The sequence below is a fragment of the Dreissena polymorpha genome, chromosome 1 (genome assembly GCF_020536995.1).
Source record: "Dreissena polymorpha isolate Duluth1 chromosome 1, UMN_Dpol_1.0, whole genome shotgun sequence".
Lineage (NCBI taxonomy): Eukaryota > Metazoa > Mollusca > Bivalvia > Myida > Dreissenidae > Dreissena > Dreissena polymorpha.
In genome coordinates, this window is record NC_068355.1 from 12,456,905 (window position 1) to 12,528,993 (window position 72,089).

General features: G+C 36.9%; 2 protein-coding genes across 10 annotated transcripts in view; both read right to left on the minus strand.

Annotated features, from left to right (window-relative positions):
• Positions 1–6,229: 6,229 nt before the first annotated feature.
• On the minus strand, positions 6,230–35,621 carry LOC127871329 (uncharacterized). 9 transcript variants are annotated; one of them, XM_052414154.1, is made up of 10 exons: positions 35,470–35,621; positions 27,357–27,468; positions 24,377–24,643; positions 23,316–23,395; positions 21,479–21,722; positions 13,324–13,421; positions 9,359–9,466; positions 7,327–7,374; positions 6,818–7,030; positions 6,230–6,689 (listed from the first exon to the last, which is right to left on the minus strand). In XM_052414154.1, exons 2-10 carry the CDS (start codon positions 27,433–27,435, stop codon positions 6,642–6,644), a joined length of 1,185 nt encoding a protein of 394 aa, XP_052270114.1. In that variant the 5' UTR covers positions 27,436–27,468; positions 35,470–35,621; the 3' UTR covers positions 6,230–6,641. The 9 variants fall into 9 exon arrangements, with proteins under 9 accessions (XP_052270114.1, XP_052270111.1, XP_052270110.1 ...); XM_052414151.1 differs by having other exon boundaries at positions 27,357–27,458; positions 35,470–35,572; XM_052414150.1 differs by having other exon boundaries at positions 35,400–35,565.
• An 11,719-nt stretch (positions 35,622–47,340) lies between these two features.
• Positions 47,341–72,089, minus strand: part of LOC127871508 (uncharacterized) — a 41,803-nt gene continuing 17,054 nt past the window's right edge. Inside the window, exons 4-12 of the mRNA XM_052414501.1 lie at positions 68,734–69,570; positions 63,757–63,884; positions 60,814–61,030; positions 60,407–60,441; positions 56,410–56,452; positions 52,720–52,751; positions 51,853–51,924; positions 49,987–50,199; positions 47,341–49,112 (exon numbers count right to left, since the gene is read on the minus strand). Of these exons, the coding sequence (XP_052270461.1) occupies positions 49,050–49,112; positions 49,987–50,199; positions 51,853–51,924; positions 52,720–52,751; positions 56,410–56,452; positions 60,407–60,441; positions 60,814–61,030; positions 63,757–63,884; positions 68,734–69,570 (1,640 nt within the window). The 3' untranslated portion in view covers positions 47,341–49,049. The remainder of the gene's footprint in view (positions 49,113–49,986; positions 50,200–51,852; positions 51,925–52,719; positions 52,752–56,409; positions 56,453–60,406; positions 60,442–60,813; positions 61,031–63,756; positions 63,885–68,733; positions 69,571–72,089) is intronic.

The following is a 72,089-nucleotide window of genomic DNA, read 5'->3' on the forward strand; positions in this document are numbered from 1 at the left end:
AGCAAGCCATTTAGTTCCAGTTGATTATTTTGAAGGCAACCATTTAGTCAAAGCTGAATATTTTGAAGCCAAACATCAGTCCAAGCTGGTAATTTTGAAGCAAAGCATTTAGTCCAGCTGATTATTTTGAAGCCAACCCTTTGGCTCCAGCCGATTATTTTGAAGCCAGCCATTAAGTTCCTTCTGGTAATTTTGAAGTTAACTTTAAGTCCAAGCTGGTTATTTTAAAGCCAACCATTTAGCCCAGCTGCTGATTATTTTGAAGCCAACCGTTCAGTTGCAGCTGGTAATTTTGAAGCCAACCATTAAGTCCAAGCTGGTTATTTTAAGCCAATCATTCAGTCCAAGCTTGTAGTTTTGAAGCCAACCATTTCGTTCCAGCTGAATATTTTGAAGCCAACCATTTAGCTCAAGCTGGTTATTTTGAAGCCAACCATTTAGTCAAAGCTGGTTATTTTGAAGCCAACCATTTAGTTCCAACTGATTATTTTGGAGCCAACCGTTTAGTTCCAGCTGGTAATATTGAAGCCAACCATTTGGTTCAAGCTGATTATTTTGAAGCCAACCATTTGGTTCCAGCTGGTAATTTAGAAGCCAACCATTTAGTTCCAGCTGGTTATTTTGAAGCCAACCATTTAGTCCCAGCTGATTATTTCGAAGCCAACCATTTAGTCCCAGCTGTTTTTTTTGAAGCCAAGTATTTAGTTGCAGCTGGCTATTTTGAAGCCAACCATTTAGTTCCAGCTGGTGATTTTGAAGCAAACCATTTAGTTCCAGGTAGTTATTTTGAAGCCAAACATTTAATCAAGGCTGGTGATTTTGAAGCCAACCATTTAGTCCCAGCTGGTTATTTTGAAGCCAATCATTTAGTCCCAGCTGGTTATTTTAAAGCCAACCATTAAGTCCCAGCTGGTTATTTTGAAGCCAACCATTTAATCCAATCTGGTTATTTTGAGGCCAACCATTTAGTTCCATCTGGTAATTTTGAAGCCAACCATTTAGTCCAAGCTGGTTTGTTTGAAGCGTATCATTTGGCCCATGCTGATAATTTTGAAGCAAACCATTTAGTCCAAGGTGGCTATTTTGAAGCCAATCATTTAGCCTAGCTTATTATTTTTAAGCAAACTATTTAGTCCCAGCTGGTAATTTTGAAACCAACCATTTAGTCCAAGCTGATCCAAGCTGATTATTTTGAAGCCAACTATTTAGTCCCAGCTGGTTATTTTGAAGCCAACCATTTAGTCCAGGCTTGTTATTTTGAAGTCAACTATTTAGTCCAAGCTGGTTATTTTGAAGCCAACCATTTATTTCCAGCTGGTTATTTTGAAGTCAACCATTTAGTCTAAACTGGTTATTTTGAAGCCAACAATGTAATTCCAGCTGGTAATTTTGATGCCAACAATTTAGTACAAGCTGGTTTAATTGAAACTAATCATGAAGTCCAAGCTGGTAACTTTGAAGCCAAGCATTTAATCCCAGCTGGCTATTTTGAAGAAAACCATTAAGTCCCAGCTGATTATTTTGAGGCCAACCATTTAGTCCAAGCTGATTATTTTGAAGGTAACCATTTAGTCCAAGCTGATCCCAGCTGATTATTTTGAAGCCAACTATTTAGTCCAAGCCGATTATTTTGAAGGTAACCTCTTAGTCCAAGCTGGTTATTTTGAGGCCAACCATTTAGTATAAGCTGGTTATTTTGAAGCCAACCATTCAGTTCAAGCTGGTAATTTTGATGCCCACCATGTAGTCCAAGCTGGTTATTTTGAATGTAACCATTTTGTTCAAGCTTGTTATTTTTGAATGCAACCATTTAGTTCAAGCTGGTAATTTTGAAGCCAACCATTTAGTCCCAGCTGGCTATTTTCAAGCAAACCATTAAGTCTAAGCTGATAATTTTGAAGCCAACCATTTAGTCCCAGCTGGTAATTTTGAAGCCAACCATATAGTCCAAGCTGATCCAAGCTGATTATTTTGAAGCCATCTCTTTAGTCCCAGCTGGTTATTTGTAAGCCAACCATTTAGTCTCAGTAAGTTATTTCGAAGCCAACCATAACACGTGATGTTTTATCTTCTTATTTAACTTTTTTGTCTACTTTCGGCGCATTAAAATACGATTGACTTATACGAAAGTCCCGTAAAAATAAACTGGATCAATGCAGTTAAAATTCGATATTTTATTCTGATTCACTAAATGATAAATTTGCAGGCTGATAATGTTCATCGTTAATTAACTCAGCGTTAAGTGTCAAGGAAAATAAATAATTCAAATAAGTTTTCAATGAATACATCATCCTTTGGTAGTTAAATTCTGTGTGAGCTTTACATAAATATAAGCTTAAAAAAATTGTATCTGAATGTTCATCTTGCAGACCTCGCAATGATATAATTAAGTTGAACGTACACTATTGATGTGTTTGTTATTACAAAATGTAATGCAATTAGCAAAACTATTTCCTTATTTCATAATTATAAGTATGCATGGTTTTGCCTATTTTGTATTCTTTAAGAATGTTTGTGTTTTGTTATTATTTGATTGTTTGATATGTTGAGCTAGTTAAACTACTTTACAGATTACGCTTATTACTTAGTTAGATATACATTATTTTAAGAATGGACTTCAAAAATTAACATAACCTGCAACCTAACTATACTCTTATGATGTATTGTAACTAAACGCAATAATACGTTTTATATTTGAATAACGCAAAATGTATTTGCTTTATCAATGCCTTAACACAGTCGCGCGTGTATTCTAAAATAACTGAATTATAGAAACATTTATATTTACGAGAATTTGCTTAAATTGCATAATAAAAACAGCGAATATCATGACAGATCGTGTTAACTATCTTTTTAAGACTTTCACAAGTACATCAAATTTAAATTCGAATGGCTACAATGTTCAATAGTAAACCATGTGGACATGCCTTCCTGATATTAATGTATCTATATTAATCAGACCCATTAAACGCATGGGTCTACCATTGGCACTTATATCTTATAGGTCCTCTATGGGCCAGACAAGTGGGATTCCCACGAGTCACATGTGGATTCCCCATACACATTTACTATGTGTCCTAAATGGGTGCTTTTCTGGACAGTCCATTTCAAATTGGATCAAAAGTTTATATTAAACTAGAGTGTGAACAAGGTTTTACTATAGCCATATAAGGAAAAATGCCCCGCCCCCTGGCGGCCATGTTTTTCAACCAACCGGCATCATTTTCGAACTTGTCCAAGATATTATTGGGATGAATCTTCTGACCAAGGTTCATGAAGATAGGACAATAAATGTGGCCTCTAGTGTTAACAAGATTTTACTATAGCCATAAAAGGAAAAATGCCCCGCCCCCTGGCGGCCATGTATTTCAACCAACCCGCATCATTTTCGAACTCGTCCAAGATATTATAAAGGATGAATCTTCTGACCAAGTTTCATGAAGATAGGACAATAAATGTGGCCTCTAGAGTGTTAACAAGATTTAACTATGGCCATATATAGCCATATAAGGAAAAATACCCCGCCCATTGGCAGCCATGTTTTTCAAGCAACGATTACCATTTTTGAACTCATCCAAGATATAATTGGGACAAATCTTCTGAGCAAGTTTCATGAAGATCGGGAAATTGATATGGCCTCTAGAGTGTTAACAAGGTTTTACTATAGCCATATAAGGAAAAATGGCCCGAGTTTCGAGTTTGGCCCTTCCTCATTGCAATAGAAAGCTTGTTACATCGTTTAATTTCTCAGATTGAACAAGATAATGAGTATACTTTCTTTAAGTGTATGATGTTTTTTTTTAAAATAAATTCCAAAATTTTGTCTTTCAACATTAATGTACCGTGCATGTTGTTTAGTACATGTAACGTATTTACATAATTAATATCCCTGTCGCTCTGCAGATCGCAAAGCTTTAGCGATAATAACACAGGAACATGAAAAGTTAACTTTTATATCAAGTTGCTAATTTTCAAACAGCAAAACTAGTTTGGTAGCCGTATTCAGTGGATAACAATAACTCACCAGCTGAACAAAATACCGCACGAGACTGAATAATGTGATGACCCGTAGCAATCATAACAAATGACCTTTACAAACCGCGACTTTTTTGACACGTACACAATTTTGGTGAGGTCTTGTGAACTTTGGGATTGGGTCTCGGATTGCATGGTGGTAACCCTACCTGCTGTCCGGTATGCTGACGTCAACCAAGTTCACATGTGCCGGGAGCGGGGATTGATCCCGAGTTGCCAAGGCTAGGAACGCGTAAACTACCCTTTAAGAACACCGAGCAGCCTCTCCCTTCCACACTGCTTTCTAGCGTCAATATAGCAACATGTCACGTGACACAAATAATTTTGATTGGCCATCCTGTTTTAATTGCACATAGTTAAATTGCGTGTAGCTCATGTTTTATTTGATAAAACATTTTTTTACCAAATACTGGTTTTCGTGTTTCTACTTTCTACGAATTGCAAAGCTTTTATTTTGAAAGCAATATTATATCACTAACCACGCTCTCTTATATTAAATTTCCATTTTAGTCAATAGTTGCACATGTTTATATCCCCCTTTAACATGCACGTCCGATATACATTATCTTTACAAACACGAAAAAAGAAAGACTAGGTAATTTGCGTTACATAAATTAATCACAGTGGATTAACATCTTCAAATCCGCTACGGTGACATATTTATGTCGTGAAAAAATTCGTAAAAACTTCAGTTTATCACATCGTTTTCATGGTAATCAGCACATTTTAAATAGCTTCAAATGATGTTAAATGTTTCTCCGTATTAAGTGGTTGTATGATTGAGTTTGATCAGAATATAGCTTCAAATATGGCCAATACACAGCTGTATTTGTTATATTCCACTCGTACACTATATGAGGTGGATACGTTTGAAGAAACAACGAAATCTTAACAGCTTTATAGTTAAAATTTGAAGACAAAAGGTCTTAGACGTTCAAATAAAGATATTGAATGAGAGGCAGAGTCAGGTAGGATGGTAAATTATGAAGAAGACTTACAAGGCGTGAAGCTGGCCTATTCATAGCATTAGAAATATTACCTTGATAAACCACGTCACTGCTAAATATGTTTTAAACCGCATAAAAGTTAATAAAAACGTTACCACGACATGAATATCTCGTTACGGCGATTTCTTATTTCGTTACCATAAGTAATTAATCTCGTTTACACGACATGTTATGTCGGTACGGCAAGTTGCTGACAGACTTACCTTACACAGTTGTTTTGTACATACGATAGTAACGAAATACAAGCACATTTCACACATGTTCCACTGTACAAGATGACCCACATAATAAAACTGTATGGGTAAAATTGCAAAAATAAGAGTTTTGATAAAAGTATGACACTGATCGTGTCAGGCAGAATTTTTTTTTTTAATTATTGAAAATCAAAATTTTAACATAAAATATTTTCAATACTTTTGGGTATGAATTTTGTTGTATACGTTTTTGACACCCTCACGCTGGATGATGACTTTATGGTTTAACTGAGATGTTACATTGTTCATTTAAATTTTACAATAATTCGTTTTTTCGAATAAAATTTATGTTTTATTTATTTTACCAAAAGCACCAGCTCCTAAGCATAGACTTGACCACTTTTGGAAAAAAAGTGCACAAATATTTTGTTAATGCTTAAACTAGTATATTTTAAAATAAGCTGGTTGATATCATTCCTGATATCATTGATGGAAAATTGTTCTATACACGGGCAAACTACCGGTTATCGATTCATTGGTTAAACACGGAACAATTTATTTTTTAATAGTAATCACGTTTCATATTGATGGTGATTGAAAGTTTTTGTATATTAATGTATGATATTAGGAAAAAGATAAAGGTAAATAGTGACAGTTATAATAAAGTTCGTAAGGGTCAATCTTCAAACACAAGACGTCTGAAAATGACATGATTTCGACGGAAGGATGGATTGACGGCGGACGATTGGACGGGCGAAATGTGTTAATATTATATGATATGAACGTATCCCCGACATTTACTACAATGAATATTAGCTCTTAAAATGTTTACAAAATACCATATTATTATCCCAGTAAAATCAAATAACTTGTTTACTTATAATGTTATTAATGTATAATGCCATTTCAACAAAATATACATTAAGAAGAAATACAGGGCGCTAATGATATAACACCCGAAAGCAAGTGAAACAAAAATTTGTTCTAAATCCATTAAAAATATGACAAATTGTTTTTTATAAACAAAATATATTGCACAAAAAAACAAGAATTAATGCATACATAGTTCATGCAAGCTCGGTAACAGTAGAATGAACATTTTAAATATTAAAAAGTCATAGCAAGTAAAACAAGGCTATTGTCAAGCAATATGGTCCCCTACCGGCTCCCTCCGGTGAAACCGGTAGGGGACAAAATAAACTGTACAAAAATATACATATCCAATATTTATACATAAATTATATACCAAGATATACAAATATGATTTTAGAAGCAACTCATTATTATATCATAACTGAATCATTACAATTATATGCGAATTGTAAGCATGTGTAAAAATAGCTGTCCATAGACGATGTGATACCATAAATCTAAAAGAAAGTCTCGTTGGTTGAAATCTAATTTTTCACGATACTTTAACCTCTTGTCGACAAACAGGACATGTAGCACGTTCCTGAAATGAAATAGTTTTAATAATTCAGGTTTCGTGTAAATTACTTTGTTTTGATAAATATATCAAAATAATTTAATGAAAACACATGTTTAAGATACATATATGTGTGTTTGTACCAAGTCTCTTACCTTTAGCCAAGGTTCTATACAACATGAGTGGTACACATGAAGGCATGTAAGAGTCGTCTGCTTGTCGCCAGTCTGATAGTCCTCAAAACAGATAGAGCACGCACAGTTTGTATCCCCTACTTTTTTATAGGTCTTTGTTGGGAGGCGTGAGCAATCCTCATTAGAAAGCCCAGTTGATACCGCTCCTATCCGCTCTTGCAAATCCAGCAAACCCTGCGTATTTAAAAAAAGAAATGGGAAGTAAGATTAACCAATTTTAACTGGTGAAGTCTTTTAGTAAACAAACAGAATTAGACATAATTTAAACGTTTTGAGGTGTAAAAAATGAGAATTAAAACCAACTAAACCGGTTGTGTCGGGCTAATTAGACGAAAGAATTATAGCCGTAAATTTGTGGTGGTCTGACTATGAACATTATTGAAGAAATTGATAAGCGTTTCATCACATCAGGCTTTCATGAAAGCATGGTTATCCACCAATTTTAATACAACTTATTGCAATACTCTTACTTCATAGTTGCTCTGTGCCATGTTTATCATGCCAGGACCAAACATTCTCTGAAATACAATCAGAAACGAGTCATACATCTTGAACTCTGGCCAGTTACTTAGGTTCCAAAAAAGTTTTCAAAAATTATCATTTATTATTGTGTCGTCATGTTTATTTAACGACAGAAAAAGGGACACTTGCACAGTTTGTAACTTTTCAACATTTAGTCACAGATAACAATATAAACCAGCAATTATCGGCGAGCGAAATAATGCTTATGACGGAGACTCATACTGAAACTACATTTTCGTTAAAGAATAATTATCTTTTGAATTTGATAGAATTTGTGAAGATAAGAATTTGTTTACAAATTAGAAAATAATTAATCATATAAATAATTCTATTACTGTCGTTGTATTTTGTGACATTCCGCGGATATATAAAGCAAAAAAATATGATGCACCATTATCCGCACAGATAGCCAAGTGGTTTAGGCGATATTCTTTTGATGTCAATGTCAGTGTTTGTAGCCCAGGTGCGGTTTCCATTTTTGCTTTTTACTGCTTAACCTCGCAATTTTTTTTATTATTATTTTAGACAAAATTAACCTTACATTAACGAACTATTATTTTCCAAGAATTAGCTCGTTTTTGTTCGTGCACATGTTCAGGGAATTCAACACCATAACATAAAAGCGACATATCCCTTTACTTGAATACTCAATCTAGTGTAGGAACAAATATATTCATCGTAACGATTATTTTGAAACATACATGCGTAAAGGTTTTATACTCTGTAATGTCGAGCGAGATACGTGTCAAGTAAAAATTATACTAAATAAATGACATTCTATCTCTACTTTTAAAAGAAATTTACATTCATACATACAAGGAATGTATTGCATATAGAAAGTGTCCAGTCTGTAGTAAGCTATACCTGTATACCTCATGTAGAACAATTTCATGTTTTAATAAATTACTTTCCGGGGAACAAAATACACTTTCAAGACTGTTTAATCTCGTAAATCATGTTTTTATGGGTGACAAAAAGACGGAATTTAGTTTTAAAAAGCTCGCCAACGATAAACATGAAATATTCAAGTTTGAAAAATTGTTTGTTCTAATTATTTGATTGTCGAGTGCTAAATGATCATTAAATGATATTGAGAATAAAAGGCAAAATAAAGTCCATAATAATGTTTAAAGATACCACAAATTGAATTTTCAACGCATATAACCTCAGCATTTATGTCATATATAAGAATAATTATTAATCGCAACACCCAAGCATACTCATATCGTGCCAAAAGCGTAAAAAGAGAGAAACCAACAGTGTGTACGATATATTTGCCCCTTCCTATACTTTAAGAAATTATTCAAGATTTATTTCCTTCACATTATATAAGTTTAAAGGTTTTAAATCGCCCATTACAACACATCAGTAAAATGAGCAAGCAAAAAATAATCCCTTATGGGTATTGACATTTGTTGAACCTTTTTTGTTAACACCGTTTAGAAAAGATGAACTTGAACGGAACTGCTGCTGCCAGTAGCAAGTTCGAAAGGTTCAGATGGTGTTTTATTGCCATTGAAGTATGGTAATGGATGTTTAAATGGGTTCCAACGGTACATAACTTGATGATGTACCCATTTAACTTCATATTACTAGACCCTGTGAAATCGATCTTTGACCTCGAAATCTATAGGAGTTGTCCTTTCATCCTAAACAACCAGCTTGGAGGATAGTACATCTAGGTCTAAGCGTTTTCCTCGCATCGTTCATAAACGAAAAAGCCTACGAACCCATATCTGATCATGTGACCGACCAACAGGACAGTGCAAAGCAGTAACCAGGCTTGTTTATAGACAGGGGCATAATAATTGCCTTTCTCTCTAGCCTTTCTGTTTGTCAAGGGGTTTACTCCCAATGAATTGAAGTTAATCAATTGGCTTTTGCAGTTTTCAGTTTTTTTCAGCACTGAACTAGAAACACAGGACCATCAACACAATTCTTGATTAAACAGTAAAATATAAGAGCAAGCATAATAATTACCTGCAGACGGCGACCCTGTATGGCTTGCATCTGTCGTTCACGTTCTTGTACGGAACGTCTTAAGAATCGATTAGTATCAATCTGGTGCTGAAGCATGACATTCGCGGCCTGGAAAGGAGGAATATATTCATTGCTGTGACTCACCCACGTAGCGCACAACTGTGTTATTTTGTTTTAATGCCCCGGGCCTAGAGTCATATATCCATTTGCGTGCCCGTTATTCCATCCGTCAGTACGAGGTTAACCATAGATAACACGTTTCGCAAATCATCAATACTTGCTACATATCTTTGATACTGCATGAAAGTTATTATGAGCATTTTTAACATTCACATCACCGAAATCAGTTCAGGTGTCATGGTGACGAGAAGGCAAACTGGGAACATTTCTATGAAATCTGAAATCCGATTAAACTTTTATATACCGGTACATGTAAAAACAAAATCAAGAAAAATAAACTGGTCAGAGTGGGCAAAGGAATTTTTTTTTTTCACCGAATAATTATTTTTGTGATATTGTTAATACTGTCTTCATATATATACATATTATTTTTCTAACTTTTCAAAATAGCGAATAAAGGAAAATTGCCACACACCCTGGCGGCTATGTCTTAGCTATTGAACAGCAATTCAGTGCATTTAAATGTCACACAAACATTTCAGTGAAATAATCTACAAATCCTATCATCGGTATCTGATATTTTTAAGTTCTACATCCTGCGACGATGGTCAAACTGCCAAGCCCCATAAGACACAAGTATTTTGTAAGAATCAAGAGGACAATTTGAATGCTAATTTGAAAAGCTGTGGCTCATAGGTATAGAAATCTACACTGGGGATACTTTTATTAAGTGCATAAATTGAACAAACTTGTAATGGACAATCATAGGCAAGGCGTTCAACAAGCTAAATAGGCAGAATTTCACAAATTCAACAAAAGTGCAAATTACAAAGTCATGATCGTTTAAATTTTTTAAACCTATATATAAAATTGTAGCTGAATATCATCTGCAAACGATGGCCATACAAAAATTGGCCTCAGTTCAGCCGTTTAAGAATAACAAACTGACAAATCGGACGAAATTGACAGTTTTTGCTAGGTAAGCTGAAGACATCAAATGTCGATGGAGGAACTCTCTGCCGGACGTGCGTGTGATGCCACACGCAGACACCGGCAGCAACCATAGTCTTCTGTTGGCCAAGGTGACGTTGTAGCTCAGGAAAGCCAAGACGGGAGCATCAAGAAACAGCGCTACGACGTGGCCAAGTTGAAAGACCCAAAAGTGAAAGAAGAGTTTTGGCTAACCCTCAAAAAAAAATATTTAGTATTTTGGAAGATAAAGCAGCACTGACCATCGAAATCTTCAATGAAGTAATGAAAGAAACAGGAGAGGAAGTTCTAGGCTACAGAAAGAGCAAGAAGACGGAATGGATCTCAGAAACAAACGTGGACTCGTATAGGAAAAAGAAGTCGGATCAAAAACACACTCATGGGACACCAAAGCCCCAAGACTTAAGGAAAGAATTGCAAAGGAATATAGTGAGAAAGAAAATGTGGTGAAGACAAGAGGAGGTACATAAAGAGGCTGACAGAGGAGGCGGAGACAGCAGCCGCGCACATTTACACGAAGACAGTGTACCAGAACACCAGAAAGCTGAAGGGCGACTAAGGCCAGCACCATGACCTCCCAGTGAGAGCTGAAGCCGGAACTCATGTCACAGTGGAAGGAGAGAATCTGAAGAGATGGGAGCAACACTTCCAGTTCATCCTAAACCGCCAAGACCAACCAAGCCTCGCCGAAATTCCTGAAGCTGAAGAGGACCGTGAAATCAACCTCGGTAACATCACTGTAACGGAGGTCAATGTAGCCATCCATAAGCTGAAGAATGGGAAGGCGCCTGGCGACGAAGGAGTGGGCCCTGAGATGCTGAAAGCAAAAAACAGTGACACAGCAGCTTCTTTGCCAGATTCTTCAAAAGATTTGAAACAGTGAAGAAGCGCCATGCGACTGGAAGACTGGCACCATCGTCAAACTGCCCAAGAAAGGAGACCTGAGGAACTGTAACAACTGGCGAGGCATCACTTTACTATCTCTCACCAGTAAGATCTAAGCCGCAGTCCCATGAATGGAATGGATCACTCTACGTGTTTTGTGGACTTTGAGAAGGCCATCGACAGCCTGCACCGAGACTCCCTTTGAAAGATTCTGCGACATTATGGCATCCCTCAGAAACTTGTCAACGTCATCAGGTCCCTGTACGAAAATTCTGAGTGCAGAGTTGTCCACAACAACCAGCTCACTGAACCATTCAATGTGGAAACTGGAGTGAAGCAAGGATGTATCCTCTCGCCGCTCCTCTTTTCAATGGCAATTGACTGGATAATGCGCCGCAGTGGCAGCACCACAGAGGGAAGGAGGCAATTAATACAGTGGACGCTGACCTCGCTGCTAGATGACCTGGACTACGCCAACGATATCGGGCTACTTACTTGAAGGAACCAGGACATCCAACAGAAGTCAAAACAGTTGGCACTGTCAGCAAGCACCATAGGCCTCAGGATCAACATTGGAGAGACTCAGGTCATGAGGAAGAACACCATAGTGGGCGACCCAACACCAGCAACAAAGTGGACAAGTTCATTTACCTGGGCAACAAGGTCACCACAGATGGAGAAAGTGCAAGGGAGATCAACACGAGAATCAGCAAAGCCAACCAAACCTTCGCAATGCTGAAGCCCATCTGGAGGACCACAAGTCTAAGCATGCACACAAATCTCAGCGTCTTCAAGAGCAACGTGCTAAGCGTCCTTCTATATGGTTCGGAGTGCTGGAAGACCACTGTTATCATCGAGCGCAAACTGGATCATGAAAGTCTTCTTGCCAAGCATGATCACGAACATGGCACTGCGTGGAATAGCAGGGCGCAAACAGAATCTCTGAGACTATTGCTTTGAGGAGATGGAGATGGCTTGGCCACTCCTGCAGAATGCCACCCAACTCGCTACCTAGCGTGGAACCTGAGATGGACTCCACCGGGGAAAAGAAACCATGGACAACCGGAACAGATGTGGCGCAGAACCGTGAAGCGCAAGCTCAAGAACAGAACCTCACTCTGAAGACAGCACCCCGAAACAGCAGATGACATACCAAAAGGGCGCTGTCGCCTCAAGCACCAGACAGCGCAGAGATGATTGAGTGAGTGAGTCATTTGATACGGGGGCATAAAAATCCTTTGAATATAAGAACTAGGGTTGAAAACCATCATGGAACTTTTCTGTAAAGTTAGATACTAGTATTTGTTTAAATAAACTGGGTAGTTTCATAGAATAAGTCATTTTAAGGGAAGACATAACTCATAACAAATGCCAGACCACAATAGCTCCAATGGAGAGTATATTTCTTAACATCTCAACATGTACACTGGGATGTAACAGGTCATAGAAATCAGCATCAATTACAAAAACTGTAATTTTAAATTATTAATTAAGACTTTTCTTAAGTCCAAGAAGAAACACAGTCTCCATAAACCACGTTTCTGCACTAATATTAATGTTAAATGCCTATTTACACATACTTAAGTGATTTAATATATTTTAAACAACAGCTGTCTCCATAGGATGACATATGCCCCCGATAAACGCTTTGATAGAGGTTATGAGCATTTTTTGAAACATAAACGCATTTTTCGAAACCTAAACACAAACCCTAAGTTCAAGGTCAAGGTCAAAGGGGTGAAAATTTGTGTGCGTATGGAAAGGCCTTGTCCATATTCACATGCATACCAAATATGAATGTTACATCTGAAGGGTCATATAAGTTATGAGCATTTTCGAAACCTAAACGCAAAGCGTGACAGACAGACGGACAGACGGATGGACAGAGAGACAGTGCCATCACTATATGCCCTCCTTCAGGGGCATAAAATACAATTAACTTGCTGAATTTAGACAAAAATATGTATTACCTGTCGTTGTAGATCTTGACCTATAGCCTGCATCTCATCGCGATCTTGTCGATGTTCATCTTGAAATGCTGCCCTTTCTTCTCGCATATCCAAAAGGCCTAACAACAGATAATTTCAACTAGTAGATATAACCTCTTGTCAAATTGAAGCCATCAAATACGGAACATTTGTGTCATGTTATTTACTGCCAAACATTAATGATATTTGATTGTGGAGCATTTGAGCTATTTCAATGGTGCGTGAGCACTTTAAATGTTTATATACCACACCTTTACAAATACACAACATAAAAACATACAAGAATAAATTAAAATCATACTTTAAGTCATTCTAAAGCTTACAATTGGATTATCACTGGTATGTATCTTCTTAAAAGTCAACAAAAGGGCCGTCGTGAGTGCTCACCTGAGTCACCTGATACAAATTATTGACAAGAGGGCCATGATGGCCCTGAATCGCTCACCTGACTCATTAAGATCAGATGAAAACTATGACCTCTATTGTCTACACAATGTTTTTCTATGATTTGACCTAGTGACCTAGTTCCTGACTCTAGATGACCCAAATACAATCCCAATCCAGATTTCATCAAGATAAACATTCTGACCACAGTTCATAAATATTGGATGAAAACTGTGACCTCTATTGTCAACACAAGGTTTTTCTATTTATTTGACCTAGATTTTTACCCCAGATGACCCAAATACAATCCCACCCAGATTTCATCAAGAATTCTGACCAAATTTCATAAAGGTTGAATGAAAACTGTGATCTCTAATGTCTACACAATGTTTTTCTATTATTTGACCTAGTGACCTAGTTTTTGACCCCAGATGACCCAAATAAAATCCCAACCCAGATTTCATCAAGATAAACATTCTGACCAAATTTCATAAAGATTGGATGAAAACTGTGACCTCTATTGTCTACAGAAGGTTGTTCTATTATTTGACCTAGTGACCTTGTTTTTGACCCCAGATGACCCAAATACAATCCCAAACCGGATTTCATCAAGATAAACATTTTGACCAAATTTCATCAAGATTGGATGCAAACTGTGACCTCTACTGTCTACACAAACAAATTGTTGACGGACGGACGCACGGACACACGCAGGCACGCACAACGGACGCCGGACATCACACGATCACATAAGCTCACTGTGTCACTTCATGACAGGTGACCTAAAAATATGTGTCGGAGATAAACATGAACAGTTGTGGTTAAAATCCCATAGAAACAAGGGCTGTTTGTAAAACATGCATGCCCCCCTATATGGGCTATAAGTTGTAGTAGCAGCCATTGTGTGAATACGTTTTTTGTCACTGTGAATGGTGGTGGTGGTGGTGGTGTAGTAGTAGTAGTAGTAGTAGTAGTAGTAGTAGTAGTAGTAGTAGTAGTAGTAGTAGTAGTAGTAGTAGTAGTAGTAATAGTAGTTGTAGTAGTAGTAGTAGTAGTAGTAGTAGTAGTAGTAGTAGTAGTAGTAGTAGTAGAAGTAGTAGAAGTAGTAGTAGAAGTAGTAGTAGTCGTAGTAGTAGTAGTACTAGTGGTAGTAGTAGTAGTAGTAGTAGTAGTAGTGGTAAAAGTAGTAGTAGTAGTGGCAGAAGTAGTAGAAGTAGTAATAGTAGATGTGGTGGTGGTGGTGGTGGTAGTAGTACTAGTAGTAGTAGTACTAGTAGTAGTAGTAGTAGTAGTAGTAGTAGTAGTAGTAGTAGTAGTAGTAGTAGTAGTAGTAGTAGTAGTGGTAGTAGTAGTAGAAGTAGTAGTAGTAGTAGTAGTAGAAGTAATAGTAGTAGTAGTAGTAGTAGTAGTAGTAGTAGTAGTAGTAGTAGTAGTAGTAGTAGCAGTAGCAGTAGCAGTAGCAGTAGCAGCATTACAAGACCAATACTTAAGAATGATCAAATGGGAAAAGGTAACATAGCACCAGCAGTAAATATGGGGCTCATTTACAGGTCAGATTTGGAATCTCTGCTGTAAAATGAGATTTTGAATGAATTAAAGGGAGGCAATCTGTAATAAAAAGAACATGCATAAACCGTAGTTGTTTCCCTTGTTTGAACCATGCTAAATCCTTACAAGTTTGGAAAGAATTGGATGAAAAATTTGGACTTTATTGCATAAACACCATTTTCTCAATTCAAGGGGAGGTAATTCTGTACTTCATGGACCAATAATGCTCATTTTTTGTAGGGTTTGTGTCCTCATTGATATAAAGACACTGTGCAAATTTGGAAAGGATCGGACAAAAAATGTGGAAGATTTTTGAAAGTTTTCACAATATAGGCAAAAACGAATAAACATGCAAAGTTCAACGAGCTCCTGCGGCCATGTTTTTTGACGAATCAAATTTCTTTGAACAACTTTTTCAGGGGAGCCCTCAAAGGTCATCCCTGTGAAATTTTTTGAAAATCTGATGAGCGGTTTCTGACAAGAAGATTTTTTGAGGTTTTTACCATATATGGTCATGGCGGCCATCTTGATTATGTGATCAAATTTTTTTTTACAATTCTTTTGTCCCATGACCTAGGGATGCTCCACATAAAATTTAGTTGAAATTGGCTCAATGGTTTAGTAGAAGAAGATGTTTACAAATTTGTATACGGACGGACGGACGGACGCTGCACGCTGAGTGATCACAATAGCTCACCTCGAGCTATCGCTCAGGTGAGCTAAAAAATGGACCTTTTAGAAGGCGAAAAACGTCATAAAAGATGTATTATAGAGATCTTAATTGAAGAGAAATGCACCAAGAAAATGCGGCTGCCCCTGCAGTTGAATTTTGTCTCAAAACTCAGCTACTGTTAAATACTAGCTGTTTATGTAAAATACCAGTTGTTTATGTCAAATACCAGCTGTTTATGTCAAATACAAGCTGTTTATGTCAAATACCAGTTATTTATGTCAAATACAAGCTGTTTATGTCAAATACCAGCTGTTTATGGCAACTTTTGAGCTTCAAGTGTGACCTTGACTTTAGATGTTATGAGACAGATGATACATCCCACGGTGAGTTGACTCATTCGTGGTCTTGAATTTGAAAGAATGAAAAGGTTTCAGCTGTTTAATAGCCGGAATAAACATTTGATTTGTTAAGTTTGATGCTTACTTTTAAGGTAAGAAGAGAGGTTTTACACATGATAAACTGTTTCCCCATTTGGTAAGTTTTCTTAAAGAAGAAGAATGATAGTTACAGTCAGAATATGCTGTTTTCAAGCTAAATTTTATTTTTGAAACACAACCTTGACCTTTGAGATAAGTCATAAGATGTAAAGCATTTTAGCCAGATTATTTCAAAATACATCAATTTACAGTACATGTATGGTTGACACAGGAATATTCAATCTGTTAAACAGTCAAATTTGACTTTGACCTCTAAGTGTGACTTAGACCTTTGAGGAAGGAAGAAATAAAAAGTGCGGTCCCTTCATGGTGGTCACTTGTGGCAATTTATCATTACACAGCATGATGGATGACAAATTTACAGTCAGAAAGCACATTTGTAAGACCAAATTTGACCTTTGAACTCTAAAGTGTGACTTTGATCTTTGTGGTAGAAAGACAAGTATTACACAGGACTTTTTGACCTAAGATGGATTTCCCAGTTATTTAAAAATCCATCAATTTATGGCTGAGACACAAGTTTTCAAGCTCTTTTATAGCCAACTTTGACTTTTGACCACTATGTGCAACCTTGACATTTGTGGTAGGGAGATGATTGTTGCATGAAACACAGTGTCTAATAATTATAAACTTTTGTGTCAGGCTCTTCCAACGATTCTCTAAATGTGACAAGTATATGTATGTGACACAATTTTCAAGCTGTTTAGGGCTGTCGCGTAGTTCGTGGAGAAAACAGTAAACATAAATGTTCATTTCAGTTTTATTTGTGTTTTATCTTGGTTTATGAAACTCAACACAAAGTTTCAAATATTTGGTAATACAAGATTAATAAGAAATGTGTTTGTCAGAAACACTATGTCCCCTTTTGCGCCGCTTTGACTTAGTATTTTTGACCTTTGACCTTGAAGGATGACCTTGACCTTTCACCACTCAAAATGTGCAGCTCCATGAGATACACATGCATGCAAAATATGAAGTAGCTATCTTCAATATAGCAAAAGTTATTGCAAAATGTTAAAGTTGGCGCAAACCAACAGACCAACCAACCAACCAAAAGACAGGGCAAAAACAATATGTCCCCCACTATAGTGGTGGGGGACATAAAAAGGAGACCCTTATGGGCCTCGCAACACAAACGTTGTGTGCCCGCTATGTCCAGTAGTGTGCGTGAGACTGACTAGTTACTAAAGCCAAAATACAGATATAAACAATTAAACAGCTGATTATAACATGGGCAAAGTCACAGGTTTATCAATTGCAACGTATATATGACATATGCAACGGACACATAACCAATACATACCGAATTGACTGATGTAGACTTTTTTTACGCGAGGCAATTAAATGGTTGTCTAGGCGTCACTTGTCTTTCAATTGCAACGTAAATATGACGTATGCAACGGACACATAACAAATACATACGTAATTGACCGATGTCTGACGATTTATATCCGAGGCAATTAAACGGTGGTCTAGGATCCACTGCCTTTTGAAGATTTTGGTTATTACATTATAACAAATTTCGATAATTATATTTATTCAATAATGTCCTAAATATTCGTTACGATACAATGGCCAAATTTGACCTTTAGCCACTAGAAGTGACCTACACTTTTGAGATTGGGATATGAATGCTAGACATGTGAAATTTTGTCTCATGATGCTTGACAGTTTTGGATAATTATCACCAACCCATTAATATATAACAGAGAAATGGCTGAATCAGGACATTTTGTACAGACGTACATTGAAACTGCTATGTGAAGCCTTCTTCAAAAGGATTCATGAAAATATTTTAACTCCGAAAAACAATAACATACAAATGATACACACACAGTAAACTGAAAGTAATCAAGAAGTATACTGCAGTCAACGTGGAGTTACTGGGTCAATCAAATATTAAACATTAACTAGAGATGTGTTCGTCAAGAACACGATGCCCCCTATTGCGCCACTTTGAAATAAAATTTCAATTTATAATTTGGCAGGTATAGAAATCATCTCCCTTTAAAGCTTATTACTTCCCTTGGATTTTGTCCAATCCAACCGGAGGGGGGGGGGGGGGAGGGGGGGGGGGGTTTCTGAAGACAGTAAAAAATGAATAAGTCAGACATCACTGACAACCAAGGCCTGTGGTTTATCAAAGAGATCATAGCCAGATATGATCATGTATCTGTGGACATAAGTCCACAGGTATGTAATGAACCCTACCATTCACAAATTAGTACAGGAAAGAAATGATAATTATATCATTAAAAAAATCTTTGATAAATCAATCATTTGAGTTATAAATAATCAAAATAAAAAATCTGTACAGTTACTGTGAAAAGAACTTAAATTCTTGGTAAGGAAATATATATAATCTGAGATTTATACGTATATAAATTACTTCCCTTAAAAATAATTGTCTCTAACAAATCTCTATTTTTAGTAGCAAATAATTAAAAGCCACTACCGTGACTGTAGATTCCCCACTAAAAATGTGCAGCTCCATGAGATACACATGCATGCCAAATATCAAGTTGCTATATTCAATATTGAATAATTATCTCCCTTTCAAGCTTATTACTTCCCTTGGATTTGTATTTTTGACCTTAGACCTTGAAGGATGACCTTGACCTTTAACCACGATATGTTTGTCAGAAACACAATTTCGCCTACTGCGCCACTTTGATTTATTTAACAAGAATATATAATTTGGCAGGTAAGATAATTGGTCCATTTAAAGCTTATTACTTCCCTTGGATTTGTTTTTTCCACCCCGTGACCTAGTTTTTGACCAGGCATGACCCATATTCTATCTTGACCTAGATATTGTCTAGATACAACTTCTGACCAAGTTTGGTAAAGATCAGATGAAAACTATTTGAATTAGAGAGCGGACACGAAAAGTGTGACAGACTGACAGTGCGAAAACTATATACACCATTTTCTTCGAAAGGGGGCATAAAAAACCTTTGACAAATCAATCATTTGAGTTATAAATAATCAAAATAAAAAATCTGTACATTAACTGTGAAAAGAACTTAAATTCTTGGTAAGGAAATATATATAATCTGAGATTTATACGTATATAAATTACTTCCCTTTGTCTCTAACAAATCTCTATTTTAAGTAGCAAAAACATGTAATTAAAAGCCACTACAGTGACTGTAGATATACCACTCAAAATGTGCAGCTCCATGAGATACACATGCATGCCAAATATCAAGGTGCTATGTTCAATATTGAATAATTATCTCCCTTTAAAGCTTATTACTTCCCTTGGATTTGTATTTTTGACCTTAGACATTAAAGGATGACCTTGACCTTTTACCACGGTGTGTTTGTCCGAAACACAATGCCGCCTACTGCGCTGCTTTGATTTATTTAACAAAAATATATAATTTGGCAGGTCAGATAATTATTTCCATTTAAAGATAATTACTTCCCTTGGATTTGTTTTTTTGACCCCATGACCTAGTTTTTGACCCGGCATGACCAATATTAGAACTTGACCTAGCTATTGTCTAGATACAACTTCTGACCAAGTTTGGTAAAGATCGGATGAAAACTATTTGAAATAGAGAGCGGACACGAAAAGTGTGACAGACGGACAGTGCGAAAACTATATACCCCCTTTCTTCGAGTCAAGATGAAATTCTGAAAATAAATCAACAAAACTGCGTCATAAATGTGCTCTTTAGAGTTGTTACAAGGTTTTGTCTTAAATTGGACCTGAAGACTTTGTTTGGCTTTGCTTTTGGGCACAAGAGAGCCAGATTTGAACTCGGCCTAGATATTGTCAAAATTAACATTTTGACCAAGTTTCATATCGAGTAATAGATGTAGCCTCCAAAGTAGTAAATAGGTTTTCTTAGATTTGATATGATTGCTAGCTTGTGGACATTCCTGACCCAAATTGTCCAGATAAACATTTTGACCAAGTTTCAAGATGAACAAGAACACAATGGCCCTACTGCACTTTAAAGTCCCACAGCAGATACTTAAGAGAAAACAAGGCTGATAAAATAGCCAAAAATCAATAGACCAATACCAAGCTCACACTTCATCTGTAGCGCATGAAGGTAGACTCAAATACCGACAATCAGCTCAATATCTGAAAGCGTTGCTTATAAAAAAATTCAGGAAAGTAGTTATCATACAATATAGATAGGTTATAATACTGATAACCTAACCAAAAATCAACCAAATTTCTCACTTCATATGTAAGTCATATATGTAGACTCACATACAAAAATTCAGCGCAATATCTGAAAGCTTTTCATAAAAAACATCCAAGGCCCATAACTTCCCAAAAACCAATCGACTATGACATGATAAAATTTCATATGTGTCATATATGTAGACTCATACCAAAAATCAGCTCAATATCTGGATGTGTTGCCGAAACAAACTCGGGAAAAACGGTTATAACACAGACAATTTCTAAGTCCAAGGCCCATAACTTCACCAAAATTCAACGGACCAGCACAAATTCACGCTCCATCTGTAAGGCATGTATGTAGACTTGCATAAAAAAATTCAGCTCCATATCTGAAAGCATTGCATAAGAAACATCCGGAAAACTGAACAATAATACTTTCCATGTCAAAAATGACCTATACCTGCAAAATGATATATAATTATTATCTCCCTTGAAAGCTTATTACTTCACTTTAGATCAGTAAAAGGCCCGTAGCTTCGTAAAAAATCAACCGGAACAATTCACACGTCATCTGTAGGTCAGGTAAGTGGACTCACACACCAACATTCAGCTAAATATCTTTAAGTGTTGTATAAAAAACCTCCGGAAAACAGTTATCCGGACAGACTTACGGACAGACAGTGCGACTACTATATGCCACCCTACCGTTGGCATAAAAATGTGGCCTCAAGAGTGGTAAAGACTTAAAAGTTGACGACGAACCACACACATTCCACAACAAGCACAACGCCAGAGGCAAACATAGGGTGATAAGTCTAGCTAAGGCACTTTGTGCCAAGGAGAGCTAAATAAATAAATAAACATTATTCAAAATATAGGTAGAAATACCTGAAGATGATGGGTTTGATTGCATATTCCGAGGTAACTCATCATCACTTGAAATCCCTAACAATTGTGCAAGAAAAGAATTCTGCATATGACCGCCTGGCTGCCCACTGCTTCCATGACTACGACCTCGACCTCTGTGTTGATTGCCCCTTCCATGTCTGGAAGAATGGCCTCTAGAGATTTCTTCTTCTTGCAATGATATGGCCAATGCAAGATCTAACTGTTCTTGTTCTTCCTTTTCTGCCTTTGAAAAATGGTTAATATATATGCAAGAAAAAGCCACATATATATGTATAGACAAGAATACTAGAAATACTGATGAATGTTCCTCAATGATGTGCTTTGTCAATGTACAGTTTCATTGAAAACATTGGGAATAACAAGAACTATAATCATGATCAACAGGCCAAACCATTTACATTGTCCTTAATTGAAGTGGAATGATGTGTCAACATGCGTTGTTCAGTGTATGCTAGATCTCACTAAATTGGAAACAAACTATGATTAAAATGTCAATAACAAACTTGAAAATAACTCATGCAAACTCACTTGAAAATATGCATGTGCCCAACTTATTGTAATCCCGCATAAAAATCAATCAATTTGAATTATTATTTGCTGTGAACATTTGATCAGAAAAGTAAATTTTAATTAAATTAACTCAATAAATGTCTGATCATTAATCACAAGTGAACTGTCAGAACAATATGAAAAGTATGCATTTCCACATGAAAGAGATGCGGCACATGAAGTTTAACAAAATTTTGATCATGAGATTTCAAGATCAATTAAGAAAACAAAAGATTATTTTAAGGGGAAAAAACTCCCAGAAAAATCTCAGAAGCTGAGAGTCTTGACAACACGCTAACATCCACCCTAAAAAGAAGCTGCATATAAAATTTTAATATATTAAGATGATAAGTTCCTTAAGTATTTCACAGAAATTAAAAATTCCATTAGAAAATGACTTACTGTATTAATGATGACAGAGTAATAGCTCCCTTAAATTGGATGAAAACTGTTTCTCAATATCTTAATGTCCACTTGATAGGGATGCACGGATTCAGACCTGTTCAAACTTAATTCCATCAAAATTATAATTCTGAAGGATGTAATAATATGAAACAGATGAAAAGTGTATTATTATGAAATCTACTTAAAAACCCAAAGCCCAAAAACAGAATAATTTCTGTTCAAAATAATTTTAGAAGAATCTTAAGTGATATAGCATTTAATTTTGTGACTAGTTTCAACAATATTTTGTCAATTCACCAATATTGCCTTCAAACTATCATTTTTGTACTGCATTCTTTATTTGACTTGTGATGTAAAAAAATGTACTAAGTAAAAAACGTTTAAAAGAGTTGATATTATATAGATTGATATGATATAGAGAAAGTTTAAAGAACCCATGCATATATATACAAATGAACAAAGGTCATTTTGCATATAAAACAAAATCTCACGTTATTACTTTAAAGTAATGTTCGTAACATCTAACACTTTCCTATGTGTTTAAAAGTTTATGTTTTAACCCTTAATCCCTTATTAACGTGCTTTGACGTGTTTGTAGTCACTAAGAAAATCTAATTACATTTAAAATCTTCTTTACTATAATCGAGTCTTAAAGGCTTTATATTTTTAACCTAAAGATACTGATAAGCACCAAACAGCATAAAACCTGAACAGACTGCGCGTTTTTCCCAGGCTGTTCCGTTTTTTTTGCTTGTTGCAAAAACCATTTTCACTTTGCTTCTGATGGGGAAAGGGTCAAATTTAATCACTATGGATTTCTTGGACAATGCCACTACACTTCTATTTGCTTACACTTTATTACCTGTATTACTGCATCCACTGCTTCAGTATAAGCAGCTAAGGTGGAAGGACTATGTCTATTAGAGCCTGTTGTATTGGGGACTGTAAACAGAAGTCAAATAATATGAGCTGTGCTCTGCATAAAGGGGCTTTAATGCATGTGCAAAAAGTGTTGTCCCAGATAAGCCTGTGCAATCTGCACAGGCTAATCAGGGACCACTATAGCTGCTTTTATGGTATTTTCTGAAGGTATCTTCTTAGCAAATATCCAGTTTAGGCGGAAAGTGTTGTCCCTGATTTACCTGTGCAGACTTCACAGGCTAATGGCAGACAACACTGTATGCACATGCATTTAACCCCCTTTACACAGACAGGCTCTTTTGAAAAATTATTTGTACAATAAGCATAGTAATAAAAAAGAGATGATATTTTGATGAAGAGATTTTTTATAGCTTTTTCATCTTCAAAAACCATGCATCATGTATACATACTTACTGATTTTTATTTTTACCTTTATTATCAATAGCAAGTTTGCTACAGAACACGACTAACTCGCAAGATTTTGAACATAAGAAATCCATAATGTTTTTTTATAAAAACTTGTTCAGCTAGTACCAACTTTCAACAAGAAACCGTCAGAGACGGGTGATGCTCCCCAAAGTTTTTTTGTCACAAAATTGCACTATATATTCAGATAAAAGGAAACATCTTGAGGGCACAGTATTTGGAGAGACAAGCATTTTTGTATAGAAAATTTCAAAGGGCCATAACTCTGTTGAAAATCATCCGACCAGAACCCGCTGATAATATGCACATCTCCTCTTGGTAGTGAAGCTTCCCATAAAGTTTCATTGAATTCAGGTCATTAGTTGCTGAGAAATAGCCCGGACAAAAATTGTGCACGGACAAACAGACAGACAGACACACACATGCACGGACAGACGAAGCGGCGAATATATGCTACCCCAAAAAACAATTTTGGGGGAGCATAATAAATGAATAAGTGCTATGCAATCAGCCAACCATTAAAGCAGGAGCTGAAGTATCTTTGGAAATCAACTGCTTAAGAAAAAAAATATGAACCTTGATTACTGGGTTGAACATGGATGTTTCTCCCATCAGTATCTGGACTCTGTTCTTCCCTGTTACCCTGTTGCACAGAGTTACCATCAATTTGATTGTGACCTTGGTTTCTGTTATAAATATTGACCCCTTGAGTTTGTCTATGACCCCCAGAAGCTGGTATCAGTGGACACTGTGGAACATGCCCCATGGGCTGATGACCTTGACCTCTGCTGTATATGTTCATCTCTTGATTATCTTGCTGACCTGTTTGTGTCTGTACATGGTCTGGAGTTGGAACATTTCAAGTCAGTATTTGAGTTGAATATTTAAAATGCAAGTCAAACCCTGAACATGTTTTTAATAGATTTTTTCATTAAGTTAATAGTAATGACTAAAAGGCTTATCTGTTAACAAAAACATTATAACTTCAATACTTGCAAGACACAATATCATTATTATTTACTTGAACGCCCTATTAACTAAGAGTTTCTTAACATTTTTTAATGCAAATCTAGTCTTTTGCACATATGTTTTTTTCCAATTGTATTTAAAGTCTTTAAATATACAGGCCTGCACCCAAAAGCAAATCCAATAATTGTTAACATTTACAATTAAACTTGACAATATACATTTGTGTATCCCTAACAGTTTGATTTATATCTTTTTAAAGCCCAATAATATTATATCACACCTTTGGAGAAATCAGGGTCATCTATAGTTGAGTCATAACTATTGATATCTAAAAATGTTTTGTTCTAATATATCATATGTCCTCAAGTTTCTGAGAACAAACCAAAAAACAAACCGTCGGAGACGGGTGATGCTCCCCAAAGTTTTTTTTTTCCACAATATTGCACTATATATTCAGATAAAAGGAAACGTCTTGAGGGGCATAACTTTGGACAAAATAATACGATGGATGGTTTAGCAACTTAAAAATTTCAAAGGGCCATAACTCTTTAAATAAATCATCTAACCATAACCCACAAATAACATGCGCATCTCCTCAAGGTAGTTAAGCTTCCCATAAAGCTTCATTGAATTCCAGTCAGTAGTTGGGAAGAAATAGCCCAGACAAGAATTGCACTATATGTACAGTTTATAGAAAATTTCAAAGGGGCATAAATCTGTAAAAAATCATCCGACCATAACCGGCTGATAATATGCACATCTCCTGTTGGTAGTGAAGCTTCCCATAAAGTTTCATTGAATTCCCGTGATAAGTTGCTGAGAAATAGCTCGGACAAGAATTGCACTATATGTAGAATGGAAAATTTCAAAGGGCACTAACTCTGTAAAAAATCATCCGACGAGAAGCGGCTGATTATATGCATATCTCCTCTTGGTAGTGAAGCTTCCCATAAAGTTTCATTGAATTCCAGTCATTAGTTGCTGAGAAATAGCCCGGACAAGAATTGCACTATATGTACAGTTAATGGAAAATTTCAAAGGGCCGTAACTCTGTGAAAAAACATCCGACCAGAACCTGCTGATAATATGCACATCTCCTCTTGGTAGTGAAGCTTCCCATAAAGTTTAATTGAATTCTGGTCATTAATTGCTGAGAAATAGCCTGGACAAAATTGTGCACGGATGGACGGACACACGCACGGACAGACGAAGCAGTGACTTTATGCTCCCCCCAAAATTTTTTTTGGGGGAGCATAAAAATGGATGTATGTTCAAAGATAAATGACAAAAAGAAAAATTGAAAACATATTCAACTAATGTGTATACCAAAGTTTCATATTACTGTACTTTTTTTCCTGTTTTTACAAAACATGGATCTAGATCTGTGGTATTTTGTCAACATCGACCTAACCTTTGACCTCTTGGGAATTCAAATAACTTCAGCAGTTCCTAGGGTCCAGTACTATCAACTATCAGTTGCCATGGAAACCACAGTTATGTCTATGTTGATTTTTATTGATGACCATCCTTGGTTGTTTGCATCAGTAAAATCTGACATAAACGCATAAAAAGGTTTATACTGATATGTCACTTAAGGTTTTACTCCAAAGATCTTGTTAAAGGTCCTGATGGTTCATGCAATAGGGAAGAAACATTTTCTTAAATTTGAATTATGATTTAAATAGTAACATGGACCTTGAACCTTAGAGACTTGTTATTGCAACTTTCAAATTTTTTAAGCAGGCTTAACATTTCTAGTGATTGCATGCCTGATAATCTATTGTTTGTTTGAAGTGCTAGTTGTAATTTTTTAATCTTAAATAAGAGTTTGGAATGTGACCTAGAGCTTTGACCTTTGAATCAGGGTCTTTTTGGATACTCTAATCCAAAATTCTAAAATACCACTTCCATTAGGCACTTAAACATCCATGTACCAGTATGCTCAACAAAAGTATGTCTAGACAAAGCTGTGGATTGATTTCATGAATTTGAGTCAATTATGCTTAATACTTCTTCCAATTTATTTTAATTCTATTCACACTTGACTGGATCCATTTGGGTTTGTGTCTTTTATTTGATATAAGACCTTGAAATATGACCTTGGCCTTACACTAAGTGGCCTAATTTTTGTCAGTGACACTTAGCTTCCTCATATTTATCTGTTCTGCCTAGTAGTAATGAAAAATCAATAACTTATGGACAAATTTATGCACAAGACTGCATCTGTTCCGCCTATCTGCCACAAAAGAACCCGCTTGAGTGCTCGACAAAAATAAACAAGAGATGTGTTTGTTAGAAACACAATGCCCCCTAATGCGCGACTTTTTTGTTGTTGACCTTTGACCTTGAAGGATGACCTTGACCTTTCACCACTCAAAATGTTCAGCTCCATGAGATACACATGCATGCCAAATAGCAAGTTGCTATCTTCAATATTTCAAAAGTTATTCCAAAACTTTACTGTACAGTAAAGTTTTGGGACAGAATGACGGAATGACAGACAGAGAGACAGGCCAAAAACAATATATCCCCGATCTTTCGATCCGGGGGCATAAAAATACTAAAAGCTAATATTGTGGTGACATACGATCCTGCATATCAACTTCCATGGGTTCTTCATTTCCAGCGCATGGGGTCGGTATAGGCCATACATTTCCAGTTGCCATGGAAGGTACTAATTTGACATCATCTTCAAAGAACTGAAAGTGATACAGTTAGTTGTGGTATGTTGCTTAAAGTATTTAAATCTTATTTATTTCAATTAATTTAATCCATAAACAAATTGGTATGTACTTGTCAGGAAAACGTGCAGTGATAGATGACATAAAGAAGTTCTGATATCAGCTCAATCATTTAAAGTGTATACTGTATATCAAAGACACAATGTGCCAAATATCATCTAAATGTGAAAACTATTAAAACGAGATTATACGATTTTGTCAAATATATATTAATTTATATAAAATGTGTAAAAAAACTTATTAAACATACATTTCAATATAAACAAGGGCTGTTTGTAAAACATGCATGCCCCCCATATGGGCTGTCCGTTGTAGTGGCAGCCATTGTGTGAATACGATTTTTGTCACTGTGACCTTGACCTTTGACCTAGTGACCTGAAAATCAATAGGGGTCATCTGCGAGTCACGATCAATGTACCTGTGAAGTGTCATGATCCTAGGCAAAACCGTTCTTGAGTTATCATCCGAAAATCATTTTACTATTTCGGGTCACCGTGACCTTGACCTTTGACCTTGTGATCTCAAAATCAATAGGGGTCATCTGCAAGTCATGATCAATCTACCTATAAAGTTTCATGATCCTAGGCGTATGCGTTCTTGAGTTATCATCCGAAAACCATTTTACTTTTCCGGTTCAGTGACCTTGACCTTTGACCCAGTGACCTCAAAATCAATAGGGGTCATCTGCAAGTCATGATCAATCTACCCATGAAGTTTCATGATCCTAGGCGTATGCATTCTTGAGTTATCATCCGGAAACCATTTTACTATTTCGGGTCACCGTGACCTTGACCTTCGACCTAGTGACCTCAAAATCAATAGGGGTCATCTGCAACTAATGATCAATCTACCCATGAAGTTTCATGATCCTAGGCGTATGCGTTCTTGAGTTATCATTCAAAAACCATTTTACTATTTCGGGTCACCGTGACCTTGACCTTTGACCTAGTGACCTCAAAATCAATAGGGGTCATCTGCGAGTCATGATCAATGTACCTATAAAGTTTCATGATCCTAGGCCCAAGCGTTCTTGAGTTATCGTCTGACAACCACCTGATGGACGGACCGACAGACCGACCGACCGACATAAGCAAAGCAATATACCCCCTCTTTTTCGAAAGGGGGCATAACTAAAATAAAAGTTAAGAAGAACATGTGTCGAAAAAATGTGAAAAAAGCCAGACATTTAATTCTGAAATAGAAAATGTCTGTACAGTCTTATTCGCCAGCATATAAATCATGCATGTACGATGTGAATCTAAACTTAGTTTAACAGTTCATTTTAAATTCCTGCAACGATATATTTTCATACGACACACGGACACTTACTAAAACACGAATGCTACAGTTATTGTAAGAAAATATCTACGAAATATCTTCGTCAAAATCGGCTCGGGGTGCTAATTTGTTTTTGCTGGATTTTATGAAATCCGTCTTCAATGTATAATTGTTCTTGCCGATTTTGTGTTATTGTAAAATATTTTATCAATATATTACAATTTAACACATATAAAAAAATCGTGTAATCTCGCTTAAAATGCGATAAATTTAAAACATTTATTGAAACAAGAGATGTGTTTGTCAGAAACACAATGCCCCCTATTGTGCCGCTTTGAAATAAAATTTCAATATATCATTTGGCAGGTTTAGCAATTATCTCCCTTTTAAAGCTTATTACTTCCCTTGGATTGTATTTTTTGAATTTTGACCTTGAAGAATGACCTTGACCTTTCACCACTCAAAATGTACAGCTTCATGAGATACACATGCATGCCAAATATCAAGTTGCTATCTTCAATATAGTGTAGTGCCGGTGTCATCCGGTGCCAAGCCCCCATGCAGAGTGGTACCCGGCTTGCGATGTTCATGTGACGGGACCATGCTGCATGATGTGGAGCCAATCGGATGGACGCGGATGCCTGCTGGGATGACCATACGCTCTTGCTACCCGGTCCATGGACGTGAACAGACGTGTTCCCTGATGTAAGTATTGCCAGGAGGATAGATGCCCTGAGCTTAGTATTTCCAGGAAGATAAGTGTTAGCCTGTGACGGTGGGTATTAGCCCGTGCATAAGTCTGTGACTTAGTGTCTTGCCCTGGAGGATTAGCCTGTGTGTACGGTAAGTATTCCCAGGAGGATCGGTGGAGTGCAGCCGACGACGATAGCAGACGAGCGTTTCCCTCGAAGAGTGTACTGCGGAGGACGATTGATGCCATCCTGACAAGGTCTCCGGTCGACGACCCAGTGAGTAGACTAGCTTAGTATCATTGCTAGTAGCGGTTGTGATAATTGTAGAAGAACCCACTGAAGAGCTAACCTTAATAAACACCACAATGGTGTCTAGAAGTGGGGTTAGTGTAGTTGTGTTTGAACGGTTAAGCTAGTTCTGTAACTTTTTAATTTATATTTCTTTAATCTGCATCGTATAATTTTATTTGGACCATCGCATAGCATTTAATTTGCAGTTTTGCTATTCACCTTTCTTTTTCATAAAGAGGTCTATGCCATACTTGTTGTACGTGACGCAACATTTGTCTATTTTTAGACGTGTGCAATAAACAGGCGACCACGTGGTCTTATGCTGGAATAGTCCAGACTTTCCCTTGTATGCATTCCAAGGTCGCGTGATATTTGGCGTGAATTGAGTGCATTACTGTTCATGCACTGGAGTGGTCGAATGCTACATGAAGTAACACCTGAGGCATCACTAATGTAAACAGTGTGCCAGGAAATTGTGGTTTATGAGCGAGTCTGTCTGGCATAGCTAAAAGAGTGCGGGTCGGGTATTGTTTTGATTTTAATCGGGTGTAATGGCTATGGTGATTTTGGTGATTTAGTTGGTTATTATTGGGTAATTTAGTTTTAATTGTGTAGGCAGTTTGTCATTTTTATTTAGGCATTAATTTTAATTAAGTGAATAGTAATTGAAATGAGTAGACTCCGCGAGGCCCAGGAAAAGGTAAAGGCCAAGCTGGCCACCCAGATATCCAACTTGGAGGCGGAGATCACGGCTTGCCAGGTGGAGCTCCATGTAAGGTGGCTGGAAGAAGCCATCCGTGCGCTGCCGACAGTGCAAGACGTCGTCGGTTATATTGGGGTGTGCGACGACGAGAGCACTGAAGGAGGAAACGATGAGACTGTAGGCGTCGATGATGCGGTTCCGTTGGCGCTACCAACAGTTCGCGAAGTTGTCCGTCACATGGGGGTGTGTACCAACATAAGCACTGAAGGGGGCAATGGTTAGACTGGAGGCGTCAGCGATGGTGAAGACGTGTTAACCGAAGGCGTCGATGATGCGGTTCCGTTGCAGCTACCTACCTTTCCCAAAGTTGTCAGTCACATTGGGGTGTGAACCGACATGAGCACTGTAAGGGGCAACGGTGAGACTGGCGGCGATGGTGAAGACGTGTTAACCAAAGGCGTCGATGATGCGGTTCCGTTGCAGCAACCTACATTTCGCGAAGCTGTCCGTCAAATTGGGGTGTGCACCGACATGAGCACTGTAAGGGGAAACGGTGAGACTGGCGGCGTTGGCGATGGTGAAGACGTGTGTACTGAAGGGGTCGATGATGCGGTTCCGTTGCAGCTACCTACATTTCACGAAGTTGTCCGTCTCATTGGGGTTTGCACCGACATGAGTACTGTAAGGGGCAACGGTGAGACTGGGGGCGTCAGCGATGGTGAAGACGTGTTAACCGAAGGCGTCCATGATGCGGTTCCGTTGCAGCTACCTACATTTCGCAAAATTGTCCGTCACATTGGGGTGTGCATCGACATGAGCACTGTAAGGGGCAATGGTGAGACTGGCGGCGTCGGCAATAGTGAAGACGTGTTAACAATAGGCGTCGATGATGCGTTTCCGTTGCAGCTACCAACAGTGCGCGAAGTGGTGCGTCACATTGGGGTGTGCACCAACATGAGCACTGTAAGGGGCAAAGGTGAGACTGGCATCGTCGGTGACGATGAAGCTACAGCGGAGGGAGAAAACAGTTGCAAGCTGTATCCTGACCAGCAGGGATTGTCCAGTTTTGAGAGCACAGAAGAGTCGTCTAGCTACGGGAACTCTGTCGGCATAGTCCTAACGGGGTTGCCCAAGAGACCTGTCGGCATAGTCCCACAGGAGTTGTCCAGTTTTAGGGACGCAGCCCTAGATGAGTCGTCTAGCTACGGGAACTCTGTCGGCACAGTCCTAACAGGGTTGACCAAGAGACCTGTCGGCATAGTCCCACAGGAGTTGTCCAGTTTTCGGAGCACGTTAGAAGAGTCTCTAGCTACGGGAACTCAGTCTGCACAGTCCTAACAGGGTTGCCTAAGAGACTTGTTGGCATAGTCCTACAGGAGTTGTCCAGTTTTCGGAGCATGTTAGAAGAGTCGTCTAGCTATGGGAACTCTGTCGGCACAGTCCTTACAGGGTTGCCCAAGAGACCTGTCGGAATAGTCCCACAGCAGTTGTCCAGTTTTCGGAGCACATCAGAAGAGTCATCTAGCTACCGGAACCCTTTCTGCATAGTCCTAACGGGGTTGCCCAAGAGACCTGTCGGAATAGACCCACAGGGATCTTCCAGATGTGTATGTCCGGCTATGGGAATCCTGCTGGCAACGCACTAAGGCCCAGCAGGGATTGCCCAGTTATGGGAGTAAATCGCAGTGAGTCGTCCGGTTAACGGTATCAGACCGGTGACCACCAACAGGAGGTTTTTGGCTATGGGAACCACCAGGAGTCGTCCGGTTGCCGGTTTCCCACCGCGGGTAACACCCAGAGGAATCAGCGTAGTCATGGCAACTCCTCTGTAAACCGCCCTGGCTGTGCGTGCGGTTACGGGGTAGCCGCGTGTGTGCGCCGGAAGATCTCGGAGAATGGATCTCGGGGACCTTTCAGGCGTGGCTCTGAAGGGTGTCGACCCTCAAGTTCTAGCCTTTGGGAGCGGTCCCAGCGGTGGAAATTAGGTAAGTGTCTGAACGAGCGTGGGGGCCTGAGGTAATTATCTAGTTAAAGGGTAGGGGTGGGTACCTTTAATAGTTCTCTGTTTTTCTTGTTTTATTTTAGTTGTGTTTTGCTCCATTTAGTGTCAGTGAAGTGTAAATTTGTTATGTGTCAAACAATTCTGTTGATAGAATCAATGTGTTTGATTAACCAGGCACGTGTCCACTTATTCAATTAGTCCCTTATAGGCCTCGCCCACCAGTCCATTGTTTGGTTATTATTTAGTAACTTTGAATATACATTATTAGACTGGTTACTCTTGGTTACTCTTGGTCTCTTTCACTGTCATGACATCCGGCAACTGATACCTTTTTTCATTTTTCTGTTCATGTTTCCCTGAGTGTGAGTGGAGATGTTTGAGCTGCTATTGCCACCGGAAATAGAGAAAACATACAGATTATTGTGATTTTTGTTATTAAATAGACATATTAACATTTATATTAATTATTATTATTATTTGGTACTTGTACTGATGATGTGTTTTCACGCGAGTGTAATACGCCTGATGTCGTAATGGGTACACGTCGCCTGGCTGAATACTGGGGGTGGGTAGTTGGCGGCATGGCGAGGCATTTAGAATACTCTTATCAGATCCAGCTGTGAGCTCTTTCAGCCACTTTTATTTATATTTCTCTGAATAACCACTCATGGACATGTCATCATTGTATATAATGCCATTAGAAGATGTAAATTGTTGCATGTCAGAAACTGTGGGGAACTATTGCATGTCAGGAACCGTGGGAAACTGTTGCATATCATCCAACGTGGTGGTAATTATTATTTTGGTAAGTGTTTTAGTGAAATTTTAGTGTAACTGTTTACAGCTGCCCATGGCTAAAGCTTTATGGATTTACTGGCTGGGTGAGCCCATTAATCTCCGGGTTGTTTAAGGGTCCTTGGGCCGGTTGTAACTTTCAGTTCTCGGCATGAGACTGTGAACGGCAATATAAATCAATACTAAACTGTTAGCGTTTATTTCAGACCAGGGATCACTGACATTTTATGGAGGGTATTACACCATAATTGGGGTATGCATGCATATTAAAATATTCTTGTTGGTCGTACAAAAACCGGCCAATGGGTTAAATTAGATGTGGTCTATCTAGGGTTGAGGCCCCCATTCTGCCCACGTTGTGGCGTGCCTATAGTTTTGAAACAATAAGGTTGTCCCGACTTTGGGGAGTCCGGGCACGGTCATAGATCCGCTAGGTTGCTGCGTCTAGGCTTACATCGCATGGCGAAGGCGCCCTCCTTGCTTACAAAAGGGGCATTGGGTCCAAGAGATAGTCAATATACTTCCTCGGGGTGCATGGAACGGCTTGGGCGCAGCGGTCTTAGAGTACGTTGCATGGCGAAGGCACCCTCCTTGCTTACGAAAGGGGCATTGGGGTCCGAGAGATAGTCAATATACTTCCTCGGGTGCGACGGGACGATGTTCCCTGATGTAAGTATTGCCAGAAGGATAGATGCCCTTAGCTAAGTATTTCCAGGAAGATTAGTGTTAGCCTGTGACGGTAGGTATTAGCCCGTGCATTAGCCTGTGACTTAGTGTCTTACCCTGGAGGATTAGCCTGTGCGTACGGTAAGTATTCCCAGGAGGATCGGTGGTGTGCAGCCGACGACGATAGCAGACGAGCGTTTCCCTCGAAGAAGGAAATGCTGAGGACGATTGATGCCATCCTGACAAGGTCTCCGGTCGATGACCCAGTGAGTAGACTAGTTAAGTATCATTGCTAGTAGCGGTTGTGATAATTGTAGAAGAACCCACTAAAGAGCTAACCTTAATAAACACCACAGTTATGGCCAATGTTAAAGTTTTAGACGGACTGACGGACAGACTGACCGACAGACGGACAGTTCAACTGCTATATGCCACCCTACCGGGGGCATAACAATATTTCTTTAAGAATACCAATGTAAATTATTTAGAATGATTTTACATACGACAAACATTTGAAAATTTTAATTTCAAAGCAATACAGCATTTTGGATGCATTTTAATCGCAAATTTATTTAAGTGCAAATATAACTTATTATATCAAACTACTTAATGGATCAATTAACGACCCTTTTAATTAATTGCTATTAAACTTTGATCTGGCCAACTGAAGAAAAATACATCACACCTAATTTAAGTGGCATGTGTAATTGTATATACTTTTCAAACTGATTGAACATCAATTAAATATGTGAAAATATAACATGAAGTGCCGAAGTGACTAACAGTGAATGCCGAACTGGTCAAAACCGAGTGCCGAAGTGACAGATTTTAACGGTGCCAAATTAACCAGGTGCAGAAATGACTAGATACCACTCAATCTTTAACATTAAAGTTTGATTCAAACTGTTAGAACTGATGTTATCAGGTATGTGTTACTTGACTGTATCAGCTTTAATTCACGGTTTAAATTCAGTACTAAATGTATCATTGTTACTAAACACAAGTATTTTAAAATCGATTTAAAAAGGAGAATAGTGGAAAAAATTAGGGTTGTCACTACTCCTATAAATATGAGGTCGATTTAAGCGGGGTAGCTTACGTCTAATTATTTGGACTAGGTTGTCACTTAAACGATACACAAGTACACAAATATTCAACTGTGATAAATAGCTTACACAACACAGTAGAGGCTAGGTCTGGCTACCATAACTTTAAGTGTCGCTTTTTATGATTTTTGACTGGCGCGACTTTATAGGTATGTCAATACTATATGAACTGTACGCTGAAGTTTCTTCAGCAAGTGGAGGCTAAATTATCAAAGAATTTTTATACATTAAAACCCCAGGAGTATTCTTCACCGTTTCACGCTAAAAAACGATGATGTTTCAAACAAGATAATCTGCAAACTTGTGTCAGAGACCACAACATATAAATAACATTCAACAATTAACGCTAAACTTACCTGACAATACTCCTATAAATATGAGGTCGATTTACATCGGGGTAGCTTACGTCTAATTATTTGGACTAACCTGACAAGTGACATCAGAAGGTTTACTTTCGGTTTGACAATTGTGAAATTCGAAGTTAAAAAGCGACACCTGTGGACTCTATGGAAATGAGGTTTCATTGCACTAAACAATCGAGTCATGGCTATACTCTCTATAGAGCGTTAGAGTTGCCTCCCATTGATAGCACGTGTAATTTTTCAAATATTTTTTGGATTTAAAACATCATGGGTGTGGATATTACAGTGTGGCGTGCGCGAATTGGATGTTTCATATGTAGAAGCAAACGTATTAAACATTTTAAAGTCATAACTTTGAACAATCATACAAGAAAATCAATGTCCTTGATTTTGAGGGTGATCACGTGCATGGCGGTTTTGATCCTATTGTGCGGCGATGTAGAGACAAACCCAGGACCCCCTAAACAAGATGGAACACGCAACAAAAGCCAATACAAAAGGGCTGCAGGGACCCAAGATCTAGGCGATCAAAATGGGGAGAGGCCAACACCACGACGCACGATACAAGAAGGTGTTGCTACAAGACAGCGGACACTATCTTTTTACGCTACATGTACACCACAGCAATCATCCGGTAGTTCCACACAAACAAATAACGATAATTTACAACAAAATCAACGACAGCAAGATCAAAGTAAGTCGAATAACGAATCTGATATGTTTGCATTCCTAAGAAACATGAAAATTGATATAGGTAATCAAAATGAACGTTTAATAAACAATATCGAAGGAATAAACCCAAAGATTAATCAGCTATTTACTTCTGTCAACAATTTAAAACATGATAATGAACGATTACGGCAAGATAACGAACATCTTCGGGAAGAAATGCACTTTATGAAACAAAAATTATACCGCATTGAAAACCAGTCACGTAGGAACAATCTTCGTTTTAATGGCATAAATGGAAGTCTACAAGAAAAATGGGACATTTCAGAATCTAAAATACGATCGTTTTTAAAGGAAACGCTTAATTTTGGGGAACAAGCAGACGTTTTTTTAAATAGAAAGAGCTCATCGAATTAAGTCACGTGACCCAAACAAATGTACAATACTAGTAAAATTCGTGAAATACAAGGACTGTGAACAAATCTTAAACCGGGCGAATACTCTACTTCAGAAAAATCGTGCATTCTCTGTTCAACAGGATTACAGTGAAATAATCCGTCAACAAAGAAAACACCTTGGAGAACGCATGATGTCCGAACGATCGAATGGTAACTACGCAGTCATTCGTTACGACAAATTGATAATCAATGACACGGTATACAAATACAGCGACTCAACACAATCAATTATAACTGTCGGTAAACGGAGATCAGGGTTTCGTCCACGTGCATTTCCACGTGATCTTCCATATGACGAACCCACCAACAACATTTACTCAGAGCAGGGATTGGATACCAACCACGTGACTGACGTAGAAGCACGACGCGTAACACCAAACAGAAACCGACCAATCGCTCACAACACGGACCTACCCGAAGATGACATATTTTCTGACGATTCCGTCATGGACTAGGAAAACGGCCAAGGTCATGCACATGTTATAAATAGCAATGAAAACCAGTTTAATTTTTGTTTTGTTAGTTGGAATATTGCTGGTTTAAGTAAACATGTAGATAATGCAGAATTTAAATCATCGGTCGCACCCAGCAGGTTGCCGTCGAGGGCCATAACTCTGACAACCTTCCAGTCCTATCTGGCGTCCCCCAAGGCTCGGTCCTCGGACCTTGCCTGTTTCTCTCATACATTAATGACCTCCCTGACAGTGTTAAGAGCAAGGTTAGGCTTTTCGCAGATGATACTTTTGTTTATTTAACAGTTAAATCTACCCAAGATGCACAAACCCTCCAAAAAGATCTCTTAAATCTTGAAAACTGGGAATCCGATTGGTCAATGGAATTCAACCCGGACAAATGTGAAATCCTTAGAATCAGCCGCAAAAAACATCCTTTCCTTTTTCCCTACAAACTCCATGGTATAGAACTAAAAGCCACAGAGACTGCAAAATACCTAGGTGTCACCATAAGTAAAGACCTGTCTTAGACCAATCACATAAACAACATAACATCAAAGGCCAGTAATTCACTCAGATTCATTAAAAGAAATATCAAAACTTTAAATAAAAAGGTTAAAGAGACTGCCTACAAAACGTATGTTAGGCCCCAGTTAGAATACTGTTCAACTGTTTGGCATCCTTGGCAAAAATATCTCATTTACAAAATTGAAAAAGTCCAAAGATCAGCTGCCATGTATGTTTGTAATGACTACAACTATACCAGTAGTGTTACCCAAATGCTAAATGATCTCAAATGGCAAACCCTAGAACAGCGTCGTAACATCAGTAATGTCACATTATTATACAAAATCCAAAATAATCTTGTGTGGATTGACCATCACCACCAGACACCCACCAGAAATCTGAACTACCTGGTACCGTACTCAAGGACACAGTATCACTCGAATTCATTTTTCCCACGTACTATTCGTCTGTGGAATGGCCTGCATGTGTCCTTACAAGCTAGTCCCAGTTTAGACATCTTTACTGGGCAGCTGCATCCTTTCCACCAGTTCTAATCTATTGTGTTTTAACTTTTTATCTTAGTCTTGTAACTTCTATTATCTTTTTATCTGTACCTAGTAAATTGCACTTAACATATCTTTAACAGCTATTTTCTGACAACGCGCCTGCTTCTGATAATCGTTCAACGATGGTATAGCAGTACCATGTAGATCAAGATGTAGATGTTTTAAGGTCATTTGATATAGTTCATTTATGTGAAACATGGGGTAAAAGTATCGGGGAATTTAATACAATTTTGGACTCGTATATTTGTTTCGATCATGTAAGAAATTTAACTTTAAATACTAGTAGTATTCGAAATAGTGGCGGGGTGTGTGTTTTTGTCAGAAGCCATTTAATAAAACTTAATATTGTGACCCGTATTATGAACTCGTTTTTCTGACTGTATTGTATTATATCTCAAATGTTCATCTTTATTTAAATCAAATGATATTATCATGTATTTTCCATACGTTTCACCAGAAGGGTCCCCTATACATGACTCACAAAATGATAAGAATGGTATATCGATTGTATTCTCTAATTTAGAAGAGTTAAAACTCCTATACCCAAACGCATCGATATTTTTAGCAGGTGATTTTAATGCAAGAACAAGAGATTTTATAGATTATACACAATATGACAATTTAGATTACATTTTTGGAGAAGTCGATTACGAAGGTAGTTTATTCGACATATCACGAGCAAACAAAGATAAATTTCGGATAAACAATTTTGGCAGATCTCTAGTAAATATGTGCTGTGTTTTTGATACTCATTTTTTAAACGGACGATTCCCAGGAGATAAAGATGGTCAATTTACGTGTATCTCAAACGATGGGGCTAGTGTGGTTGATTATATGATTGCATCATCTGAATTGTTCGATCATATTCACGATTTTCAAGTGCTTAACCGTGGCGAATCCGATCATTTTCCGATTACATGTCATATGTATATGACGTATATTGATGACATAAATAATGTCAGTAATAACCAAGGTAAATTATCGTATCTTAAAAAGTATAAATGGAGGAGTAAATTTGAACATGTCTTTCTAGATCGCTTAAAAAGTTTGTTTTATAAAAACAGCCAAGCATTGATTAACATTATAAATGAAAACATTAACGGAGCTATTGATTAAATTACGTCATTTTATCACGAAGCTGGCGAAGTCATGTCACAGTCTCCGAGGAAGAAAGACGAACAACCGAAATGGTGGGACGAAAATTGTAACTTTCTTAAAATGCAGAAATATAAGTATTTACGGAAATTTCGGCTTTCCAACTCATTAATTGATCTAAGGGAATACAAAAATCGCAGAAACACATTTAAAAATTACTGCAATAACAAAATGCGGGAATTCCAAACAGAAAACAGAAGGGAACTTATTAATAACCGCAATAACCCAAATTATTTGTGGACAAAAATTAAACAAGCAAAACAAAAAATATGCACTGACATAAGTATAAGTCCAAATGATTGGCGAAATTATTTCTCTGAATTACTATATGATAATAACGCACCACCCATTTTATTTGACGATATAGCTGTAGATCCTGCTTCTTATACAATATCCCTTAATTCACCAATCATTTTATCAGAAGTCGAAGATGCCATTAGAAAGCTGAAAAATGGCAAAAGCTGTGGTATAGACGGCATCCCATCAGAATATTATAAATATACTTTTGACATTTTAGCACCATATCTTGTTAAGATTTTTAACAACATTTTTGAAACCAAAGAATTCCCGAATTCATGGGGGAAAAGTATTATCTGTCCTATTCATAAATCAGGACCAACACATATGCCAGAAAACTATCGTGGAATATCACTTACAAATACAATGTATAAAATCTTCACGGGTGTCATTAATAAACGATTGTACGAATGGGCAGAAACCAACAATAAAATTGATGAATCACAGTCAGGTTTTCGTACTGGTTTCTCAGCTATCGATAATATATTCTGTCTACAAGCTATAGCTCAAAAATATGTGTCAAAAAAGGGAGGTAGATTTTATTGTTTATACATTGACTTCCGGAAAGCCTTCGATAAAATCAATCATAATGTACTCTTCCAGTCCCTACAAAGAAAAGGCATACATGGAAAAAATTTTAATGTTTTACTCAATATGTATACATCGCTGTATTCATGCGTTAATATTCAAAATCCGCAATTCCAACCCGACGGACACTCTTTGTTTTCACATGTAAGCATAACAGAATTTTTTTAATGCAATATTGGAATCAGGCACGGTGATAAAACCAGTCCAACGATTTTTACATTATTTATCGATGAATTATCTACGATGTTACGAGAGAAATGTGGAAATGGAATATTCATTACTAATGAAATCAGCGACATTATATGTCTAATGTTCGCCGATGATGTTGCTAGCTGTGCCGAAACAGCAATTAAATTACAACAGCAATTAAATGATATTGACGAATTTTGTGCTTTAACTGGAATGGAAATTAATCTACAAAAAACTGAAATAATTGTATTTAGGAACGGTGGACCTTTAAGACATTACGAACATTGGAGTTTCCGGGGCACACGAATAAATACTACATCTATTTATAAATACATGGGGTTAATGTTTTCACCAAAATTATCTTGGAGCGCTACACATGAAAAACTAAGTGCACAAGCACAAAAAGCAATTCTTTCTATTTACAACTATACAAAATCATTTGGGTATTTCCCTACTATAGAATTATTTATATTGTTTGATAGTATGATCAAACCAATTCTATGTTATGGATCACAAATATGGGGTTACGAGTATATCGACTCAATTGAAGTTGTACATAACAAATTTTGTAAACGAATTTTGCATGTCAAAAAACCTACTAACTTGTTTATGGTGAATGCGGACGTCTCCCATTATGCAGTGCTCACGCTGCTGTCAGACATTATCGCCAATGGCGATTATTTTATCCAACTGGCTATTATTTCTTAAAATTGTCTAGAAAAAATGGCGATTATTTTATCCGCCTACATAAAAAAACAAATTGCCACTAAATGTTGTCCGGCGATTGCGAAACGCCTGCAAATCGGGCCATCATGCAAGCAGGAAAAATCGATAACGAGATTACCTGTGTACACACTCGACCCTGTGTATTGTCATACACGCGTCAATAACTTCTGCGACATTGTGGCCTAGAGCATTTTTCTCAATCAGTGTCCGACAGCAGTGATATATTTCGGAAAAAACGTCTTTAATCTCCCTGTGCTTTACCAATTATCGGTAACTGTTAGATCTTTGTTAATTTTTCGCCAATTATTATTTAATCGTCATTATTGAAAATCGCCGCTAATATTGTTGGCTGGTTTTGTTTTGCACGCCGTTTTTTCTGCAATTAGATTACGTTGAACATTGCTTGATGAAATAATTATTTAATCGCCATCAACTAATTATCCCCGTAATTACCGCTGTTTGTCATCTGCTTAAACATAATGATTCCAATTTTTAACCAGGTAACCTGGTTTTCCCAATTCAAAGGGACCCGGCATATGCCATGGTCAGCTAATTTTAACGAAACACGTGTTTGGAATTACACTAAGGTGGTGTATTTTAACTCACGCGCTGTGACGTTAATTGATGTAAACATGATCGGCATTGCGAAAGTGTTATTTTTGGAATAAATCATTTACAATTGATATTGGCCTCTGCCTACAATATTGCGGCCGATGGCAAACGCCGTATTAAGAGATAAAGTAGTCGAACGATATGCACTTTTTAGATTATGCATATTAATATTTTATATTATGCATATTTCATGTGCAAAACGCGTACAATTTTTCGGATTACCGTTGTCGGATACTGTATTTTTTTCGTCCATTATGATTTATTTTCGAAGTTCATAACAGCAAAACTAGAATGACGAATACACATGCGGTGATACGGAAGGTGTGGTTTATAATATTTCGAGTATTCACCAAAAATTGCAATTGGAAAAACTATAAAAAATAGTATAATTAGTGCTCTGGGTGGGTTGGGGCCTCTGCCCTTAATTCTTATGTGTATGTAACTGTAGCTGAGATCTGGTTTGTTAAGTCACACCCACAACATTGATTGTATTCTTTATTGTAAAGCCATGATACTATTTTATAAGAAAATGACACACTGATATTATGCTTGTTTTTGAGTATATATATATATTATAACTTAAATCAATAGCTATACATTTAATAAAACATAGATAAAATGAGATTAATGGTTTTTTCTTTCTTTTTGCCTTCAGTACCGTTTTGCGGAAAAGTCCGCATATGTTTTGGCTATTATTTTTTTAAGGAAAAAAAATATGGCTATTATTTTCTGAAGGCCAGAGTGAGCACTGCATTATGTGTTACCTACTTTGTCAATTTTATAAAATATTGGTGTACGTTACTAACTATGCCTAATCATAGATACCCTAAACAATGTTATATAATGTTAAAAGGGCTTGATGACTCCGATAGAAAATGTTGGGCTTCAGAAGTCAAAACAATGCTATTTCGTTATGGATATGGAAATGTATGGATAAGTCAAGAAATTGGTGATGTTAATTTATTCATTAGACACTTTCGCCAACGTATTATTGATTGTTATACTCAAAACTGGCAAAGTGATAAAAATAATTCTTCTCGCTGTCACCATTACATGTATTACAAAACAATGCTAAATACTGAAAGATATCTTACCTTAGAAAACATACGATATAAACATAAAATTGCATTTTCTAAATTTAGATGTTCTAATCACAAATTAAATATTGAGATAGGTAGACAATCAAATATCCCAGTTGATGATAGACTATGTTATTTTTGTCTGGATAACAATAATATACGTGTTATTGATTCTGAATTTCATGCATTTTTCTATTGTTTTAAACACACAGACATCCGTACCCAATATCTTTTAATTGGTACCATGGGGGATGTTCAATATCTGATTTTTATTCATTAATGGGATCAAATAATGATGAAATTATCCATAAAGTCGCAAGTTTTATATACCATCTGTTAAACAACATCAATTCATAACTTTGTATTTATATGTATATCTACATGTGAAACAACAACAATTTGTATGTATTTATTTATTTATTTATCTAAAATTTATAATTAAATATGGATAGAAATAGTTACAAGGCAACTATGTGATTGTATAAAATTTGTGTATATTGTGTAATTTTGGGCCGGTGGCCTGTATTTACTTCAATAAAATTGTTTGAATTTGAGTTTGAGTTTCTCGAAATAAAGCAACATATTTCATTTAAAGGCATATTTAAGGCCCTTTAAAATTGTGTTGGCTTCATATTATGGAGATATTGATAGAGAAGCATAGTTGATCACGACTTAATCACCGAAATATGATAAAGTTAAAGACTATATAGGGACATAGCACCAGAACATGTTATACTCCAAAAGAAAACGGCCGAAAAAGAAGGTGCAAGAACAGTTGATTTTGATTTGTGTAGAATCCTTTATTGCAAATAACACGTCATAGTGTTTCTAATTATTTTTCAAGTTTATTCGGTTAGAATTCTCATTCAGAAAAATGTAAAGTGAAATTTGTTTTGAACATTTTTATTTACGATCAACAATGTTTGAAAAAAATGCCCAATTCGTCCATCAGTGAACAAGTCCCTTCAATTAAACTCAGTTTTCTTACTTGTCGACCTCGCCTGATCTTGTGTCAAACGCAGCCGAGATATCATATAAACACATGTTCTGACAAGGAATAATTCAGAGTCAAGGAAAATGTTGACGACGAACGATGGGTACTGTATGAAGAATGACTGACAAAAGGGTCTTATAATACAAATTGAAATATGGTCGAAAGTACAACTGGTAAATGGATGGTTCTTTGTTAAAATACTTGAGAAAGGCCATTCAACCATAGGCCATGCAATATTGCTCAGTATATATAATTTTTCACAGAATTCAATCAAATTGTTAATGTAATGTTTCAGACCCGTATAGGGAGGGTTGAGATATAGATCCGTAGACGGAGTTTGTTTATATATTTATTAAAACACACACACTCAGAGTTGCATACAGTCAAGCGTTATACTAGAGAATGTTCACCAGCGCACGCCGGCCACGCACCACACGCTGCGTCTGCAACGCTGGATGCTGATTGGTGTGGGCCGGGTTAACCGAAAGGTCAGCATAATTATGACTGACGGCTGAACAATACATCCCTTCTATCATCAAATAAAAAAAGCATGGTTCAAAAAACATAAAGTAAAATTTAAATGCAAAAACGTACCGTTAAATGCTGTACCGTTGGCTTTTGGGTGAAGGAGTGTTATTTTCCTGTGCTTGAACCCGGGTTGATCGGCAAATTCTGATAATGTTTGGCTGTTGAACAACGTTTTTGACAACGTTTGGTATGAAAAACAGTCCGAACATTTTTTCTAGCAATGGGTATATTTTCCGACTCTGGAATCTCCCCAGATCCAGAAAAAGTCGCGGCATCCAAAACATTGACAGGCCGAATAATCAAGCACAAATTAGGTCGTTTCTTGGCATAACAAACTATGTTTCGCGATTTATCCGCGATTACTCAACAATCTCCGAACCGTTATGACGCCTCCTCAAAATAAGGTCGCGTTTGAGTGGACAAATAAGCAAGAGGCCGCGTTCAGACAGCTCCAAAACGCACTTTCAAGTGATCAAGTGATGACATACTTTCTGCTTGGGCATCGTTCTTGCAATTTTCAACATATCGGGCAGAGGCTTGTCGGAGGACTCGAGACATTTGATTCTCGGTTTCTGTGACAATACACCTTGGATAAATTGGCTTTTAATTTCATAATCGTTCTTAGCGAAGGCACAATTCGTTGCTTTTTGACGGAGACGTGTCGTGAATTGATCTAACGATTCACCTTGCTGCTGCTTCAGGTTTCGATATTCGAATTTCTCGAACTCCGTGTTTGTGTTTGACGAAAAATGTCGTTTTAGCGCCGCTTTCGTCTCATCATAATTTGAATCGTTGCCATCTTAATCCTGAGTCTCGTAAATTCAACCTCTTAGTTGTATCAACAATGCATAGCTAACGAACAAAACAACAAATTAATCATGATCTCGTTCAGATTAAAGCTTGTTAGTAAAAGATGTCAATACATTTTTAAACTATTATTTTCACAATTAACGCCGACTTAATGATACAAATTATTTACATATACACAGGAGGTATGTGTTTGTCAGAAACATTATCGCCCCTACTGCGCCGCTTTGATTTTTTTATCATTTGGCAGGTTCAGATAATTATCTCCCTTTAAAGCTTATTACTTCCCTTGGATCTGATTTTGACATTTGGCCTGGAAGGATGACCTTGACCTTTCACCACTCAAAATGTGCAGCTCCATGAGATACACATGCATGCCAAATATGAAGTTGCTATCTTCAATATAGCAAAGTTATTGCAAAATGTTAAAAGTTTGACGCAAACAAAGCAACAGACAAGGCAAAAACAATATGACCCCCACTATAGTGGTGAGGGACATAAAAATAACCCCGTTTTCTAAATGGTATTGAACGTATTTCCGAATAATATTATGCTTTTATTTATTGCATGAAGATACATGTATACGGTCAATCGACAAACAAGCATAACCCCCGTTCTCACATAGCTGCGACTTTACGACGATCATCCCGATCAAGCCACGATCTGAAAAAAAGGATCGAGGCCGATCGGAGTCGAAATCGAGCAATTTGGAAAATTATGGTCTTCATTTCGACCGCTCTACGATGCCCCTACGTCAAACGCTTACTGCGTTTACTGCCGCGACATTCAAGATCATACTACGACGCTACGCAGAGCTTTTACTGCGCTTTTACAACGATCATGAAGATCTCCCCACGATGCTTCCGCGCTGCCTGTACGATTACGGCGCTTCTACTACGCTCTTTTTACGACTTTACACCGATTCTTGTTGGCCACGATCCCGCTACGGTTGTTTTGAGCATGTTCAAAATAAGCTTGGCGAGAGCATAGAGCTCTCCGAGCATGAAGACTACCGCGATCATACTACGCTTATGAAGACTCCACTACGTTTCTCCTGCGATTCGTCACGATCGGCCATACTTTGATCGTAGTAGAAGCGGCGTCTATGTGTGAACGGGGGGTAACGCAGGTATATACATGTATATGGTTCTCATATTTTTGTTGCCTTTTCCTCCCGTCACCATTCGTCGCTCTGTCAATATAACATGTTATCGTCTGCAGTTACAATTAATAGTAATGTCAAAAATCAAACGCCGATTATTCATCTATACTTACTTTGTATTTCAGGAGTTCTGTGCATGAGCCAGATATTATTGACACGAAAGCGGATCTCATTAGTTCGAGTGGAAAGGTAAGTGTTAGTTGGTGTGGAGGTGGTGTTAGACTTAAAGATCTCAGAGAACCTAGCATACATGTGCACGATTATCAGATCATTCACATATTAATACATTGGTCCAAATCCTTTCTTTTCATCTTCTCACTAGATGACTGTGTCGATCATTACTTGGTTCTATATTTACATAAATAAAAGTTATATCTATGTACACTTTAAATGCATTAAAAGGTATGTATAACACACATATTCCGACCAATAGATACGCTTATCAATGCTTTTATTGTTTTGACGCTATTGAACACAGAACGATGACTTGAGCAACTTAGTCTTATTTGTGCACAGCTTTGGACATGTTTCGATATTAGTTGGACCCGTAACTTGACAATGTACCTTCCTAGTAATGATTAGTAGGACTAACAAGCTGTAAGAGACAATCATTTTTATGAGATATATAATTTAAAGCCTCACCGGATAAGCTTTTCCTTTGCGACAGGAGTAGAGCTTTCTCCGTATAATTGGTAGAGTGAATAGCTATGAACAGTGTTACAAGAGGACAATTATGGAACATCTTAGATAATTGTCCACTGAACCGTTCAATATTTATGACTTGTACATAATAGCCAGATCCTTAATAAAGGAAAACAATATTAAAGGAAACAAGAGCTGTTTTTGTGAAACACAATGCCCCCTACTGCGCCGCTGTGAAGCCATATATTTGACCTTTGACCTTGAAGGATGTTCTTGGCCTTTCACCATTCAAAATGTGCAGCTCCATGAGATACACATGCATGCCAAATATCAAGTTGCTATCTTCAGTATTTCAAAAGTTAGGACCAACCTTAAAGTTTTGGGGCAGAATGACAGACAGACAGGCCAAAAACAATATACCCCCGATCATTCGATCCGGGGGCATACCAATATTAAAGAAAGAAATTTAAGTCCAACCTGACACACTGTATTAATAGAAGACACTACGTTTACAATCTTATTTAATAGACGTACGACAGAATCATATTGTAAACACATTTACCATATTTGATAAAGAACAATACATTAGCTTTTTGACTCGCAATGTATTATTCATTACACATATGTACATTTATGATACATTGACAAATACAATAAATGCCATAAAAAGAGTAAGCGTTGCTGTACCTAAAACAATGCCCATGAAATTACAAAATCAAAATGTCAGTGTGATCCGTTTAAATTAATTGTGTTTTTATTTCAGACAACTTAATTATCAAAAATAATTAACATGATTAAACAAATTTGAAATTACACATTCAAACTTCTTTCACTTGCTTATACAAACATGCCCATTTGTTTTAATCGATAAATGCATTTAGAAAAAAAATTGTTATGAAAATAAGCTAAACCTCTTAGCTCATACCCATCCTTAGTTCTTTTACTCTGATAAATAAATTGCATGGTATTTAACTCTATAAAATTAATTGTGACCATGTATAAAAACAGTGTTCATAAAATGGATAATGGCATGTTTGAAATAAGACTTAAATACATTTGTTCCAACACAATTCTGAACAAAATCGAAAACTTCCAGAAAATAGTTGCCATGTTCTATTCAACATCACAAAATAATAAAAACATTTGATAGAATAAATCACCGAAATCAAGAGGTTAAAAAAAGGTTAATACAAAAAAACACTCGATCTTCAAAACATTGAAGTGATATTATGCGCATCTAACAGTATGCTATGTTTATAGGTGTCTATCTCAACAGTTTTTGGGTGTTTTCACTTCATATTCACTTATATTTGTTAATGCATCAACATACTTTAGCAATATCCCGCAAAGAGAAAAATAATGCATTTGAATATCAACAGTACTTTCGTGTTGACAACTGTTGAAATGATTTGATGTACGATGTGAATCTAAATTTAGTTTAAGTGCAGATTCGTTCATACCACACAAAGATACAATTTTGTTTTACCGATCATTTTAATTTCCTGCAACGATAACTATTCATACGACACACAAACACTAACTCCGATCCTAATAAAAAGACAGTTCCGCTTGGTTTAGAGGACTGGGACAGTCATGTAAAATATCGAATAAAATATATTTTTTTAAAACAACTAGTAGTAAGATGAGTTGCAGATAATTTGTCAGTTACCACATTTTGAAAACTCCTTTGACCTGTTAATTCATTTCAGCTCAATTCAACAGTGAAAAATGCGCATAATATCACTTTAAGAAAATAACTAAATTGTTTATGTATTTATTTCATCATCAAGCCTGCATAAACATTATACTGTTGAAACTATTTTTAATTTGAATCCCTTCAATACTTTCAGGCTTATTTTCTTTCTGCACAAGATTTGAGACACACTGACAGACGAAAAAGATGACGGATGACGCAAATCATGCTATAACTATATTCCTCTCTTTAGGGGAAGAATAATCAAAATTATTAAACAGAATCTACATCGGCATTCATGAAAGTCCAGAACATCCCCATAGAACTGAGTGTTAAGTCTACACAGTGCCATTTAGTGAGGTAGACACTCTGATTGTTTTTTTATCACCACTCATCATTGTATGTATCGGGTATTCACTTGATGAATGCAGGGGGTTTGATATATTTATTTAAGTTATTCACATAACGAATGCATGAGTACAGAGGTATTCACTTGATGAACACAAAGGCACTGCTGTGCTCAGGAAATGGTTGGAGATTTCAATGACACCTCCACACGGCATATGGGACAGGTCGCATTTTTCTGAAATAAAACAAATAAGACGATTAAAAGTGTTAACTTATAGTTTGTATACAAGCAAATTAACTATGATATTCCCTGGTGGTATTCTGTCTATCGAAATTGAATGGTTAGACAAACCTATTCACATATTGACAAATATGAAAATTTCAAGTTAGGGTCACATTTATCAATAAACAATAAACATGCCAATGCCAGGGCAGCAGGTTTTCAAGGTTTTACGAGCTTACTTAAATTGACTTGTGCAATCCAAAGATAACAACATGTTAGCTTAATGCACACTCATTTTCAGCAAAATAACCACATCAAAATTCCAGTTATTAAACGGAAACAGGTTTTTAATTTTTTAGAAAAAAATGACCCTGACCTTAAATAGTTCGGCCCCATATTTTGCATTTCTACCATTAAGATTCTTTTAAAAGTTTTTACCTGTTGATATGGGGAAAACATACCAATATTATTCTGATAATGTATTACTATAAACAAAATCACCAGTAACAATAACTTCATTGTTCTTATTTACAAAGTATGACATGTATAAACTAAAAACACGTTATTTACATTACACATCAACCTCTAACTGTACACTTAAACAAATTATCTAACATAGTTAAGATATTTACTTAATAATTTTGATTGTCTACCCCTTTAAAATTTCCAATATTAATGATATGGGCCGTGCTCTGTGAAAAGGTGGTTTAATGCATGTGCGTAAAGTGTTGTTTCAGATTAGCCTGTGCGGACTGCACAGGCTAATCTGAAACAACACTTTACGCACATGTATTAAACCACATTTTCACAGAGCAAGGCTCATATTAAAACAGAAGTTCCCTTTAATTGGCCACATAACCTACAGTAAGATACACCATACACCTACCGAAATCCACTTGTCAATACACATAGAGTGGAAGGAATGAAAGCATGGTAGTATCTTCAAGATTTCCCCCTCCTCATATTCGGCCATGCAGATGTTACACTCGCTTGACTCCATGTTCTTTCTGTACGTCACTACCGGCAACCTGCAACTATCTGCTTGGCTAAGGCCCTTATCTTTTGCATCTCCCAGAATCTCAGAGAGTCGCATTAGGTCCTTCAAAAAGAGCAAGGGGTCTTTTTTTACCAAATAATTTAACAAGATAATCAAGAATATTCCAGAAATAGTTTTTTGCTTAGACCATAATAAAAATATGACTCATACCTTGTGTTTATTGACTCAACATACAACATTACTTATTAACTTCCTATGGTCCATGAATGAGTTGACATTTATAAATGCCAGTCTTGGCTGAAATAATACCCTTGAATTTACAAAACAGAACAATGTTTAATAACATGGCAAACTTAACACTAAACAGCTATACATCAGGCAATAAAAGGATCCAAAGAAAATTACCAGTGGGTGTTCTACTTGTGAAAATAATTTGTGAACTAAAGAAATGAGATGACAATTGAATATTTAATTTTATATATTAAAAACAACATCTTTCTCATCATCTGTTGAGAACATAATTCTCTACAAACTTTCATGACATACAGAGATATAAGTAATAATCATTTTCCTTATTCAAAAGTACTTAATTTTCAAAGTCTGTGTTCAAGTTATCATAAAATTACAATATCTTTCATATCCATAAACAATATTGAAACAAGACCATATACTTTTTCTAAAGAGACAATATATTCTATATATTTATTTCTGTTGTCTTTCATTTTTAAACAAGAGGCCCATGAGGGCCTGAATCGCTCTACTGCTATAAACACTGCAAGTTTGGAAAGAATAAGATGGAAACTGTGTACTTAATCATGCAAACAATGGGAGATTATTGTGTACTTATTTCTCCGATACTACTCATATTCAATAGGGTTCAAGTCCTCATTGATATAAAGATACTGTGCAAATTTGGAAATAAATGGATGAAAACTGTGGAATTAACTGCGTAAACAAGCGGGATTTCAAAATTTTCTCATATTTAAGGGGAAGTCATACTGGACTTATTGCTTCGATATTGCTCTTTTTACAAAAGGGTTTGAGTCCTCATTGATACAAAGACACTGTGCAAGTTTGCCAAGAATTGGATGAAAATTATGGACTTTATCACATAAAAAAACTGAATTTTGATTTTTTTCTAAAATTCAAGGGGAGATAATTCTGGACTTATAACTCCGATATTGCTCATTTTCAATAGGGTTTGACTCATCATTCAAATAAAGACACTGTGCAAGTTGGGAAATAATTGGATGAAAACTGTGGACTTTATTGCGTAAACAAGCCTTATTTCACAATTTTTTTCAAATTCAAGGGGAGATAATTCTGGACTTTTTACTCTGATGTAACCCATTTTCAATAGGGTTCGAGTCCTCATTAATATAAAGACACTGAACAAGTTTGAAAAGAATCGGATGAAAACTGTGGACTTTATCGCATAAACAAGAAAAAGTCTAACGCAGGCACGGACGACAGAAACCACACCATGACATAAGCTCTTCAGGCTTTCGGCCAGTAGAGCTAATAAAAAAACGGCCAGTAGAGCTAATAAAAAAAAAGTATTAATAACCAGTGCAATAACAAACATCAACACCATCAAAATAAAACAAACGTTCTCAGCAACCTAGTTTGTGTCATTTTATAGCAAATACTTAACCTTCGATTTACAGAGCCATCAGACTACACAAACACAACCAACACAACATTCTTGTTTTGGTTCCCTCACAGTAGGACTCTATGCACATCTTTGTTCCATACCTCATAGTCATTTCCTATCAATGAGCCTGGGCCTGCAATATTGAACTCCGGGCGTCTACGTCTACGGGAAACCTTTGAACAAAAAGTTCCATTTTACTCAAAGTGCTGTGATATGCCACTATTTCACTCAAAGTGCTGTGATATGCAGCTTTTCCCTTAAAGTGCTGTGATATGCCATTATTGACTATTTCACTCAAAGTGCTGTGATATGCCACTATTTCGCTCAAAGTGCTGTGATATGCCACTTTATCACTCTGTGATATGCCACTATATCACTCTGTGATATGCCACAATTTCACTGAAAGTGCTGTAATATGCCATTTAATCACTCTTTTTTCATCACTCATTTTCTCACTCTTTTCACATTTTATGCCACTATTTCACTCCAAATGCTGTGATATGCCACTATTTCACTCAAAGTGCTGTGCTATGTCACTGCAAGTGCTGTGATATGCCACTGCAAGTGCTGTGGTAAGCCACAACAAATGCTGTGATATGCCACTACATTAATTTTTCAATAAATGCTCTGTTTACACAAGTTATCAAAAACATCTACCAATATTAATGAAGCCAAATTGGCATAACCTTCTAAATAACCCTCGCAACACTTTCATTCAATATTTTGGCATTTACCAAAATTTAAAATCAATATCACATACTTAAAATAATTGTTCAACCCCTTACCCTTTATTATCAATAATTATGATTTGCAGAGCGTTTCAAGATATACAAATAAATCCTCCGAACTGCAGCATTTTATCACCTTTAACTTGGTAGTTTCTAAGGCCATTGGATATTTCACGCTAGGGAATTAAATTGCTTAAATGCACGTAATCATATAAAAATTAAACAAAGTCAAATACATACTCCATGAGTTGACGTATCCCTTGTCCTCGCACCTGAAAAGAGTAAAAATACTAAATATTAAATGCAATGAATGTCACTGCACAAAACTTAACCTGTACAGAAGATCAAATACCCTGTTATTAAAACAAAACCATGCAAAGACCCAATAAAAACTTAAGATTATTTATTTTGAGTGTTTTTTACTTGTCATTGTCTGATTTGTTCCCAAACAACAGCACTTTGCATCTAGGAGTCAGTTTTTTTAAAGCTAATGAGTCCACCTATGAGAAAGTATATGCAAAGGAGTGTTGTCTTCCACTATCTAGACAGAGGTGAGATGTCACTGAGTTGTTGATAAGTATAACTGCATAGGGGATAGAAAATTGCGAAAATGGGAACGCTGAAATGAGGATCTTGTAAAAAATGTTTCAAATACTTAATACAAAACTAACAGTGACAAATTTGTCACAAAACCAGGTTTTCAATTTGAAAAAAAGTCTGATAAAGGGAGACAACTCAAACTGAACTGATTGTTTATAATTAACTACCTGTTTATAATTAACTACCTTTGTTTAAAAATAAATCTATTTTTAGTCATGGCGACTGTGACCTTGGAGATATTGACGTAATTATTTTGTGCTACACACCGTCCAATGATGGTGAACTAATGTGCCAAATGATTTTAAAATCTCACAATGAATGGATTACAGGAATAAAACCCCTTCGGATGAAACACCCTTTCCTAAAAACGGCATAGCAAAAGAAACCCCCTTTCACAGTTTGTATACACGGAAGAAACACCCTTCCACAGCAGAACAAACCCCATTCAAGTTTTCAGACAGGCGGAATAAAGCCCCTTCCTATTTGTTATCAAAAATCCATACGTAAATGAAGGTGCGAAAATCTGATTAAAAAAGTGCACCGGCCATTTGTTCACAAGTTGTTAATGATACACATTAAACACTCAAGCTGTGAATCTCAAACATCGTTATCGTGATAACTGACCCATTTGAAAGATACTTGGTAGTTAATCAAGATGGTAATAAAACGAATAATTTATGATGGGGGAAAAATAATTATTATTTAAGGATAAGTAGACAATATAATACTATATATTTACATTTATATACAAAGATCAAACAAGCATATATTAAAAAGCAATAAACAAATTGTTGATGAAAAAAGACACGCATTTATTTTCAACCATAAAACAGGCACATGATACATAAAAAACTAATGCATAAAAATGCGTGAGTATGAAGGAATGAACAACACCGTCCGTGAACACCCTTCCCTAAAAACACACAATAATGGTCGAATGCTATAACCGATCGCCTGCAGGAACTCGCGGATGGTCTTCTCTCCATTGCTGTACTGTTGGCATGTCGAATAACGTCAGCGTCCACCATTGCTGCATAACCTTCTATACACTTGATGGCTGTAACTTGCTGAAACCGTTGTTCCAGCCTTCACAAACGTTGTTGGTTCTCACCCAACCGGCCAAATGTAATTTAAAAAACTGTACATACATTCACACGAGCCGCACATTTTCGGAAATGAATGAAAGGCGTCGATCATGACACAACTTCTCTTCATTATCTACAATAGCCAGTACATTACAGAACATTGAATTTAATTAAATGAAGTTGCGAAAATCTATTTTTCCAAACCGCTTTGTGCTGATTAAAGAAGTGTACCGGCCGTTTGTTCACAAGTTGTTAATGATGACATGCTCATGTGAATTTGTATTGCACTTGTTAAAGTGAGATTATAGGATTTTTATATGTGTTAAATTGTACTATATTGATAAAAATATGTTACAAAAACACAAAATAGGCAAGAAAAATTATACATTGAGGACGAATTTCATAAAATGCAGCAAAGACAAATTAGCGCCACGAGCCGATTGTGACGAAGATATTTCGTACATATTTTCCTACAATAACCGAAGCAATCGTCTTTTTATTAGGATTGGAGTTAGTGTCCGTGTGTCGTATGAAAAGATATCATTTTTGCACATTTTATATAATTTTATAAATATTTGACAAAATCGTGCAAACTTTCCTTAAACACTCAAAATAACTTTCTTATTCTTACTTGAATCCCTAAAAACGACATAGCTAAAGAAACCCCCTTTCACATTTTGCATACACATGATTTCATTATGGGAGGGGGTTTATTCCGCATATGCAAAACTAGCGAGGGTGTTTCTTCCACGTATGCAAAATGCGAAAAGGGGTTTCTTCCGCTATGCCGTTTTTAGGTAAGGGTGTTTCTTACTGAGGGGGTTTCTTTCGTACACCCAATGAATGACATAGTTATGGCCCGGACAAGCTCATTTATGGCCATTTTTGACCTTTGAATTCAAAGTGTGACCTTGACCTTGGAGATATTGACGTAATTCTTTCGCGCCACACACCGTCTAATGATAATGAACAAATGTGCCAAATCATTTTAAAATGTGCCAAATCATTTCACAATGAACGACAAAGTTATGGCCCAGACAAGCTTGTTCCACCCGTCCGCCAGCCCATCCGCCCGCCCGCTGACATTCGCCAATCTAATAACCAGTTTTTTCCTTCGGAAAACCTGGTTAAAAATACAAGAAATAGCAGTATTAATTTATTACTGTTCACAAATCATAAGCTTTCTATAACTACAATAGTGCAAATTTTAGAGATATTTAATGACAGCACTTAGTAAGCTTGTGTCTTTGTCACAAAAGTAAAGAAAATAAAGCCCCTTCTTTTGGTGCCAATTGATAAAAATGTTTTGATGTTTCTTTCTAACAAATTTTTATAAAATTGTTATTGTTTCGAACAAAATAAAATTTGGTTTATAAGATCAGGTTTTGAACAGAAAGTTGTTTTGTATTTATTACAGAACATTGGGTGTCATTAATAAGTAAGATAGAAAGGCAGTTTTGACTCCATGTTCTAGAAACCTAACAAGATGTCTTATTATAATTCATAACAACAATGTGACATGACTCATTTTTCCCAAGTTTGAAATTTTACAACAGGAAATTTCAAATTTCATAGGAACTGGATGTGTTCATAAACTGGCCATAAATTACTGACATGTGATACAAATCTTATTTACGTCTATATATGATTATGAAAATTTTACATTGCAAATTAAGAGACTTCTCCAACAAGTGATGTGTTTGTGAAACACTATTTTCCCATATATTTGACCTTTGACCTTGAAGGTTGACCTTGACCTTTCACCACTCAAAATGTGCAGCTCCATGAGATACACATGCATGCCAAATATCAAGTTGCAATCTTCAATATTGCAAAAGTGTACATTAAATGAGCAATTTTGACCAATATATTTGACCTTTGACCTTGAAGGATGACATTGACCTTGAACTTTCACCACTCAAAATGTGCAGCTCCACGAGATACACATGCATGCCAAATATCAAGTTGCTATCTTCAATATTGCAAAAGTTATGGCAAATGTTAAAGTTTGCACAAACAAACACACAAACCAACCAACTAACCAACCAACAGAAAGGGCAAAAACAATATAGTGGTGGGGGGACATAAAAATTTATTTTAAATTGCATGATGAATGAAATATTAGCAGTCAGCCAAGCTTGGGCTTCACTTAGAAACATACTACTAGTAAATACTTAAAGCTTTCCGCTATGGCAGTATGGGCTAACACAATTCTACAAGCATGTACATGTAACATTTTTCCAACCTGCTCTTAGGGCAGCACCAGTCTCCATCACAAGATTTAACAGCTGAAATAAAAACAAATACATGTTCTATTACAAAGCTTTAAAATGCAGTTGCCAATGCATAAGAGAAACACCTCATTCTTCTTTTCCCAAGCATACATTGTATTCAAATATTTCGCGTTTTATTAACAAATTCAGTAAAATGCAGGAACTGTTTATGTCAATATTAATTTCATCGTCTCCTTCTGCACATTGTCTAAACGAAACTCACATTATTGCCAAGTTTATTGAAAATTATTCAATGGGTTTATGATATGGATGAGAAATGAGGCTCATAAACCTTGAGTGAATGTGTTTAATTCATACTATCTCCACAATGTCTCAATGCTCAAACGTGTGATTCAGTCATGCTTTCTTCACAATGTTTAAATGCTCAAATGTGTGACTGACATTGCATAAATGCTAAAACCTGCTACTGAGTCATACTAGCCTCACATTGCATAAATGCTAAAACCTGCAACTGAGTCATGCTAACTCCACGTTGTCTCAATGCTTAAATGTGTGACTGAGTTATGCTATCTCTACATTGTCTCAATGCTTAAATGTGTGACTGAGTAATGATATCTCCACATTGGAGACGTATGACCGATAGTATGACCGAGTCATACTATCTCCACATTGCATAAATGCTCAAACCGGCAACTGAGTCATGCTATCTCCACGTTGTCTCAATGCTTAAATGTGTGACTGAGTTATGCTATCTCTACATTGTCTCAATGCTTAAATGTGTGACTGAGTCATGATATCTCCACATTGTCTCAATGCTCAAACATGTGACTGAGTCATGCTATCTCCACATTGTCTCAATGCTTCAACTTGTGACTGAGTCATACTATCTCAACACTGTCTCAATGCTCAAACGTATCACTGAGTCATAATATCTCCACATTGCATAAATGCTCAAACATATGACTGAGTCATGCTATTTCCTCATTGTCTCAATGTTCAAATGTGTGACTGTGTCTTTTATTTCCGCATTTTCTCAAAGCTCAAATGTGTGACACAGGTGGTAAGCGTGTGGCTATGATATTAATTATTGAAAACATCATTTTGAATGATAAATTATCATATTATAACGAAAAATCAACTTTTCTGAAAAAAAAATTCACTATCAAATATATATATAACAAGGTATCCAACTCGAAATCACCCGAAAACAGGTTGCATCGTTTTGAACAGCCATTACTTCATCAATTTTGCAGCGATTTTCAATATCTTGGTCTTATTCAACGCAGAAATGAATTTTCTTTCTGGAAATGTATATGTCTCGCAATATTTTTACAAATACTGGGTCAACTTTTAAGAAATAACACGATACACAACCCACATCGAGCAGACCGTATTTATGACTGAAATCTTCACGGAGTAAAGGGCATTTTCCCTGCAAAGTTCACGGACCTCGATACCATAATTCAATAAAACGTATGAAAAAACATTCTTACCGTGCTTGCCCTTGCATTATGCATCAAAACTAACTGTCCAGCGCATTTTGAAACCTTTGTTTACATACATTTCAACTAACTGACATTTTAAACACACGGGTGATTTCATTGATCCAATGCGAAGGTGTGTCTTTACAACTGGAGATTTCATTTATATATACGGTCTGATTGATGTTAACTGGGTCAAGCCAATTGTGTATCGCATTATTTCTTAAAATTTGACCCAGAATGTGTAGAAATATAACAAGATATATACATTTCCAGAAAGGAAATTCATTTTTGCTTTGATTAAGACCGGGTTCATGAAAATCACTGCAAAATTGATGAAGTAATGGCTGTTCAAAACGATGCACCGCATTTTCGGATGATTTCGAGTTGGATACCTTGTTATATATACATGTATATATTTGATAGTGAATTTCTTTTCTTCAGAAAAGTTGATTTTTGTTATAATATGATAATGTATCATTCAAAATGATGTTTTCACTAATTAATATCAAAGCCACACGCTAACCACCTGTGATGTGTGACTGAGTCATGCTATCTCCACAATGTCTCAATGCTCAAACGTGTGTCTCCACATTGTCTCAATGCTCAAACGTGTGACTGAGTCATGCTATCTCAACATTGTCTCAATGGTTAAACGTGTGACTGAGTAATACTATCTCCACATTGTCTCAATGCTCAAACGTGTGACTGAGTCATGCTATCTCCACAATGTCTCAATGCTCAAACGTGTGTCTCCACATTGTCTCAATGCTCGAATGTGTGACTGAGTCATACTATGTCCACAATGTCTCAATGCTCACACGTATGACTGAGTCATGCTATCTTCACATTGTCTCAATGGTCAAATGTATAACTGAGACATGCTATCTCCACATTGCATAAATGCTCAAACATGTGACTGAGTCATGCTATCTCCACATTTCTCAATGCTCAAACGTGTGACTGAGTCATGCTATCATCAAATTGTCTCAATGCTCAAACGTGTGACTGAGTCATTCTATCTCCACATTGTCTCAATACTCAAATGTGTGACTGAGTCATATTATCTCCACTCTGTCTCAATGCTCAAATGTGTGACTGAGTCATACTATCTCCACATTGTCTCAATGCTCAAACGTGTGACTGAGTCATACTATCTCCACATTGTCCAATGCTCTAATGTGTGACTGAGTCATACTATCTCCACATTGTCTCACTGCTCAAATGTGTGACTGAGTCATGCTATCTTCACATTGATTCAATGCTGAAACGTATGACTGAGTCATGCTATCTCCACATTGCATAAATGCTCAAACGTGTGACTGAGTCATGCTATCTACACATTGTCTCAATGCTCAAATGTGTGACTGAGTCATGCTATCTCCACATTGTCTCAATGCTCAATGGTGTGACTGAGTCATGCTATCAACAAATTGTCTCAATGCTCAAACGTGTGACTGAGTCATTCTATCTCCACATTGTCTCAATACTCTAATGTGTGACTGAGTCATACTATCTCCACACTGTCTCAATGCTCAAATGTGTGACTGAGTCATACTATCTCCACATTGTCTCAATGCTCAAACGTGTGACTGAGTCATACTATCTCCACATTGTCTCAATGCTCAAATGTGTGACTGAGTCATACTATCTCCACATTGTCTCACTGCTCAAATGTGTGACTGAGTCATGCTATCTTCACATTGATTCAATGCTCAACGTATGACTGAGTCATGCTATTTCCACATTGCATAAATGCTCAAACGTGTGACTGAGTCATGCTATCTACACAGTGTCTCAATGCTCAAATGTGTGACTGAGTCATGCTTTCTCCACATTGTCTCAATGCTCAATGGTGTGACTGAGTCATGCTATCTTCACATTGATTCAATGCCCAAACGAATGACTGAGTCATGCTATCTCCACATTGCATCAATGCCCAAATGTGTGATTGAGTCATACTATCTCCACATTGTCTCAAAGCTCAAATGTGTGACTGAGTCTTGCTATCTCCACATTGTCTCAATGCTCAAATGTGTGACTGAGTCATGCTATCTCCACATTGTCTCAATGCTCAATGGTGTGACTGAGTCATGCTATCTTCACATTGATTCAATGCACAAACGTATGACTTAGTCATGCTATCTCCACATTGCATAAATGCTCAAACGTGTGACTGAGTTATGCTATCTCTACATTGTCTCAATACTCAAATGTGTGACTGAGTCATGCTATCTCTACATTGTCTCAATGCTCAAACGTATGACTGAGTCATGCTATCTCCACAATGTCTCAATGCTCAAGTGTGTGACTGAGTCATGCTATCTCTACATTGTCTCAATACTTAAATGGTAGACTCACAGGAAATATGAAGCGGACACAAAAGTGTTTCTTGCAGTCTGACAGACAGATGAAGAACATACCTTTAATCACCCATCAGGTTTGTGATGGGGGATCAAAATTAGACACATTTAGGTGAACAATTCACAGCAGAATGCTACATGTAGGTATGTGTTAGAACACCTACCTCTTCAGTTGCATCATTTCTACTTGGTCTGGAGCCTGAAAGAGGTTAAATTAAACATATTCAAATTTCTTGTTTCCTACCTTTGTACAGTAGAACCCATAATTATTTTTGGTGGTTGTAACAATTTACATCCTCAATCGATCTTAACATTTAAAGTACAAATGGAAAATGAAACATGCCTTTTTGTAACAAAATAGTGGGTATAGTTTTGCTCCATTATTATGATTTTGTGTTGTGTATAAACTGACACAAGGGAAGCACCAATGCCTGCTATTTAGTAAAACATAATTGAAGTTGGATTGACATACATTTTGCGAATAAGAACAAATGTAGAGAAGCTTGTCTTTAGATAAACTATTACTTATTAATAATTTCTTAAAGAATTATAAAAAATGATTACGCCATACCCCTTTGCCTGGAGCCATGTCTAGCATGAAAGTGGATAGGGGAATGCATGTGCCATCCTCCCCCCACCGACCCCTCACCAGTGTGAGTGTCTGATCGCTCAGCTACATGGGGGTACTGGAAATATGGACTAAATCCCACAGCAGTATTGTGTGTTGCAACAGAAAGACTCTCATCTCTGTTTTGAAGTGACATGGCAAACTCCAGATCTAATTCCTCCTGAGAAATTGATACAGAAAAAAGTGGAAACAAAACAATAAAAGCAATTAAAGGTTTTAAGCAGTACTAAATAATGCATTTTTGTAGATTTTCTATCAATAGGAATTCTTATCCCCAACAAGATGTGTTTGTGAAACACTATGTCTCCTCATATATTTGACCTTTGACCTTGAAGGATGACCTTGATCTTTCACCACTCAAAATGTGCAGCTACATGAGATACACATGCATGCCAAATATGAAGTTGCTATCTTCAATATTGCAAAAGTAATGGCAAATGTTTAAGTTTGACGATTTTGACCAATATATTTGACCTTTGACCTTGAGGCTTGAAGGATGACCTTGACCTTTCACACTCAAAATGTGCAGCACCATAAGATACACATGCATGCCAAATATGAAGTTGCTATCTTCAATATTGCAAAAGTTATGGCAAATGTTAAAGTTTGACGCAAACCTGTTTGTTAACCAACCAACAGACAGGGCAAAAACAGTATGTCCCCCAGTATATACTTGGGAACATAAAAATTGACCAGGCATTCTCAAAACTAACAATATGTTTATTTTAATGTATAGGCCATGCTCTGGGAAAAGAGGGTTTCATGCATGTGCCTAGTGCAGTTTGCACAGGCTAATCCAGGATGACCCTTTACGCTTTTATGGTATTTTCTGTTTTATGGAAGTCGCTTCTTAGTAAACATCCTGTGTGAACTGCACAAGCTAATCTTCGAGGACACTTTACGCACACGCATTAAACTCCCTTTTGCCAAAGCGTGGCTAATGGTTTTTTTTAACTGGTTTATAGTATTCTCTATGAGTGGCCTATGGGAAGCTCACTAGCCATACAGCAACTTGGCAAGCTTATCAGTGCCCTGTGGGAAGCTTACAAGTCAAACTGCAAATTGGCAAGATTATCAGTGCCCTATGGGAAGCTTACAAGTCAAACTGCAAATTGGCAAGCTTATCAGTACCCTATGGGAAGCTTACAAGTCAAACTGCAAATTGGCAAGATTAGCAGTGCCCTATGGGAAGCTTTAAAATGTCAAACAGCAAATTGGCAAGCTTATCAGTACCCTATGGGAAGCTTACAAGTCAAACAGCAAATTGGCAAGATTATCAGTGCCCTATGGGAAGCTTAAAAGTCAAACTGCAAATTGGCAAGATTATCAGTGCCCTATGGGAAGCTTACAAGTCAAACTGCAAATTGGCAAGATTATCAGTGCCCTATGGGAAGCTTACAAGTCAAACAGCAAATTGGCAAGATTATCAGTGCCCTATGGGAAGCTTACAAGTCAAACTGCAAATTGGCAAGATTATCAGTACCCTATGGAAAGCTTACAAGTCAAACAGCAAATTGGCAAGATTATCAGTGCCCTATGGGAAGCTTACAAGTCAAACTGCAAATTGGCAAGCTTATCAGTACCCTATGGGAAGCTTACAAGTCAAACTGCAAATTGGCAAGATTATCAGTGCCCTATGGGAAGCTTAATAAAAGTCAAACAGCAAATTGGCAAGCTTATCAGTACCCTATGGGAAGCTTACAAGTCAAACTGCAAATTGGCAAGATTATCAGTGCCCTATGGGAAGCTTAAAAGTCAAACTGCAAATTGGCAAGATTATCAGTGCCCTATGGGAAGCTTAAAAGTCAAACAGCAAATAGGCAAGCTTATCAGTACCCTATGGGTGGCTTACAAGTCAAACAGCAAATTGGCAAGATTATCAGTGCCCTATGGGAAGCTTAAAAGTCAAACTGAAATTGGCAAGATTATCAGTGCCCTATGGGAAGCTTACAAGTCAAACTGCAAATTGGCATGATTATCAGTGCCCTATGGGAAGCTTACAAGTCAAACAGCAAATTGGCAAGATTATCAGTGCCCTATGGGAAGCTTACAAGTCAAACTGCAAATTGGCAAGATTATCAGTACCCTATGGGAAGCTTACAAGTCAAACAGCAAATTGGCAAGATTATCAGTGCCCTATGGGAAGCTTACAAGTCAAACTGCAAATTGGCAAGCTTATCAGTACCCTATGGGAAGCTTACAAGTCAAACTGCAAATTGGCAAGATTATCAGTGCCCTATGGGAAGCTTAATAAAAGTCAAACAGCAAATTGGCAAGCTTATCAGTACCCTATGGGAAGCTTACAAGTCAAACTGCAAATTGGCAAGATTATCAGTGCCCTATGGGAAGCTTAAAAGTCAAACTGCAAATTGGCAAGCTTATCAGTACCCTATGGGAAGCTTACAAGTCAAACTGCAAATTGGCAAGCTTATCAGTACCCTATGGGAAGCTTACAAGTCAAACAGCAAATTGGCAAGATTATCAGTACCCTATGGGAAGCTTACAAGTCAAACAGCAAATTGGCAAGATTATCAGTACCCTATGGGTGGCTTACAAGTCAAACAGCAAATTGGCAAGATTATCAGTGCCCTATGGGAAGCTTACAAGTCAAACAGCAAATTGGCAAGATTATCAGTACCCTATGGGAAGCTTACAAGTCAAACAGCAAATTGGCATAATTATCAGTGCCCTATGGGAAGCTCCCAAGAAACAGCAAATTGGCAAGGTTATGCACCCAGTGACCCTCACCTTCTGGTGCTCTTCAAGATTAATGTAACAAAGTATTCTCATCCCAAAATGTCAATGAATAAAAAAATCATGAAATCTATAAAGAATAATACCAAAAAATGTGAAGAACTGAGCCCCAATTTCTGCTGGGTCACTCACCTGTAATTTTTTAGCCATTTCTGCATCTTTTTGCTCTTGGTTAATTATTCCCATGATTTTCTCAGTAGTGGGTGTCAAGGGCACGTGCTCCACATCAATTGGAAGCTCTGCACTACCTGTCATGACTGCTGTTATAAGAATGATATTGGTAGTGGAATTAACCCTTTACCACTTAGATACATATTTTGATGCGTTTGTAGTCCCTTCCAAAGTTTAATTTAATTAAAGACCCTTCTTACAAGATTCAAGTTTTAAAGGCTTTATTTTAAACCCAAAGATAACTAGAGCTTTGTCACAGACATGACGTATACCCACACGTGCTGCATTGACAAAGACTATTTTTGCATGCTGTCTTCACAAAACAAGAGAATCTAATTTATGGCAATTTTTAAGAATTACTATGCCATTATCAGTTATAGCCATTTTGACCTTTGAACTCTTGAATTCTTTCACATGACACACTGTCCAATGACTGTGAACAAAATTAATGTACAGAGTCTTTTTAAAATCTCACAAAGAATGACATAGTTATGGCCCAGACAAGATCATTTATAGCCATTTTTGACCTTTGAACTAAAAGTGTGACCTTTACCTTGGAGATATCGACGTAATTCTTTCGCGCGACACACCGTCCAATGATGGTGAACAAAAGAGCCAAATGATTTTAAAATCTCACAATAAACAACATAGTTATGGCCCCGACAAACTCATTTATGGCCATTTTTTACCTTTGAACTCAAACTGTGACCTTGGAGATATCGACGTAATTCTTTCGCGCGACACACCGTCCAATGATGGTGAACAAATGTGGCAAATGATTTTAAAATCTCACAATGAATGACATAGTTATGGCCCGGACAAGCTCATTTATGGCCATTTTTGACCTTTGAACTCAGAGTGTGACCTTGACCTTGGAGATATCGACGTAATTCTTTCGCGCGACACACTGTCCAATGATGGTGACCATGTGTGCCAAATGATTTTTAAATCTCACAATGAACGACATAGTTACATGTATGGCCCGGACAAGCTTATTAATGGCCATTTTTGACCTTTGAACTCAAAGTGTGACCTTTACCTTGGAAATATCGATGTAAGTCTTTCGTGCGACACACCATCCAATGATGGCGAACAAATGTGACAAATGATGTTAAATTCTCACCATGAACAACATAGATATGGCCCGGACAAGCTCATTTATGGCCATTTTTGACCTTTGAACTTTCAGTGTTACCTTGACCTTGGAGATATGGACGTAATTCTTTCGCACAACACACCGTTCAATGCTGGTGAACAAATGTGCCAAATGATTTTAAAATCTTACAATGAATGACATAGTTATAGCCGAGACAAGCTCATTTATGATCGTTTAACTCAAGGTGTGACCTTTACCTTGGAGATATTGACGTAATTCTTTTGGGCGACTTACTGTCCAATGATTGTGAACAAATTTGCCAAAAGATTTTAAAATCTCACAATAAATGACAAAGTTATGGCCCAGACAAGCATTTGACCTTTGAACTCCAAGTGTGACCTTGACCTTTGAGATATTGACGTACTTTTTTCACACAACACACCGTCCCATGATTTTGAACAAATGTACCAAGTCATTTTAAAATCTAACGATAAACGACATAGTTATGGTCCGGACCAACTTTCAGTTTAAAACACACTAAGTGACCCTGTCACCTAGTTTTTGACCTGGCATGACCCATATTCGAACTTGACCTAGACATCATCTAGATACAACTTCTGATCAAGTTTGGTGAAGATCGGATGTAATTTTGAGACAGACCGACAGAAAGACCGACCGACAAAGTGACTCCTATATAGCCCCCATTACCAATGGTAATGGGGGTATAATGATGAGCAGCAAACAGCATAAAACATGAACAGACTGCAAGTTACTAGCAGGTCTTTAATCAAATTTAACTTTCTTTGGGACTAAAAACATGTCAAAATACGTATCTAACTGGTAAAGGGCTAATTTGATTAACAAAATCTAGCAGATTTGTTGGATCCTAAATGTATCCAGTGTTTCATAATGTCTGTTTTAAGAGAAAAATCCATGGCAATTAGATGCAGCAAGTTTACAGTAAGAACATATAGTTGAAGTAATGAACATTGATAAATTATTATAGATACACAATAGATACATTTCCTAGTCAACAACTAGTTATGTAAGAACTTGGAAAGCACACCTATCCAGGTTTTTTTTAGAAAAAGGGGAAGACGCTGGACGCTGGGTGAAAGTGGAAAATAGAGTGCGAAAGAGACATATTTGGGGAAAAAATAAAAACCGTTTTTAATCAATGTCTATATTATATATATATATATATATATATATATATATATATATATATATATATATATATACTATCAACTGGTTTATATTTCTTTTCATGACAACAAAGGCATATCACATATCATAATATAACATACAGTTTTCAATATAGAAATAATGATTATGGTACTTGCCAAAATGCAAACATAAGTTATTTTATACATGTTCATTTAACAGTGGTGTCGATTGTCCCAAATTTTAAATCCTGAAAATTAGGCTGGGGGTCTTGGAATTGCAGCCGTAGGAACCCATAAGAAACTAGAGCTTTGTCACAGACGTGACGTATACCCCCAAGTGCCGCATTGACACAGACTATTTTGCATGCTGTCTTCACAAAACAAGAGAATCTAATTTATGGCAATTTTTAAGAACTATTATGCTATTATCATTTAAAGCCATTTTGACCTTTAAACTCTTGAATTCTTCCACATGACACGCCGTCCAATGACTGTGAACAAAATTAATGCACAGAGTCATTTTAAAATCTCATAATGAATGACATAGTTATGGTCCAGACATGATCATTTATTGCAATTTTTGACCTTTGAACTAAAAGTGTGACCTTGACCTTGGAGATATCGACCTAATTCTTACGCGCAACACACCGTCCAATGATGGTGAACAAAAGAGCCAAATGATTTTAAAATAAAACAATAAACGACATAGTTATGGCCCGGACAAGCTCATTTATGTCCATTTTTGACCTTTGAACTCAAAGTGTGACCTTGACCTTGGAGATATTGACGTAATTCTTTCGCGCGACACACCATCCAATGATGGTGAACAAATGTGTCATATGATTTTAAAATCTCACAATGAATGACATAGTTATGGCCCGGACAAGCTCATTTATGGCCATTTTGACCTTTGAACTCAAAGTGTGACCTTGACCTTGGAAATATTGACGTAATTTTTTCACGCGACAATCCATCTAATGATGGTGAACACATGTGCCAAATGATTTTTAAATCTCACAATGAACAACATAGTTATGGCCTGGACAAGCTTATTTATGGACATTTTTTACCTTTGTACTCAAAGTGTGACCTTGACCTTGGAGATATCGACGTAATTCTTTCGCGCGACACACTGTCTAATGATGGTGAACAAATGTGGCAAATGATTTCAAATTCTCACAATGAATGTCATAGTTATGGCCCAGACAATCTCATTTATGATCTTTGAACTCAAAGTGTGACCTTGGAGATATCGACGTAATTCTTTCGCGCGACACACCGTCCAAGGATGGTGAACAAATTTTCTAAATGATTTTAAAATCGCACCATAAATGACAAAGTAATGGCCCGGACAAGTATTTGACCTTTAAACTCCAAGTGTGACTTTGACATTGGAGATATCAACATACTTTTTTCACACGACACACTGTCCCATGATGGTGAACCAATGTACCAAGTCATTATAAAATCCAACGATAAATGACATAGTTATGGTCCGGACAAACTTTCGGTTTAAAACACATTGTGACCTTGTTTTTGACCTGGCATGACCCATATTCAAACTTGACCTAGACATCATCTAGATACAACTTGTGACCAAGTTTGGTGAAGATCGGATGAAATTTCGGGACAGACCGACAAAGTGACTCCTATATAGCCCCCATTACCAGTAATGGGGGTACAATAAAGGGCAAAGCCCCCCCCCACCCCGAGCCCATACTAATTGTTCTTTTTTATAGTATTTCCAATTGCAATTTCAGGTGAATACAATTCAAAATATTATAAACCACACCATCCGTATCACCGCATGTGTATTCGTTATTATATTTCTTCTATAAAGAACTTCGAAAATAAATTATAATCGATGAAAAATAATGTATCCGAAAACGACCGTCCAAAAAATTGTGTGCGTTTGGTCAGTTACCTAGCAGATACGTAATAAATATACAATTTTATGGACATATTGCTTTACAATAGCATAGTTTGTGGGTAAAAAACAACTTAATTATCACCTTTTAATTTCAAACGATAATCGGCAAAAACTGAGAAAGGTGTTACATCATCGACATAGAACTAATTATTTAATTATCATCCTTTAATTCAGATCGATAGTCGGTAGAAAGGTGTATAAGTGATCAGCTTAGAAATTATTTATTTATTGTTGCGCTTCTTTTTCATTTGTTTATCTTTAAAAACGACAATTGCCATCGGCCTCTATATTGTTGGCAGACGACAATGTAAACTGTGTATTCCATGTAAACAGTGTCTGCGCATGAATGAACCAATATTAGACTATGTGTTAGCGAACTCAATGTTGATTGGCCAGCTACCACGTGCGCTTCAATTACAGCAAGGTCAAACGATGGCTCATGTTCTGGTGCACACCGGTTTTCGTTTCATTGAAACAATGAGCTAGTGTTACGATGGATAATTAAGCAATCAAAATTAACACCAGTCGATTTAAAGCTTAAATAAATGCTAAAAAAAGATATGTTTTGGTGAAAAATGATATTCTTGGAGGGGAAATTGTATTTTGAGGGAAAAAAATTCTGGAAGGGGAAAACGCTGACTATCGGCGTCACTTTCTTATTAAAAAAAACAACCTGCTATCATTTGAGTAGTTTAAATTAAACCAAAACAGATTATACATATACAAGAAGTGAAAGTTGTTACTACCATCATGTTCCAATTTTGCTGCTGCTCTATTATCCTTTTGCTTCCGACTAATAATTCTTTCTTGAGTTACTCTCCTTGCAGGACGGGCGTTAAACACTGGAGAATCTGGACGAGAATCCAAATCGCTATCTGGCTCCGTAGGAAATGGAAAACTTGACTCCTTTGGTGTTATTGTAAGGATTGGCGATTCCTTGCAAGCCTCGGACATACCAGAGGTTACAGTTGAGGTTGCTGCAGTCTTGCTTTTCTTTATTCCAGGCACAAGATCTTGGGTAATTCCTACATTTATTGTGTTAAGGTTTTTGTCTGTCACTACATGATTGTCACTTTGTACAGACTTAGTGCCACAAAAAGGCTTGGGTTTGTATTTGGCATGCGGTATCTTCTTGGCATCGTAATTGTCTTCTTTGCTTAAATAATTTTCTGTGACATGCTTCTTATTTATATATTTTGTTTTCAATCTATTTATAAATTCATCAGAGTCTGAATCTGATTCATCTGAAGAACTAGGCCAACTATAGGACTGTTTTGAAGCCACCAACCTTTTCCTTTTACGATTACTGTTAAACGAGTTAAGTTCCCTGTTTTCATTTGTTACATTTTTTGAGTGAATTGAAAGTTTTGTAGGTGAAATGAGTGTAGAACTTCTAACAAAGCCAACATATTCACTGTAATTGTCTGTGACTTTTCTATCAGCCAGTCGTGGGTTTTTCTTCAAGGTGGACTCATATTTAGATGGAGAAACATTGAGAGTTTTCAGTAAAGTGTTGCATTTTGCTCCAGCTGCACTGTTTTCCTTGGGTTTGGTGCCCGTATCAAGTTGATTGTTAAGGTAATCTGCAAGTTAAACATCCCATGTAAAGGAAGAAGTAGTTAAGGAAAGCCTGAAATACATGTCATCTAAAACAAGAAGATCAAGAAGCCCTAAAGCGTTCACTGAAGTATAATGTTCACCAATCGTCAAAAAGACTTAACCTGTTCACCTGGTCTTTAACCCACTTGACCTAGATTAAAACATGGCCTTGATATTCTCAGTCACCATGTTTAATAAAGATGAGTCATACGTGTGGCTTTCATATTTGTAATATGGTTTTCTAAGAGTTGACCTAATGACCTAATTTTAGACTTACATGACCCAGATTTAAACTTGGCCTAAATATTTTCAATATTAACACTCTGACCAATTTGAACAAGACTATTGCCAAGCAATATGGTCCCCTACCGGTGAAACTCCACCACTTTCAGCAATATTTCTAGTCTATTTGTTGCCATATCAACCATAATTCTTGACGTAGGAACAAATGAAATGAAGTGCATAATCTCCATATTGCCATCTGTCCATGTTTCAACTTTCATAAACAAATATGAAGAACTTTTTAAGTTATCACAGGATCCACCATTTTCAGCAATATTTCTAGTCTATTTGTTGCAATAGCAATCAGAGTTCTTGACAAAGGAACAAAATTAAATGACGTGCACAATCACCATATTGCCATCTGTCCATGTTTCAAGTTTCCTGAAAAAGGATGAAGAACTTCGAAAGTTATCGCAGGATCCAGAAAAGTGTGACAAACTGACTGATTGACTGACAGACAGAGCGCAAACCATCAGTCCACCGGTTGGGGACAATGAAGAGAATGTCATAATTGTAGCTTCTTTTTCAGAAAAGAATCTTACAAATGGCTCATAAAACAGCGGAGCAAGCCCTACATCAGAGCAATGACATCAGTCAGACAAGGAACACTCTTGTGCTGTGCCTTTTTGTAACTTTCTTTCAACATAGTCAATTTTCATGATCTTAGGTCAAGGCAATCTCTTCTTGAAACAAATTTAGCATGTCTTCCTTTGATCCTGAGAGTAACCTTATATTCATTTGCATTAACTTAGGTAGAAGCATTCTCTAGAAATGATGCAGAAAAGAAAAGGTATACATTTCATGTTACAACCCACTGTTTCTTTTACCTTTAACATGTTTATCTAAAATCAATAGATGTCTTCCTTCCATCCCAAGTAACCATCATACCAATTTGTGAGATCATAGGTCAAAGAGTGCTCTAGATATCAGGGTGGAAATGAAAAGGTAAATGAATCAACATACTGACCAACATACCTACCCACCCACCGACGGACATGTGCACAATACCACCTGACCAACATACCTACCTACCCACCCACTGACGGACATGTGCATAATACCCCCTGACAAACATACCTACGTGTACCTAACCAGTAACCACCAACGGATATGTGCATAATACCGTCTCTTCCTTGAAAAGGGGACATAAAGATGCAAATGTTCTCCCCTCCAAAAGCTTAGCCTGGTATCCCCCAAAACAGAATGAGGTCACTGTTGTTACTTAATGAACCAAAAGCACTTTCATTATCACTATTTCACCACAAAGTAAGCATAATCTTACAGTTTCTTTATAAAAGTTGGGAAAAATTCATACAAAACATTTCATTAGTAAGGAAATATGATAGAACAAAAGTGTTAAGCCACAGCTGGCAATTAATTACCATGCCTTATTTGAGATCTCAAGCTGGTGTAAAAAAAGTTTTATTTCCCATAGAAGAATTTTGAATTTTTCCACAGCCCGTATTCACCAACCAATTCTTAGACCAGTCTAAGAATAAAGAAAATTCTTTAAATTGGAATATTCATTAATTGCTTTAATTTGGACTCAAACTTGGTATTTACCACCTATATCTACAGCTTTCTTCGCGTAGAACGTTTTTCAAATGAAATAATCACCAGTGGAAGCCTTCTAGATTCAAACGCTGGACCTATTTTTCTTGGTTCTAATTATATTCTTTAATGTTAAGTCTAAGAATTGGTTGGTGAATAAAGGCTGTGCAAAGTCATGAATTTGTGTCATCATTAAAATATAAAATGAAACATATACACATGTATATAACCAACCTTAAACTAACCTGAATCAATATTTTGTATCTGGAAAAATAAGTTTCATTGTCTGTTCTTTGGCCTAAGTGTGTAACACATTAACACCCATAAACAAAAGGCTGAAAGAACACATATTCCAACCTTGACGCTAATATATTTATACTGATTACTTTTTTGATGTGACAAGAAATAAAGAATAGCACACCTACTGATGTTAACACATAAAGGACATATATATGCACGCATGTTTTCAATTTGAGACAAAACTGTCTCTCAAATATTAGCAAAAACAAGACTGTTGCCAAGCAATATATGTCCCCTACCGACTCCACCATTGTCAGAAATAATTAAAAATAATAATTATTTGTTGCCATAACAACCAGAATTTTTGACGTCGGAACAAAATTAAATGACGCGCATAATATCTATATTGCCATCTATCCATCTTTTAAGT

Bases quoted from the DNA above. Each gene is read 5' to 3' on its own strand.
- LOC127871329 (XM_052414141.1), bottom strand. From the start codon at position 32,826: ATGAACAGAAAAATGAAAAAAG. The intron at 27,459-32,804 runs GTATCAGTTGCC...AGTTCTTTGAAG, and splicing joins GAACAGAAAAATGAAAAAAG to ATGATGTCAAATTAGTACCT. The intron at 9,467-13,323 runs GTAATACATATT...CCTCCTTTCCAG, and splicing joins GTCAAGATCTACAACGACAG to GCCGCGAATGTCATGCTTCA.